Consider the following 72,089-nt stretch of genomic DNA (forward strand, 5'->3'; position numbering starts at 1 on the left):
CTCGATCAAAGGCAGGTGCGAATCCCAATTACCTCCAAAATCAAGAACACAAGATCGGAGCATATCCTCAAGAGTTTGAATAGTTCGCTCAGACTGACCGTCAGTCTGAGGATGATATGCCGTACTCATGTCCAAGCGAGTTCCTAGCGCAGATTGGAGAGATTTCCAAAAGCGAGATATAAAACGGCCATCGCGATCGGATATGATGCTCAAAGGAGTACCATGACGGCAAACAATTTCCTTGACATACAGCTGCGCGAGTTGCTCAACACGGTAGTTTTCACGAATGGGCAGAAAGTGAGCAGACTTAGTCAATCGATCCACTATTACCCAAATGCTATCATGTTTGCTTGCTGTCAAAGGTAACTTGGTAATAAAGTACATCGCTACACATTCCCATTTCCACGTAGGAATTTCTGGTTGTTCGAGCAAACCAGATGGGCGTTGGTGTTCAGCTTTCACTTTAGAACAAGTCAGACATCTAGCTACGAACACAGCAATATCCTTTTTCATACCGGGCCACCAATAAGTATTGCGCAAATCCTTGTACATCTTATCAGCGCCAGGATGAATAGAATACCGAGATTTGTGCGCTTCACACAGGATATCAGCGCGAAGATTCTCATCAAAGGGAATCCAGATGCGATTAAGATAGCAGAGAATTCCACTCAGATTAGGGACAAAGAGTGCTTCCGCGCCACACGCTAACTCGGCGCGAAGGTTACCATTACTGATGGATGCGCGCTGCGCGTCACGAATACGCGATTCAAGGTTGCTTTGAATCGGCGCGAAGTGAAGCTGCGTGCGCGGCAAGATACAGTTAAGCTGGCAGGGTTTTCGGCTGAGCGCATCGGCTACCACATTAGCCTTACCAGGATGATACCGGATCTCACAATCGTAATCGCTGATGAGTTCGTTCCATCGGCGTTGTCTCATGTTAAGTTCCTTTTGATCAAAGATATGCTGAAGGCTTTTATGGTCAGTGTAGAGGATACACTTAGTACCATAAAGGTAGTGTCTCCAGATCTTCAAGGCAAATACAACTGCACCAAGTTCGAGATCGTGAGTTGTATAATTCTTTTCATGAACCTTGAGTTGCCTTGATGCGTAAGCGATAACCTTGCCTCGTTGCATAAGAACACAACCGAGACCTTGGTTGGATGCATCGCAATACACGACAAAATCATCATTACCCTCAGGTAGCGCAAGAACAGGAGCTTCACACAACAAACGCTTGAGCGTTAGAAAGGCTTCTTCTTGCTTCGACCCCCAAATATACGGTTTACCTTTGTGCGTCAGAGCTGTTAAAGGCAAAGCGATCTTTGAGAAGTTCGAAATGAATCGCCGGTAGTAACCAGCTAAGCCCAGAAAGGAACGGATCTCAGAAGGAGAGGATGGCGTAATCCAGTTCTTGATTGCTTCAATTTTGGATGGGTCGACATGAATACCCATCTTGTTCACAACATGGCCAAGAAACTGTACTTCATCAGACCAGAATTCACACTTGGAAAGCTTAGCATAGAGCTGCTCGGTTCGAAGCTTTTGCAACACCAACCGAAGATGTTGCTCGTGCTCGGCCTTGGTCTTAGAATACACCAGAACATCATCGATAAACACAATCACGAATTTATCCAAGAAAGGCCTACACACCCGATTCATTAGATCCATGAAAACGGCGGGTGCGTTGGTTAAACCGAAGGACATGACCAAGAATTCAAAATGGCCATAACGAGTTCGAAAAGCAGTCTTCGGAACATCTTCATCGCGGATGCGCAACTGGTGATAGCCAGAGCGGAGATCGATCTTCGAGAAACAAGAGGCACCTTGGAGTTGATCAAAGAGGTCGTCAATACGCGGTAAGGGATACCGGTTTTTAATGGTGAGTTTGTTCAACTCGCGGTAATCAATACACATGCGAAACGATCCATCTTTCTTTTTAACGAACAACACCGGAGCACCCCAGGGCGAAGAGCTAGGGCGAATGAATCCTTTAGCGGTCAACTCTTGAAGTTGACTTGCCAATTCTTGCATCTCAGCGGGCGCAAGACGGTAAGGAGATTTAGCCACGGGGGAAGCACCAGGGACAAGATCAATACGGAACTCGACTTCACGAGCGGGAGGGATACCAGGAAGATCATCAGGAAAAACTTCAGGGAAATCACGCACAACAGGGATATCGCGAAGCTTCTTCTCTTCAGCAGGTTTAACCACATGGGCTAAGAATGCAACACACTTCTTCCGCATGAGTCTTTGGGCTTCGGCGCAAGACATAAGTTTAAGACCACTGGAGGGTTTTTCGCCGTAAATATGAAGATCACCATTTTCTCGAGGTATGCGAATCAATTTCTTGGCGCAAATAACTTCGGCGCGATTCTTCGAGAGCCAGTCCATACCAATGATAACATCAAAGCTTCCAAGAGGCATGGGGATGAGGTCGATTAGAAAATCGTTTTCGTTAAGGTTAAGCGTACAATCTTTAATCACTGAGTTTATTAAAACAGTTTCACCATTAGCCAATTCAACTGAAAAATCTTCTTTTAAATTGTTGCGCGGTCGCGCAAGCTTCTGCTCGAAGGCGCGAGAGATAAAACTTCGATCGGCGCCGGTATCAAAAAGTATAGAAGCATAAAATCCGTTAAGCAAAAATGTACCATTAACTACGTCATTATTCGCTTGCGCTTGGTGCGCGGTTATGTTAAAAGCTCGTCCACGCGTCACTTGGTTCGAAATCTGGTTCACCGGATTCGCTTGTGTGATTTGCACTTGTAGTCTCGGGCACGCGTTTCGGAAATGACTGGGATCACCGCAGTTAAAGCACGATCTGGGTCGTGGGTTTTGGTAGATTGATTGTGGGTTCTGCGGGTAGACTGGTGGTGTTGGCGCAATTGGATTGGCGGGAAGGACTCTACAGTTCTCAGCAGTGTGACCAGTACGGCCACATCGGGTACAAAGTCGACACGGGGTTTGGGTTGGGTGGTGAAATCTACAGGTTGGGCAAAAGGGATGGTTTCCTGTGTAAGGTTTCTTAGTTGGCGGGGCAGGGAGTGCTGGATTGGTTAGGGCATAGTTGTGAACTACAGGGGGAGTTGGGTAAGCTGACAGAGGGTTAGGCGCGTAAACTGGGGGTTGGTATGCGGGTTGCTGGACAATGGGCGGGTTGGTAAGCGCATAGGCCTTGCGCCTGCGCTTGAGGTTGTTACGGTTTGAGTGTTCAGGTTTGGTTTCTGTTGGTTCAGGGGCAGTCTTGGTGAGTTTGGTCTTCTCAGTTCCCCGCAGGAACAGGGTTCCTGCTCTGACATGGTTGTCGCTGAGCACAGCGGCCAACTCGATGGCGTCAGAGAGGGTAACTGGGTTTCTGGCCCATACAGAATCTTGAATTTCCATGGGGAGACCCCCAAGGAATTTCTCGATTGCTCGGCGTGAAGGGGTAACAAGGTGAGGGACCAGTAAGCTTAGCTCGTGGAAGCGCGTCGCGTACTCGCGCGCTTCACCGCTGTATTGCTTAAGATTCCAAAATTCCTCCTCCAGGCGCTTAACTTCGTTGGGAGGGCAGAATTCTCGCGTAAGAATTTCCTTAAATTCCTCCCAGAGCATGCTGGAAGCAGCTTCTGCGCCACGCGCATGAGCTACTCCATTCCACCACGTAAGCGCTCTGGATTCCAGGACACTGGAAGCATATAGGGTTCGTCTGTCTGAGGGGCATTGGGTGTGGAGGAAAGTGTTTTCTATTTTCTCAAGCCACTGGAGCATCACGGTGGCTCCTTCAAGACCTGTGAACTTTGGAGGGTTACCCGCGTTAAAGGACTTAATGTTATAACTCGAGGTGTTGGTATTGTTTTGGCTCAAAGCTTGGGCTATTGCGGCGGCCATTTCCTGGGAACGTTGCTGTCTACGCATGCGCGAGGCTTCTCTTCTCTGAAATCGGCGAGATAGCGGAGGCATTCTATAAAAGTTTTAATTTTAGTTAATATCTTGGTTTTTATCGCAAAGTTTTAATCTTATAAAGCTTGGTTTCACGGAGTCAGTTACAGTCAACAGTTAAAGTAAAATAAATGATCCTAAATGCAGACTTAATAAAGGTAACAAATTCGAATCAAGAATCGACAATTCATGTATCACCATGACTTTCCGAATTCCCAATTTAAAATATACGAGCAAACGAGCATTGGAGATTGACGATTCATGTATCACCATGACTTTTCAATCTTCAATATAAAACATACAAGAAAATGAGTATTGGAGGTTGACAATTCATGTATCACCATGACTTTTCAAGTCTCCAACCTCAGAACATAATCGTAAATGGAAATTGAAAATCAACTATTCATGTATCACCATGACTTTTCGGATTTTCAAACCCAACAAACGAATATGTAAGTAAAATCAATAAAAATCGAAATTCAACAAAAAAAAATCGAAATATCGCGAAATAAAACATAAAATCATATACTGCGCAAGCGCGAGCATATTCATAAATAACGAGTAATTAACAATAAGCGCGCAAACATGAGATTTCTCTCATGCGCGAGAAGGGACTCTTAGGTATTCTAGGCCGTTACGTCTAACCACCTATCCTAAAGTCAACGAGCTCTGATACCAATCTGTAACACCCCGACCAAAGGCGGATTATACATCGGGGCGCCACATATTGTTTCATTACTCGTGACACTATTGGGTGTCAATATTTAATAAATACATTCATTCGCGCACGCGCAGGGTAAACACAAGATAACATAAAACATCATAAATCAATATATTATAAATTATAACATTCAAACAACATTAACTTGTCTTGATACATTTTAATTCTAGGTCCAAAAGTGAAAACGTCCTACGTGTCCACAAGCTCCAAAACAGCTACTGCAAACCTGAACATGTGTTAAAATAAACGTCAAACACTTGCGTGTTGGTGAGAAATCAAGTTTAATACAATACATAGATAATCATGAATCTGCGCGCAACATGTGTATGTCTGGTTTTCAACAAGGGTGTAATCTGATCGGGACCAACTCTAAGATTCATAAGACTGCCAGTGCTCACAATTGAGCTCACAAACAAGACTAACTGTGCATGTGTAAATAAAAGAGAAAATCATAAACGATAGTTCTCCCGTGTTCATCTAATGGTACCATGAAAACTGCGGAATAGACCGACAAGACGGTTAATGATCCACACATACAAATAAACAGCCAAGTCTACGTCCTCAACACATGGGATACTGCGCGACTAAAGTTCATAAACAAGTTTAAGACTCTAAGTTTGTATGAACACATGAACATCCCAAAACATTAAAAGCAAAAAGGGATTAGGTACGAGATTACTCACTTGATAAACGATGCGGTGTAAGATAAAGCAAGAACCAACTTTAAACAAGCACAAGTTAACCTATAAGTAAAGATTATTGTTTTAACGATCGGTTTTAAGTCTTGATTATAAGTTAGCATAATTAATAAGTAAATTATTTTATATATATATATTACCAGAAAACAGAGCAGAACAGGGAGGAAGACGGAGGCAAGAGAGGAGGCGGCAGAGGAAAAACAACGGCAAGGAGCAAGAGAGAACAGGAGAGTGTAAGTGTTTTGTGTGTGTAGTGTTATGAAAATAGTACTATATATAGGTAAACCCTAGGGGACACAAACCCTAGAAAAGATCTCCAAAAGTAAAAGAAAAGATATCAACAGTAAAAAGTTCTGAAAAGTAAAGATATCAAAAGATATGGTAGCAGGGAAAAAGAGAAAAAGGCTGACAGGATTCAGAAAAAGGCATGGGAGAGGACAGATAAAGTACTGGTCAAGCATGGCAAAAGCAGATTCTCAAAAGATTATGTCAGTCACTTTTTCTACCAACCAATGGGGTTGGTACGCATGCTGCGCCGAAAGTAACTATTCAGACATTAGATAGGTTAGGTCAACAGCTCAGAAGAAAAGACATTACAAAAGCAAACGGCTAGAATAAACAGAAGACTAGACTAAAGGGTCAAGCGCGAGAAGGCTGAGTGCGCGAGCGCGAAGGCTGGCACAACAAACCTTAGCGTGCTGCGGGAAGAATCACAAATCCTTAGCGCGCTGCGTGAAGAACCTGGAATTCTAAGCGCATCGCGGGAAGAACATACATTCTTAGCGCATTGCGGGAAGAACATGCATTCTTAGCGCGCTGCGAGAAGAGTTCTCTTCACGCATCGCAGGAACAAGATGTCTTCACGCAGGCTTCCATGTAAGGAGTCTGGCGCGTGGAGCTGCGCAGACAACCTTAGGCGGGAAGGAACAAAGGACAAGCAAAGAGTTAGAAGAAAAAGAGGGAAACAAGGCGTAAGGGCGGGACGGCGACAAGAGGGAAAAGAAGGCGGAAAGAGAGAAGGAAGAGGGACGGGACGGCGGAAAGAAAGAGAGAGAAAGAGGCGGGAAGGAAATATATATTATTATTATTAAAATATAAGTATAAATATTAAATAATAAAAGAAAGAGATCGGGTCAGAGAAACGGGTACCTGGGTCGGGTCGGATCGGGCAGATGTCACATTAAGGTTCTCCGTGGGGATTCTTCCCGCGGATTTCCTAATGTCACTTGCAAAAATTCCCGATTTTTTTGCTTGATCTTTGGGTATGATGCGGGTAGGTATGTAACCTTCTCGCAAGTCAGGAGCGTTGAGTCTCACTTGTGTGGATTCTCCTTGAGGTTTTAGTGGTTTTGAACATAGTGATCAATTATGTTTAAACCACCAATTCCATCCTGGAGCCTCAAAACAATGTAGTTCTCGACGTTCCCGCTATGCGGGGATGTTATTTCCGTTTCCACAAGCATTGCCCAAAAGATCCTTCTTGGTTTCAATTCCCTGCGGAGCGCTAGGTATGTGAAGGGTTTTGCCTTAACACTGTACCCGCGCTCGTCTTACAGTTACTTTACTTTCAAGGTACCCCTGGCGTCAATTCCCTGCGGGTGCTAGGTATGTGAAGGGTTTTGCCTTAACACTGTACCCGCACCCGCCTTATAGTTACTTTGTTGCCGGGGTTTTCTTGGCTTCAATTCCCTGCGGGTGCTAGGTATGTGAAGGGTTTTGCCTTAACACTGTACCCGCATCCGTCTTATGGTTACTTGGTTGCCAAGGTAAGGGGTATTTTCCCGCTTACTTTTGAATCTTTTTGAATTTTGAATTTTGAAATTCGAAAGGTTGGTAAGGATAAGAACAGTCCAAACATCTGAAACGTCGTGCGACGGTTTCTTCTGACTGTGTCAGGACGTGCAGGAAGTTATGGTGACGTGACAGTACATGGTCATTCCAGACGCTTTTTCAGACGCGTGGGCGCGATTTTTCGGGCGCGTGGCCGCGAAATTACTGGCACGCGTCCTTTTGACAGCTGTTGCCAGGTTGCTTTTTGCCACGCGTCATAGTTTCATTGCACCTTCAATTTCTCTCTCCTCCGCATTAAATTCACCGCATTAATTGCGATTAGTATATAAAGGGGGTGGAGGATCCTTTCCAATTCATACTTTCACATTTTCTCTTCATCTTTACAGCGATTTCCGGTGAATACTCTAATTAGTCGAGCATTCCCCTGAAATCGTTTTCTTCTTCCTTTTGCAAGATGTCTTCACATGATTTCGAGCCTACGACCGATGATAGGAGTACTGCTGGCGAGTGCCAGTGTGCTCTGCCCGGCGATCAGTACCGGTATGTTGTTAGGAAGTTCATGCTCGATCCTCTCGAGCCTGAGTTTCCTGAATCCCACCAGACCGTGTACGATGCCCCCAGAGGCAAGATCGGGGTTTATGCAGCGTTCTTTGTCTATGGGAATCTTAGGTTCCCATTGACAAAGTTTGTTTACCGTGTCCTTGAGAGGCACGGTGTTCATTTGACCGAGCTGCACCCTATGGCGGTCGCCAAGATTCGCCACTTCGAGTGGGTGTGCCGGATTCTGGGCATCGAGCCCCATGTGGACCGCCTGATGACCTTCTATACTTGGAGGTGCATCCAGGGGTGGTACACCCTGACAACCCGTATCAAGGGTTTAAAGATTTGTGCGACCGAGCGCAGTCTCCGATCGTGGAAGCGGGAGTTCTTCTACATATCCGCCCGCGCCGTCCCCCTTGCCATGAAGTTTAAAAATGGCCAAGCAATTCCGAGCCTTCACGCCCCCAACTACCAGGAGGCGGAATGGTTCTCGAAGATATCCCTGGTCCAATCTCCGGTTTACCGGTTTGCGGAGTCCGGGATGGTGATGCTGGGGATGAGCCGGGTGTGGAAGGAGGCGTCTCAGGTTCCCATCCTTCTCGAATACGGTTTGAACTCTACTCCTTATGGTATGTCTTGTCTTTCTTGCTGATATGAGTTTGTCTTCTAACTGTTTCTTTTCTTTCAGAGGGGAACAATTTGGAGTCGCTCCTGTACCCGCGGGAAGCTGACGATCCTGTGCGGATGGGTACTCGTGCTCTTGATGAGAACGAGTTGCCCATCCTGGAGCAAACAGCGGATCGGTTTGTGGAGGTTTATCCGCTAGGCCACGAGATCCTGAGCCACCGGCGGCCAGGTAAGGCGTTATTCTCCCCTCCACCCCTCAGTGCTGTACCCGCTGCTGGAATTCCTTACACCCTGTCTTCTTCTGAGGAATCCGCAGATGGTCCTTCGTTAGTGCGGAAAAAGCGGGCTGCCGGCGGGAAAGGGAAGGAGAAGGCGGCCTCCACAGCCGATCCAGTGCTCCTATCTGACACTGAGTCAGATAGTGAAGAGGCGGGGGGGAAGCCCGGTGGTGAGAAGACCACTGTTCCGGAGGCTACGACTGTTACCTCTGGAGAACCAATGACGACGACGGTGACCGGCATCAAGAGACCGGCTCCATCGGGTTCGTCCCCGCCCGTCCGTACGTTCAAGCTGAAGAAACCCTGTAAGTACAACTCTTAGCTTTTATCTTCGTAGTATAATCTTCAAGTCTTTTTTAACACTTTTCTTCTTTACGCAGGTGTGGATGTTCGCGCATTCCAGGGTGAGGGGCCGAGTACAACCTCTCCGCCAATGACGGTAGGCTTGGTCAGCCTACCTGAGGCGACGACCCAGGCGCCTGCGCCTGCTTCCGCTGGTTCAGTTGCTCATTCTGAGCCGACTGTTCCAGCCGAGATGACGTCACCGCCGGCTGTGAGTGCAATTTTTACAGCATCCTTCACAGAGCCGGCGGTTACTTTTGCCGCGGATTCTGCGGCAGCGACCGCGGCGGCGACTACGGCGGCTGCTACCATGCCCCCGTCATCGGCAACGACGGCCGGTCCTTCAGGTACGCGTGGGGCTTCTCGCATCTTTCCGCCACCTTCCCATCTGCCTGACCTCTTGGATGGATTTCCATTGGGTTCAGGTGATGGGTTCGGCGGCTATCGGCCTGTAATTGACCCTACAGGTGCGTAGGGTTCCTTTGGCCCTTTTTTACTTATATATTTTATCATCTTTTCTTAACTGCTTTTTGTTTTCTGCAGTTTCGGATTCCAATGAAGTGTATGTTCCTCGATGGAACATACGCCGAGGAACAACCCTTCGTACCCCTGTGGAGTGCGTGGAATGGGCTCGCCACGCTGCTCCCCATGGTGCGTTGGGGGAAGCCATGGCTAGCTACCAGGAGGGTAGGCTAACCAACGAGCTTCGAGTTCTCCAAGCCCGGATGCAGCCGCGCGTCGAGCTGCTTTGTCGTGAAAATGACAAGTTGAAAGCAGCTCGCGCCAAGGAAGTATCCCAAGCGCGGGCTCTTCGGGAGGAGAACCAAAAGCTGTCCGCAGCTGCTGCGGAGAAGGAGAAGGCCTTCAAGGCCCTCGAGGTTGAGGTTCAAGCGCGACTCGAGGCCCGCTCCAAGGCTGCCCAAGCTGTTAACGAACAGCTTCGGCAAGCTAAGGAGACTGCGAGGAACGCGACCGAGAGGGCCACCAAGGCTGAAGCCGTTGCTGAGCCTTTACGCGTGGAGAACGAGGAGCTCAAGGCCAAATTAGAGGCTCTCCAACGCGCTCATGATGCCTTGGCGATGGAAGATGCCAAGAAGCTCCAGGAGATCTTGGACCAGAGGGGCGTGCTTGACCATACAGAGCGGAAGCTTAAGGGCGTCGAAGAGGCTGCCGCAAAGGAAGTGCTACTTGCCAACCTTAACAAAAGCGAAGCCGAACGCGCCTGCACCCAAGCTCAAGCCGCCCTTAAAGAAGCTCTGGTTGCCAAGGAATGGCTTCTTCGAGAAGCGTTGTCTCAGGTAAGTCTATCTTCATGTCTTCACGCTTTTCTTTGTAGATAGGGTGTTGACACTTGTATATTTTCTTATGCAGGTTGTGCATCGGGTCTTTTCAGAGACATCTTACGACGATGCAATGAGCGCCGCCCTCAACGCTTCTCACGATGATGGGGAACGGGTCGGCTTCCTGCTTGGTCTAGGGTTTGTTGAGAAAGGCGTCCCGCCATCCAACTTCCCTTTGTATAATGTAGATACTGAAGCCATATATGACCAAGCAGTAAATCAATAAGCCGCCTTCCCGCATCCGGTGGTGGAGAAGGTGAATGAAATTGCTGCTGCTGCTGACGGGCTACCTATCCTTAAGGCTTATCTTGAACAGCCACGCTCTACTGACGGCGCCAGTCCAAGTGGAAGTGGCCCTGAAGCCTGATCCTGAAGATCCCTTCCCGCTTCTAGGATAGATTTAGTTTGTATAGATTTACTTTGTAGGCGGGTAGTTACCCGGCCATTCTTGTAACGAATATTTATGAAATGTAAATCTTTGCGCGGCTAAGACCGCTTGATTCATTGGATTCCTTGCTTTATAAACGTTATGACTTACTTAAGTTTAATTTAGCAATTTTCCAAGTGTTTAGAATAAGTTAACCTTTGAACGTGGTAGATAGGTGTGAAGTTTTGCTTCCTCTTCCGTGATTGTGCGGGTATGACCGTCACTTGCACGTAGTAGGATGGCTAAACTTTACCATCTGACCTGCGTGTAGGTTTACCTTATTTGAGGATAAGTTAACCTTTGAACGTGGTAGATAATAGGTGTGAAGTTTTGCTTCCTCTTTCGTGATTGTGCGGGTATGACCGTCACTTGCACTTAGTAGGATGGCTAAACTTTACCCATATCTGACCTGCGTGTAGGTTTTTTTTTTTTTTTTTTTTTTTTTTTTTTTTTTAGGATAACCTTTGAACGTGGTAGATGATAGGTTGAAGTTTTGCTTCTTTGTTCGTGATTGTGCGGGTAGGACCGTCACTTGCACTTACAAGGATGGCTAAACTTTACTTACATCATACCTGCGTGTAGGTTTCCCTTAACGTTGTGTTTATGCGGGTTTTGCCGCCTTACACACGTAACGACTTACTTCTCCCCGTTTATGCGGTAAATACCGGCACTAGTGGGAAGTTCATAAGGATAAAGGTAAACACATTATGAAAGGAGAATCATTTCCATTAGAAGTGGCTCTAGGCCTTTTCTTTACAAGTTTTGGAATTGATCTACATATAACATTTGCGTAATTGAGCTCCATTCCATGTTCTTGGGATGGGAGTGCCATCGAGCCTTTCGAGCCGGTATGCGCCCTTTCCCAGGACTTCTTTGATAATGTATGGCCCTTCCCAAACCGGGGCCAGCTTTCCTGGGCGCTCTTGGTTTGAAGCCTCGTTGTTACGCAGTATGTAGTCTCCTATCTTGAAGTTGCAGAGTTTTACCCGCGTGTTGTAGTACTTTTGCATTTGTCGTTTGTAGTTCTCTTCACGCACTGCGGCTAAGTCTCTGCGTTCCTCGGCTAGCATAAGGTCTAGCCGTCTTTCCGCATCATTGTCTTCTGGCTGGATCAAGACCCTTGGTGAGGGTAAACCAATTTCGACTGGGACCATGGCTTCAGTGCCATAAGTGAGACTGAACGGGGTTTCTCCCGTACTGGCCTTCTTCAGCGTTCTGTTTGCCCAAAGGACGTGCGGAAGCTCGTCCACCCAGCCGGATCTGTGTTTCAAGAGTCTTTTCTTTATGCCATCGACGATGCTCTTGTTTGCTCTTTCCACCTCACCATTACCTTGCGGGTGTGCCACTGAGGTAAAGGTGTGGGTGATTTGAAGTTCTTTTAGCCACTGTTGTAGCTTCTTGTCAGCAAAGTTGGTGCCGTTATCGCTCACCAAATTCTGTGGAAGTCCAAAACGACAAATAATAAATTCCCAAATAAATTTTTTGATATGTTTTGCGGTTGTTTGGGCTAAAGGTTTTGCTTCTATCCACTTGGTGAAGTAGTCGATGGCTACCACTAGGAACTGAACATTTCCTGCTGCCATGGGAAATGGGCCTGTCACATCGATGGCCCATTTCTAAAATGGCCATGAAGAAGTGACTGGAACAAGTTCATTCTTCGGGCGGTGCGTGTTGGGTGCGTAAAGCTGGCAAGACTTGCATTTTCTGATGTATGCCAGTGCATCCGTATGCATCCCCGGCCAAAAGTATCCCGCGTTGTTTAGTTTGGCTACAACAGCGCGGGGACCTGCGTGTACCCCACAGATGCCTTCGTGTACTTCCCTTAGGAGGTAATCAGCATCTTGGTTGTCCACGCATCTTAAGAGTGGGCCAAGAAAGTTACGTCTGTAAAGGATGTCATTGACAAGTTGATAATTTAGTGCTTTACAGCGTAGTTTTCTTGCCTGTGTTTTTGACTCTGGTAGTGTTCCTGCTGCAAGGTAATTTATTATCGGTGTCATCCACGTTTCTGTACCGGTTTGGATGACACAAATTTCCTTGTGCGGGACTGATGGTGCTTCGAGGAGTTCAATGCGGATGTCCTTTCCCAAATGGGTGAAGGCTAGTGACGCAAGCTTGCTTAACGCATCCGCAGATTTGTTTTCGCTGCGCTTGACGTGTATGACTTTACAATCATTAAAATCACGCATGAGGGTTTTTGCCTGGGCGAGGTACAGGGCCATTGTGTCGTTCACAGCCGTGTACGTCCCATTTATTTGGTTGGCCACCAGCATGGAATCCACGTGGGCTTCCAAGTTTTTCACTCCCATCTTACGCGCAATTCTCACACCGGCCAAGAATGCTTCGTATTCGGCTTCGTTATTCGTACTTGGAAAATCCAACCGAATAGCGTAAGTATATTCTTGGCCTGCTGGGTTGGTTAATTTTAACCCTGCGCCTGAACCCTCGTTACTGGCGGCTCCATCAGTGTAGAGTCGCCAGACATCATTGATGTCCTGTGCTGGGGAGGGTTGAGCCTCCTCCTGGCACTCTTTCTCCCGCGAAGCGGGGACTTCTGCAATAAAATCGGCCAGGACCTGGCCTTTTATGGCTGGTCTTGGCTTGTACTTAATTGCATATTCTCCCAATTCAATTGCCCATTTGGCTAGACGTCCCGATAATTCGGGTTTGCCTAGAACGTTTGAGAGTTTGAAGTTGGTGAGAATGGTAATTGGGTGACCCTGGAAATATCGTCTTAACCTGCGTGAAGCGTGTATAAGTGCTAAGACTAATTTTTCGAGGGTAGAGTACCGGGTTTCTACGTCTGTTAGTACTCGGCTTACATAATAGATTGGCATCTGGATGCCCTTTCGTTCTACTAGCAGGACTGCCCCAGTTGCTCTATCTGTTGCGGAAAGGTATAGGATTAACTCCTCTCCTGCTTGTGGTGCTGTAAGTGTTGGAAGTTCGATCAAGCGTGACCGAATCTCCTGAAAAGCTGCTTCCGCTTCTGGTGTCCAGCGGAAGTGCGTTTTCTTCTAGCAGTTTCTCAATGTTGACACGAAAGGAAACGACTTATCCGCATGGTTTGCCAAGAAGCGATTAAGTGCGACTAGTCGTCCATTCAGTGTCTGAGCCTGTTTGATGGTGGTAGGTGATTCCATTTTAACAATGGCTTCGACCTTTTCAGGGTTCGCTCTGAAGCCATCTTTAGTAACAATGACTCCCAAGAACTTCCCTTCTTCCATCCCAAATGAACACTTGCTCGGGTTGAGCTTCATGTTTATTTTTCGGAGCGTGTTGAAAGTTTCTTCAATGTCTTTCAACATCGCTTCTGGCTCGAGGCTTTTGATGACCAAATCATCCATATAGACTTCCAAGTTTCTCCCGATCTGGGCATGAAACTCTTTGTCCATTAGTCGTTGGTACGTGGACCCTGCATTCTTAAGTCCGAATGGCATCATTTTATAACAAAATGTACCATCGGGCGTCCGAAATGCGGTTTTGTCCTGGTCATCTATGGCCATGTGGATTTGGTGGTACCCCTTATACGCATCCAAGAAGCATTTAAGGCGAAATGGTGCCAACGAATCCACCTTGAGATCAATTTCTGGTAACGGATAACAATCTTTGGGGCATGCTTTGTTCAAATCTTTGAAATCTATGCACATGCGCCATTGTTTGTCATTCTTCGGTACCATTACGGGATTTGCAACCCATGTTTGATATCTACTAACGCGTACGATGCCTGCGTCAAGGAGTTCCTTGACTTGGGTTCTACACGCGTTAGTTTGTTCAGGCCCCATTACTCTGCGCTTTTGTACGACTGGCGTAACAGCCGGATCGCACTTGAGCTTATGCTCCGCCTTACTTCGGGGTACACCAGTCATGTCAGCTGGTGCCCACGCAAAGATGTCAGCGTTTTTCTGCAGTAAGCGTTTGAGTAATGTGCGGGTGGGATCAACGATTGTTGGTCCAATGGTAACGGCCTGGTCGGGGTATTTGCCATTGAAGGCCCATTTTTCCGGTTCAGTGATGGTTGGTTTAGCCTTTTTCGGTTTGGGTTTAGATGAGACAGATGCAATGCATACCTGGGGAATGCCAGAGATCATCGCTACACCCTCAGCTGTTGGCCATCCCATCATGCCGTGGACTGAAGATACCACGGCATTGAATCTTGCCATCCCGTCTCTTCCGAATAGGATGTCGTACGTGTGGTGTGGCTTTTTCATCACGACAAAATCCACGTCTTCTGTGCGTGAATGATTCCCATCAGTAAGAGTAACGGGGGAAGATAGGATACCCAGGGGGGTTTCTGTACTGCCGTCAAACCCTTCCATTGAAGCGTAGACCGTTTCCAAGCGTTCTTTATCTTCATCATCCAGCTTATCAAAGAACTGCCTGTACATCACTGTCGACGAAGCGCCGTTGTCAGCAAGAGTGCGGGAAGTGATGTAATGCCCCAGCTGGCTTCTGATGACGATGGGGCCTTCTTTGCTGGGGCCTCCTGGCACTCGCGGGAAGCGCACCTCAGCTTCCTTCCACGCGCATGGTTCTGTCACTCGCCTTTTTCTTCCTCTGACCTTACCATGAACCATGTTGATGCTGATGTCGACGGGCTTTCGTCCGTTACCTCTGTACCGGTTGTCATTCCTTCCTCCCTTCCTGATTGATGCCACGAGATGTGCAAGTCTTCCATCCTTGACAAATGTCTCAATAATATCCTTCAAGGATGTGCACTCTTCAGTACCATGACCCTTTGTCCCGTGGAAATCACAGGATTTGCTTTGATCCGCATTAGGTTTCTGCCGGATCAATGGGGCTTTTGGCCATGGCAATTTTTCCGTGGCAAATATCTCCGTGACGCTCTTCGTGAGTGGCGTCCACCGGTGTTTTTGGTTTGAAGGGTGTGTGTTATCCCTTCCGCCAACAAGAGGGCGAGAGCTGGATGAGGTGTCAAAGTTTACCCTTGACTGCCAAATACCTAGCCTCCTCTTTTTGTTTTGCCGGGCGATCCGGACATTGTTCTCTCTTGTCCTCTGCGTGTAGAGGTGTGTACTCTGGGGAAGATCCCTTCCCAGTTGCTTTTCCGTCTCGGCAAAGCGCTTTGCCGCCGTCATGATGGCATCCCAAGTTGATGGCATGCCATCCTTACCCGTCAATGTGCGGATAAGTTCTGGGTATTCGGCGCCTTGGATGAAGGCGGCGCGAACCAGATCCTCACTTATGTTGCCGAGACTAAGCTTTTTGGAGTTGAAGCGAGTGATGAAGTCCAGTAAAGATTCATCCTCCTCTCTCACGCAGTTGAGGATCGTCCACTGCTCTTCAGTGTACTTCCTCTGTTGGCTGAAGTGTTGGCTGAACTTGTTCTGAAAGTCCGCCCAGTCATATATGTGGTGGATCGGTAAACGATCGAACCATGCCCTGGCCGCTCCGACCAGAGTCATTTGGAACATGTAGCACCACGTGGGTTCCGTCCAGTTGCTGACGGTAGCCCCCGCAATGAACCTGTTCAAATGGTCGTTTGGGTCGGATAGACCATCATAAGTGCCAATGTTGGACATTTGTTTGGCACTTCTCGGGGCGATTGCTTCCGCAATGTCCCTTGCGAATTTTGACTTTCCTGCATTTGTAGCAGTTGGTCTAAAGGTTTTGGAGAAGTCACGCGGGTTTCTCTCCACGATTGGTTTAAAAGCTTCCCCAAAATTCCTTTTTGGTTGGACGTCCGTTTCCTTACGCTTCCCTTTCGCCTTATGGCGAGGGTTCGCGTCGGTATCGGACTCCAACTCGTCGTCTGAGTACTCGCAGTCACTGCTCATATTGAGGTGTTGGCGAGTACTGCCGAATTCGTCGGCCTGTTGAGCTGAACGCAAGCGTTCATCCAATTCGGCTTGGAATTCTCTTTGCCGTGCTTCGGCCCACGCCTTCACTTGATCTAGTGTTTGGCGAGGGACCCTCGTTCGTTTTTCCAGCTGGGTATCGGTGAACCCCAGTGGAATATTTACTGCACTTGCCCCGGCTTGGGTAGTCGGGGTAGTGTTCGTAAGGATTGTATAACCGCCGGTGTTCCCCCCAGTTGCTGGGGTTGTTATCGGGGTTTCTTGGTCGGTTACAGGCCTTTGGACCGGAGTAACGTTAACCATTTCTTCACAAATTGTGAAAAAACTAAAATAGTTCTAGCTTTTATGCACGGATGGCGCCAATGAAGAAACACTAAGTGACCCGGTACAGATTATAGATAATCTGGGGGTTAAGTAATGTTTCCCACGGATGAGATCTAGCTGAGAAGGCTGTTCTTCAGGAGACCTGCAAAACAAACACCGTAAGCTCGTCACTGAGAAGGGGGGGTTCCTCCTTGTGACCACCCTCCGGCGTGAGAATCAGACTAGGTTGCTCTGAATATAAGTGTATATTAAGAGATTGCTAGATAACTGGATAGCAGATCCTCTTACCATTCCAAGATGTTGGAGTATTTATAGCCGAAGGTAGGTTTCCTAGAAGGTACAGCCGGCTGAATAGTATTCCTGTTCTACCAACAGTGGACTATGCACAGGCCATACTGGTTGGTGGGTAGGTTACGGCCAACAGTAACAAAGTCGGCTGCACTATTCCACCAACTGTAGACTATGCACGTCCCACCTACTGCGGATTGTACGCAGGCCATGCTGGTTGGTGAATAGGTTACGGCCAACAGTAACACTATTCCACCAACTGTAGGCTGCGCATGCCCCACAGTAAGGGTTGGTGAGTAGGCAGCGGCTAATAGTGACAAACAGTACTAGAGGGTGCTCCTCCTCGCACTGTTATCGGTGAGCTGTCACCCTGTGATTGGCTCATGGGCTGTTCTGGTCAGATCGTCTGTCCTATCCATACCTTGGTAGGTATAGTACAAAAGATCTTTCAGAATCATAGACTGGCTCATTTAGGAGGGATTGTTCCCGCCTTGCTCATCCCTTCATGTGACTACTGAAGTATCTAGTGTCTTGTGCGTGTAGCCCTGCTGTTTGCGGGTAGCCTTCCCTGATGGCTTGTATCCGCAACTGCGGGAACAGGCGGGGTACTTTACCATTGGGAGGCTTTCCCTGCGTGTACAGCTTGCGTACTGCGCGTAAGGTTCTCTGAGCATGGTGGGTCCTGCGGGAGCAGATGGCCTTTGCGCAGACGTCCCTGTTCAAGGTGAGTCTTGCGGGACCAACTGGGCTCTGCTGGGACCTACCTCTTCAGGTAGAAAGCTTTTGTATTCCTATCAATCATGTTGTTATAATAATAGTAATCTATACATAGCTGTTTATTCCTATTTGTTTAGAAGTTGAAAAAACAGGTTTTTTTAGTTAACAATAGAGGGACATTCTACTTTAATTTATTATTATTATTATTATTATTATTATTATTATTATTACTAATTCTGTTTCTTTGTGGCTATAAGCAGTCAGTCAGGCATGAGCACACAGAGGCAGCACACCGATGAGCCGTCACCATCTGTTCTTGAGGTAATTCCGTAATCATTTGCATTATGTGTTATATACCAAACACAATGCCTTATCAATTATTATATTATTATTATGACAGGCTAGCAGCTCTAGGGGCACACACTCTAGTGATTCAGAGTCAGGTAAACACGCACACTTGATTGATCGTGCTTATTTATTCTTTTATTGTTCTCTCTTTCGGTTCTTCATCGAGTCATGATTAGTGCAGCCTTAAAGACAATTTACCAGCAAACAATTCTGAAATTAGTTTTTTCATAACTTTGTTAATCATTTTATAGATTTCAGTTTTTCATACCATAGACTCATTTGATTACTATTTTCCTGATGAATTGTTTGTTAAACCTGTTTTCTAACTTGCTGTTTTATTATTGTATTTGCTGTAAAATGTGACTCAAAACTGTTTCATTGTATTTGCTGTAACTTGTACATCCTTCAGTTGTTTTTAGTTTCTTTTATTCATAATTGAAGAAGCTTATTTAAAGTGCATAGAGGTTTTAGTAAACTTTTAACTGATTGTTTGTTGGTGATGTGCTTTCCAATCTGATTGTTACATGCATAACAATTGTTCATATGTTCCCTTTGGGATCTTGTCCCTTGCTATGTATATTGTATACTTATCTTGAAGAATGTTAATATTATGCCATAAACTTATATCATCTTACTGATTACTTGTTAAAGAGGAACGCTGGCATCCTGATCTCAATGCTTCACCGCCACCATCTCCTTCACCACCACATGGGCCAGTAGAAGACAATGGTGACCCATGGCATGCATTTGGTGCTCTTCTTACTAATCATATTGCTGAGCAGGTCCATTTATTAATAACCTACCCTTTCTTTATATCTGTGTATCAAGTATTTAGATTATATATTAACAAGTATCTATCTTTTTCCAGGCAGCTATCCGCTCTCAAAGGATTGATAATCACCAGCGCAATGTAAGAAGGAGAGTCGAGTCACAGCCACCACGGGCCAACATCTGCCTGCATTTGGGAGGAACTGGGAGTTCTATGGTAATACCACAACTCTCTGGTGTCATGCATATTACCAAACATATAGACATGCATATACATGTGTAATATATGCACAATTGTGTGACTGTGACCGATGGTTAAAACTGTCTTAGAAAGTATTTATTGTTTTTTAGTATTCGTTTAGTTAACTGTATAAAGTTTTTCTTCATTTTTGTCTGGCAATGAGCGTATCAATTAAAATTGGTTTCATGTTGATATTCACAGCCAGAGCCACCACTATCACCTCCTCTGACGCCTACCTCCAACTCTCCAGCCTGCGGTTCAACGGTAATTAATACTCTCTGGGATATGTGTATTTTGATTGGAGCGTTTTTAGTAGCTACTTTTTTGTTATTTGATTACAACTGATTTAAGTCTATTGCTGCAGCCCCCTACCTTGGAGTGTCCAATTTGCATGAAGCCGCTAGTTGATCAGATGGCCACCTGGTGCGGTCACGTATTTTGTGAAGTTTGCATAAGAGCTGCAATTGCTGTTCAAGCTAAGTGCCCAGTCTGTAGGCGCAAGGCCTCCCAAGGGGAACTCCGCAGGATCTACTTTTCTTGAGGTGTGTTTATTTCATCCTTTATTCTATCAATGTTAACGGAAAACCTTAAAAGTACTAAAATCATCATCATCATCATCATCGTACTCAGTATATCCCACCAATAGCAAAGCTATGGTAGGGTCTGAGGAGGGTAAGATGTAGACAGCCTTACCTCTACCCTATAAGGATAGAGAGGCTGCTTTCGGTGAGACCCCCGGCTCGATAGTAGTTTTGCATCAAGCCTTGGACATAAGGCACATAGCACTCAATCATCGGGACACCGGCTGATCGGTGCATGTACCCTTGTCTTTCGGCTATCAACGCCACTACATGATGCCTGATTAACCGTCCGTCACTTTTAACGTTATTTTCACGAGATTAGTAAAATAACGTCAAAATTAGTGCAATTTCACTTTTGCCCACGAGATTAGTAAAATAACGTCAAAATTAGTAAAATAAAAGTACTAAAATGACCTACGCAAAAAGCTAGAAACACGACCCTGCTTCTTCAAACATAGTATTTATTATCTGAAACATTTGAGCCTCCAAACATAAAAAATTGGCCTTTGATCTTGTTAGTAAGCAAATTAGCCATCAGTCAATGCCATTTTCTAAATCTTTTAGTTTAGTTTAAAAACTTTAGTTTACTTTGCGGATATGTTTGCTTTGCGTGTGTAATAATAGTAACTAAAACTACTTGGCGCATTTATTGAACACGCTTTAATAATTTTCAAGCTAATGCATTCCTGTGGAGAAAAGGCGCAAAAAAGTTTTATTTATTGGAGATTGCGGTAAATTCAGGCCAGGAGCGGTTGTAGGAATTGCATTTGTTCATTTGAAAAGCTACTCCATACATTGCATTTTAAGTTATAGTCAATCTTTCTACAGGTGTTTGAAAAATTATTGTGTTAATGAGAAGTTTAAATTGGTATTATAAGAAGATAGGAAGGAAACAGTTAGTATTTCATTCCTAATAAAAAGAAATACTTACACTAGTATGTTCCCGAGTTCACTTAACGAGAGAAAGGAAATGGATATCTAGGGGTGTGCGTGGTGCGGTTTTGGGCTAAAACCAAACTGAAAACCGTAACTTGCGGTTTTTGGAATTTTAAAACCGTTCGGTTTTGGTTTTTTTGATTTTCGGTTTGGTTTCGGCTTTTACCATTTGAGCCTTGAAAATTTTAGGCCGGAAAGAAAGTTTGTCGAAAATAATGAATCTAGGTAGAAATAATTTTGTAAATTGTTCATTTGTTTGTTAACTATTAACAAACTTACTAAAAAGATTGTAAGTTTGTTTACAGCTCTAGGAAATGACAACATTACTAAAAAGATTGTATAGTTGCCTTACCTCGGGGGGGGGGGGGGGGGGGGGTGGGTTCCATGGCCGCAACTTAATCCATCATACAAAATAAATGAGTTTCCGTGTTCATAAACTTAGAAGCATTATCGTTATTTTACTACGCACTACCTTAAATGTCTACATGGTTCCGTTTGACTAATGGCCCATTTCACTATTCCTACGACAAAATGAATCATCATTGATCTAGTTTAGTTATAGCTCGAGCTCGGCTGGTTTAAAACTCAAGCCAAGCTTGTTAATTTTTACTATTTTTTCTTCTTTTTTACAAATATTCATATATAAAAGTCAAAATTATAAATTTACAATACATTTTATATAAAAGTTTTAAATAAGAGAATGTTATAATATGTTTTATTTTTCTTCTCTTTTTATGATGTTTTAAAAAAGTTTTAAATAAGAGAATGTTATAATATGTTTTATTTTTCTTCTCTTTTTATGATGTTTTAAAGAGTGATGACACAGTATTTGTATTATGTTTAATTTTTTTTTTCTTATTTTGGTATACTAATTAAATTTTAGGATTTAATCTACGCGAGCCACGCAACAAGTCGCAAATCTTTTAAACAACCCTAAATAGGCATATTAATTTAGTTACTCCACTTCTCATCCAAACAACCTAACCTATTATTCCATTTGCAAACTTTGAAGTTCAAACACGTCTGGGAGAGCATTTTGGACTTTACGTAAGTTAACCTTAGTTGGCTTGGCTACTCATTTCAAAATTTCCGCAATTTGAGTTAGTTAATACAAGTAAGGTTATCATTTTTTCACCAAAATCGTTCTTTCCAATGTGGTGTGGTGGTAGGGAGTTTGGTTTCTCAACGGAGACCCAAGTTCAATTCTCACTTATTACACTTTGGGGGGACATGGATAACCCAATGAAAGAAGACTGAGATCTTTGTGGGGGGACATGGGTAGCTAAATGAAAGAATACTGGGATCTTTGTGATCTCCAGTTCGATCCTGAGGACATCCGGGTTTTACCACTAGTGGGCTTTCGGGCGGGTGGACTTTACCCGGAACTGGAGATAACTTAGAGGCGCTTAAGGGCTCTATACGGCTGGGTTGGGCCAGCTGGCAGTGGCCTTTAGCCATTGGGTCGCCCATACGGAGTACCTAGGCATTCTATGCTTGTTAGTCGTTCAAAAAAAAATCACCAAATCGTTGTTAGAATTTGACAATATAGTTTGGTTTAAACTTTTTTTCTTTTTCCTTTTTTTTTTTAAAAAGTTGTGATGGAATAAAAACCGAGCTCTTAACAAACTATTCGGAACTAGAAAAATTATTTACATTAATAAGAGAGGATTTTTAAACCGCTCGTCCCAAACGACTCTAGCTTTACGATTTCTACTAGTATACCATAAAAAAGAACAACGAACAATATTCTCGAAATTCTCTCCACTTCTAACCTTGTTCGGCTAAAAAACAATCTTATTTTTAAATCTTCAAAAAGTTCACAAAGTTGTAAAGCAAACCGCTTCTACACTTTAATTAATACTTTTTGTTTCAAAATCATTGTTAGAATTTGACAATATATTTTAGTCTAACCTACTTCAGTGTATTTAAATACTCGGTTATAATCCCATGTGAGTGGGTAAAAAAAAAGAAGGCTAAATTAACAAGATCAATTATAAATTGAACGACGCAAGAAAAAATTGACAACAAATCTAATGCTATTTGTATGTCAAATTAACCGACTCAAAACCAATACTGTAAAAATGATTAGTCAACACCACCGCTCAAATATCACTACCTATTTGCTTTATGAAGTAACCCTCATTGATTGTCTTGGCAAATGAATGTCTTCCCCAATGTTTTGATTGATAATAAATGTTAATTGAAGAATATTAAATAAAAAAAGGTGGACTCTTATTGATCTCGCAAGACTTTTGTAAAAAAGAACAAACATGCGACGTTAAAGTTGTCTATTTTTTTTTTGCTTAATTTACAATCTTTTTTAATTGGAAAGTTGGAATCATTGCAGTATATTTGATAATACTCACCCCAAAATATATATATTTTCAGATCTGTAAGTTTAGATTACATCGAAACAGAAGGTAAGCGTGCAACAAGCTGCGCCACTATCTCCTTTTTGAATTGTAAAACCTAATATTTTAAAAACTATATTTGCTGATCTTGAAGTCATAACATTACTATGTTTGAAATTGTGTTACTTACTTTCTTTGACAATGCAATTGAACTTGCAACATTTTGACCATTTGACAAAGTCATAACATTATTATGTTTGAAATTGTGTTTCTTACTTTCTTTGACAATGCAATTGAACTTGCAACATTTTGACCATTTGACAGTAGTGAATTTTATAAGTGAATTCGTGCCACTTGAGTGTGTGTGTGACAATACATCTATATTTAAGGTTTCATTCAATAACTAAATTTTAAATTATTTTAATTAGATCACTAAAAAAATCTTTTGTTCCACTTAGGTCATTGAAATTTTTTTTTCCAATCCTAGATATTTTACGTGAATAGCATGTAATCTAGTTTTTTTTTTATTTTTTAATATTTTGACTTTGCATAATAACTTTTAAAGGTTGGAAAAATTAGTAAAAAAATGAGAAAATATAATTTTAAAATTCCAAAAAATTGCAAAAAAAATAAAAAAAAACAAAAATAAAAAACAAAACCGCAATAAATTGCGAAAAATTTAAAAAATTGTAAAACTATTAAAAAGAAACAAAGATAATGGTTATATTTTTATCTTTTTGTTATATGTTTTGAATTTTAATAGACTTGTGGAGCTATAATTTTTGCACAGCCTAATGTTATAATTTTAATAGATTTTCGGAGTTATAATTTTTGAAACCAAAAAATTGCATGACCTGATGTTATAACTTTTGCAATTTTTTTATATTTTCATAATTTATTGCAATTTTGTTGATTTTTTTTGCAATTTTTTGGAATTTTAAAATTATATTTCGCATTTTTTACTAATTTTTCCAACCTTGAAAAGTTATTATGCAAAGTCAAAATATTAAAAAAAAAAAAAACTAGATTACCTGCTATTCAGGTAAAATATCTAGGATTGGAACAAAAAAAACTTCAATGACCTAATTGTAACAAAAGATTTTTTTAGTGACCTAATTAAAACAACTTTAAAACTTAGTTACTATTCTATAGAGTAAACCCTTTCTCAAATTTAAATGAAATACCGGTACCGAGTAGCAAAATTTGTGATTTTCGATACTAGTACCTGTCAGTACTGATCTCATCCCGTTGCACCTTACTCTCCGCTACATAGTTGATACCCATTCGGTCACACACGGTTTTACTTTTCACATACCATTTAGATAAAACCAAATTGAGAGACTCTTTATTATAATATCGAAAGTTCTTTCATAAACATTTCAAATGGATATATATGTATAGGCTATATCTATAATCGTTATAGTTAAGTTCGCTCAAAGTAACCTACATATTAATATTAACCAGAGACTTGAATGAAATAAAGTACCATAACTAAAATACTAATATGGTTATGGTTATCATAACCAAGAAGGGAATTTGCGTCAATTTTGTTTCACATGTTTTTTTGCAATACACAAAAGAAATTGGATGCCCCCATTGTAATGGATCATTGATCAGACAAAAGAAATTGTGATAAAAAAGTAAGGGCCACAATTGTAACGATCGAATCATGCGCACAGTATAATCAACAATGTATCAAAAACTTTTATAAAAACAAATCAAAACTTAACCGTGTAGCTGAGTTTATAAAACTTATGTTACGTTTATAGATTTTATTGCAATACGTATTTCTTGATTATTCAATTCCAATTTGACCAAACCATGTGTGTGGTGTGGTGTGGTGTGGTGTTGGCATTTGCAAGTTATTAGCCATCCTAGGTCAAATGGGACAAAAATAACGCAACAACACTGGGGTGTATTATATATGGATCAATAATTGGTCTAAAGCTTTAGGGATGCAGTGGTGGTCGGATTTGCATGATTTTTAAGTTCATTTGATGTAATTCAATGCTTTGTTCTTGTTCTAGCTCGTGGCTAGCTTGTAACGGTTTATGTTTTAATTAATAATAAATCGCCGCGATTAAAAAAGTTAAAAAAAAGAGTAAGTTGCTATATTCGTCCCTATGGTTTTCATCATTTCTGTACAAAAAGATTTTTGTAGGCATTTTCGTTATCAACATTTCTAAGACTTGCAACAAACCATCCAATTCACTAACTTCCTCTAGTTGTTTCCCGTTAAGTTACTACAAAGGTACCAAGATACACTCATTTATCAAATTATCCAAGCCAATATTAAATTGAAAAAAGGAACAATTATAATTTATATGGTTGGCCAACCGCCATTAACCATCGCTCTTGGCCATCGCCACCACCGCTGACACCTACCACTACCTTCGCTCACCACCACCTATCCACCCACAGGCACCAACCACCTCCATTACCGCCCGCCGCCGTCACCTACCAACCCCACGCCACTCACTATCATTTTTATGTTATTCCGTCTTTTCCTATCTACCAAACTATTTGATACGTCCTTCAATACAAGCGCAAGTCAAAACTTGTCGGCCTCCAAAACCATGACCACCTTTTTGGCCTTGAAAACAGAGTCAATTCAACTGTGATTTCTTAAAAAAAAATCCTTCCAAACGGAAATAATAAAAATGACCGAATCACATGGACGAAAGTGGTTGTTTATTCAAGATAATAATAATAATAATAATAATAATAATAATAATAATAATAATAAATTTGTTTGGTTGGTTTTAATGAGAAATTTCCCGCCCGATGCCTTATATAAAAAGGAAAACAAACAAAAAAATATCTGGAACTCACTAGTCACCACTTTCTTTCTCTCACTACGTTCTCTCTCGACGCCTGTCTGTAGAGTGAAGCAAACCCTACGTCATCAAATTCGAAGGTAACGGACTGATTTTAACCTAAAATTCGATGTATGGATGCATACTATGTATGAGTCTAGTAAAGATTCATCCTCCTCACTAACGCAGTTGAGGATCGTCCACTGTTCTTCAGTATATTTCCTCTGTTGGCTGAAGTGTTGGCTGAACTTGTTCTGAAAGTCCGCCCAATCATAGATGTGGTGGACTGGTAAACGATCGAACCATGCCCTGGCCGCTCCAACCAGTGTCATCTGGAAAATGTAACACCACGTGGGTTCCGTCCAGTTACTGACGGTTGCCCCCGCAATGAATCTGTTCAAGTGATCGTCTGGGTCGGATAGACCATCATAAGTGCCGATGTTGGACATTTGTTTGGCACTTCTCGGGGCGATTGCTTCCGCAATGTCCCTTGCAAACTTGGACTTTCCTGCATTTGTAGCAGTTGGTCTAAAGGTTTTGGAGAAGTCACGTGGGTTTCTCCCCGCGTTCGTTGGTTTAAAGGTTTCTCCAAAATTCCTTGTCGGTTGGAAGTCCGTTTCCTTACGCTTCCCTTTTGCCTTATGGCGAGGGTTTGCGTCGGTATCGGATTCTTCCCGCTCATCGTCCGAGGACTCGCACTCACTGTTCATGTTGAGATGTTGGCGAGTACTGCCGAATTCGTCAGCCTGTTGAAGTGAACGCAAGCGTTCATCCAACTCAGCTTGGAACTCTTTCTGACGTGCTTCGGCCCACGCCTTAACTTGATCGAGTGTTTGGCGAGGGACCCTCGTCCGTTTCTCCAACTGGGCATCAGTGAACCCCAGTGAAATATTGTTTACTGCACTTGTCCCGGCTTGGGTAACCGGGGTAGTGTTCGTAAAATTTGTATAACCGCCGGTGTTCCCCCCAGTTGCTGGGGTTGTGGTTACCGGGGTTTCTTGGTCACTTACTGGCTTTGGGACCGGAGTAACGTTAACCATTTCTTCAGAAATTTTGAAAAAACTAAGAATTAGTTCTAGCTTTTATGCACGGATGGCGCCAATGAAGAAACACTAATCGACCCCGGGCAGATTACGGACAATCTGGGGGTTAAATAGATGTTTCCCACGAGGATGAGGTCCAGCAAAGAAAGTTGTTCTTCAGGTGACCTGCAAAACAGACACCGTAAGCTCGTCAATGAGAAGGGGGGTTCCTCCTTGTGACCACCCTCCGGCGTGAGAATCAGACTAGATTGCTCTGAATATAAGTGTATATTAAGAGATTGCTAGAGAAGATAAGATAATGAGATATCAGATGATGTCCTTACCATTCCAAGGTGTTGGAGTATTTATAGCCGAAGGTAGGTTTCCAAGCCAATGGCTCAGCAATGGCTTCAGCTCTGGTGGCCCTCTCGGTCGCGTTCCGCGCAGTTTCCTTAGCCAACCTAAGTTGTTCGTTAACAGCTTGGGTAGCCTTGGAACGGGCCTCGAACCGGGCCTGAACTTCAACCTCGAGGGCCTTGAAGGCCTTTTCCTTCTCCGCAACAATGGCGGCAAGTCTCCTGTTCTCCTGGATAGCCCGCGCCTGAGCCACTTCCTGGCTACGCGCCGCCTTTAACTTGTCGTTTTCACGACAAAGCAACTCGACGCGCGGCTGCATCCGGGCAAGGAGAATCCGAAGCTCATTCGTCAGCTTACCCTCTTGGTAGCTAGACATGGCTTCCCCCAAAGCACCACTTGGGGCTGCGTGACGCGCCCACTAGACGCAGTCAACAGCCGTTCGAAGGGTTGTTCCCCGGCGGATGTTCCACCGTGGAACATACACCTCATTGGAATCCGAAACTGCAAAAACAAAAAGCGGTTAGGAAAAAATGATAAAAAAAAAGAGAAAAAAAAAAGATAATAGGCCAAAATAACCCTACGCACCTGTAGGGTCGACAACAGGCCGGTAGCCGCCAAACCCATCACCCGAACCTAAGGGATATCCATCCAAGAGGTCAGGCAGATAGGAAGGAGGCAGAGATTGACTAGAAGCCCCAACCCTGAACATACCTGATGAACCGGCCGGGGACGAGGTAGTCGCCGGTGCCGGAGGCACGGTTGAAGCCGTCGCGGTAGAGACCATCGGAGGTGAACTCACAACCGAGGCCGCCGCCGCTGCGGAGGAGCCCGCAGAAAAAATCATCGCCGGCTCAGTGAAGGATGCAGTAAAGATGGCACTGACAGCCGGCGGAGATGACGTCACAATTGGAACAGTTGCCTCAACGGGATGAGCAACTGAACCAACACTGCAAACAGGCACAGCCGCCTGGGTCATCGCCTCGGGTAGATTGACCAAACCTACCGTCATGGGTCTAGAGATGCTCCTTCCCGCTCCACTCTGGAATGCGGTTGCATCCACGCCTGCATGAAGACAAAATATTGAAAACAATGGCGGAAAGAATTGCGGGTAAGATTAATTTATACTTACGAGTTTTCTTGAGCTTGAAGGTTCTGACAGGCGGAGACGAACCCGATGGAGCCGGCCTCTTCACGCCGGTCACCGTCATCGTACTGGGCTGCCCGGAGGTGACAGCTGTCTCAACCTCCGGAACAGTGGTCTCACCATCACCAGGGTTCCCCACTGCCTCCTCGCTTTCGGTCTCCGAGTCGGACCGATTTCCCTGATCGGCGGTGGAGGCGACCTTCGCCTTGCCCTTCACACCGGCAGCTTTCTTCTTCTTCACGAAGAAAGGCCCATCTGCGGATCCCTCATCAGAAGATGATAAAATTAGGGAAACTCCAGCAGAGGTTTGAGCATGAAGAGGGCGAGGGTTAAAGAATCCCTTACCTGGCCGCGTGGCGCTCAAAATCTCGTGGCCCGGCGGGTAGACCTCCACGAACCTATCCGCCGTTTGCTCCAGGATGGGCAACTCGTTCTCATCAAGAGCACGAGTACCCAGCCGAGCGGGACTACCGCTCTCACGCGGTTGCAGAAGAGATTGCAAGTTGTTTCCCTCTGAAAATAAACAGAAAAACAGTTAGAAGAAAAACCCTAAATCAGCAAAAAGAGATGGAGCATACCGTAGGGAATAGAATTCGAACCGTATTCAAGGATGATAGGTACTTGCGGCGTCCCAGAACCGGCATCCTTCCATACCCGGCTCATCCCGAGCATCACCATCCCAGACTCCGTAAAGCGGTAAACCGGAGTCTGGATCCGGAGATCTTGGTAAACCATTCAGTCTCCTGGTAGTTGGAGGCGTGAAGGTTGGGGAGTGCTCTCCCGTTCTTGAACGTCATCGCTATGGGGACGACACGAGCGGAGATATAGAAAAACTCCCGCTTCCAAGACCGAAGACTGCGCTCGGTAGCACAGATCTTCAAACCCTTGATCCGAGTGACCAAGGTATACCAGCCCTGGATGCACCTCCAGGAATAGAAGGTCATCAGGCGGTCGACGCGCGGCTCAACGCCCAGAATGCGGCACACCCATTCAAAGTGGCGAACCTTTGCGATCGCCATCTGGTGCACCTCCGTCAAATGTACACCGTGTTTCTCCAGAACACGGTATACGAACTTCGTTAATGGGAATCTGAGATTCCCATATAGGAAGGATGAGGCATAAACCCCTATCTTACCCTTGGGGGCATCGTACACCGTCTGGTGAGGCTCCGGAAACTCAGGCTCGTAAGGATCGAGCATGAACTTCTTGACGATATAGCTGTATAGATCGACAGAAAGAGCACACTGGCACTCGCCAGCAGTACTCTTATCGTCCTTGTCAGACGCAGACATCGGGTTCTCAGGGTATACGTCGGACTCTTCGGCAGTAACCTCAGGATCATGAGTAGAAGATATTTTGGAGGTATGAAAGAGAACGATTTCAGGAGAATGCTCGGCGGAAAAGTTAGAGTATTCGCCAGAAATCGTTTAGAAGAAGAAGAGTGAAGTGAAGGTGTAAGTTGGGATGCATCCTCTTCCCCCTTTATATACCCATCGCAATGAATGCGATGAATTTAATGCGGGGGAGAGGGAAAAGCGCAGGCACAATGAGACAACGACACGTGGAAAGCAAGCTGGCAACAGCTATCGACAGGACGCGTGCCGTAAAATTCGCGCCCACACGCCCGAAAACTCGCGCCCACGCGCCTGAAAAAGCGTCTGGAATGACCATATACTGTCACGTCGCCATAACTGCCTGCACGTCCTGAAACTGTCAGAAGAAACTGTTAGACGACGCTAACGTCCCTTCAACAGTTTGGACTGTTCTTATCCTTTCACCAACTCTTCGAATTTCAAAAAGATTCAAAAAGATTCAAAGATTCAAAAATAAGAGGGAATATACCCCCTTACCTTGGTAACCAAGAAACCGTAAGACAAGTGCGGGTACAGTGTCAAGGCGAAACCCTTCACATACTTAGCACCTGCAGGGAATTGAAGCCAAGAATACCTTGGTAACCAAGAAACCGTAAGACAAGTGCGGGTACAGTGTTAAGGTGAAACCCTTCACATACTTAGCACCTGCAGGGAATTGAAGCCAAGAATACCTTGGAAGTCAAGTAACTATAAGACGAGTGCGGGTACAGTGTCAAGGCGAAACCCTTCACATACTTAGCACTTGCAGGGAATTAAAACCAAGAAGGATCTTCTGGGCCATGCTTGTGGAAAGGGAAATAACATCCCCGCATAGCGGGAACGTTGAGAACTAGATTGTTTGAAGCTCCAAGATGGAATTGGTTGTTTAACATAATTGATCATATGTCTAAAACTACCAAAACGTCGTGGAGAATCTACAAGTGAAACTCAACGCTCCTGACTTGCGAGAAGGTTACACACCTACCCGCATCATACCCAAAGATCAAGCAGAAAAGTCGGGAATTTCTGCGTGACATTAGGAAAACCACGGGAAGAATCCCCACGGAAAACCTTAAAACTAAAAACCCTTTTTAAAACCCTTTGCTTAAGTCCAAAAGTTCACCTCACTTATTAACAATTCATGAGAAGAACATTGGACTGGGGGGACTTGAAGAGGTAGGTCCCAGCAGGGCCCAGTTGGACCCGCAAGACTCACCTTGAAGAGGGACGTCTGCGCAAAGACCAACTGGTTCCGCAGGACCCACCATGCTCTGAGAGATGAAGACCTTACGAGCAGTACGCCAGCTGTTCCCGCAAGAAAAGCCTCCCAATGGTGAAGTACCCCGCCTGTTCCCGCAGCTGCGGATACAAGCCATCAGGGAAGGCTACCCGCACTAATAGCAAGGCTACACGCACAAGGCACTAACTCTCAATAATTCAGTAATGTCACCTGAAGAAGGAATGAGCAAGGCGGGAATACTCCCGCCCAAATGAGCCAGTCCGTACGCTTCTGGAGGATCTTTTGTACTACACCTGCCAATGTATGGACAAAATAGACAAGATCTGACCAAAGCAGCCCGTGAACCAATCACAGGGTTACAGCTCACTGACAACAGTACGACGAGGAGCACGCTCTAGTACAAAATGTCACTATCAGCCGCTGCCTACTCACCAACCCTTGTCGTGGCACGTACATAGCCTGCAGTTGGTGGAAAAGGACTAGTACACAGCCGGCCATGTCACTATCAGCCGCTGCCTACCCACCAACCACCAGCATGGCACGTGCATAGCCCACAGTTGGTAGAAAAGGAATATTATACAGCTGGCTGTACCTGCTTGGAAACCTACCTTCGGCTATAAATACTCCAACACCTTGGAACGGTATCATAGACTATCTTATACCATCACATATCTTATCTGCTCTAGCTATTTCTCTTAATATACATTTATATTCAGAGCAATCTAGTCTGATTCTCACGCCGGAGGGTGGTCACAAGGAGGTACCCCCCCTTCTCAGTGACGAGCTCACGGTGTCTGTTTTGCAGGTCATCAGAAGAATAACCATCTTTGCCGGACCTAACCCTCGTGAGAAACATCTACTTGACCCTAAGATTATCCGTAATCTGCCGGGGTCGCTTAGTGTTTCTTCACCAAGGGTACAGCGTTGTGGACGCTCTTTAAGCAATGGTTTGATTTGTAAATATTGTGAATATTGTTGATCAGCTCTAACCTTACAGGAGTAACTTTTTAACTATTTTGTTTTCGTTTGGAATGCAGGCGGAGGCAGCAACTGCAAAACAGTTCACATGACCCGTCCCCTGTTACCAATCAACTATCTGATGTATCCAAGCGCCCCAGGTCTCCTTCTCTTAACAGTCCAGCTGTAGCTGTAGATGACTCTCAGCATCTACCCAAGAGAACAAGGGTAACTGAGACATTACTACTCTTTGCGTAACCTCACACATGTGTAAATTTTGGCTATTTAAAGTTTAATTGTCAGGGTTTATTGTATTCCGTGTACTTTAAATCGTTTTCCCTTTTTAAATACTTACTGTATTAGAATCTTGTTACAGGTAAATGAGGGTTCAGATATCACGAGTATTGATTTTCACCCCACTCGGAACACCCTGGTTCTTGGTTAGTTCACATATATTAAAAGAAAATTTTAAACTTATGGTATTCTGGTAGTTAATGTGATCAATTGTTTTGCTTTGTGTTGGGAAACTGTAAAAGTTGGAAAGAGAAGTGGAGAATTCATGCTATGGGACGTGGATAGCCAGAAGCAGCTTGCTCAGAAGTATTTCGAGGTTTGGGATCTTGGTGCTTGTTCAATGCCGCTTCTAACTACTTTGGCGAATGATTATAGTGCATCAGTCAATCGTGTAACCTGGAGCCCTTACGGAGCCTTGTTTGGTAACCTAATAACTATTGCAATCTTTAATCTTTCATAGAGAATAAATATATACATCAATTGACTTTAGGTAAGTATTTTGATATTCGAATATCATGAACTTTCGTATAGGTGTTGCATACTCAAAGAGTATTGTGCAGATATACTCGTATGATGGTGGTGATACACTAAGAAACCACTTGGAGGTAGTTCACTTCATCATATACATGTCTATAGTTTATTTAATTTCTTTAAATTTACTGATTTGGCTTAATACAGATTGAGGCCCACAGTGGCAGCGTTAATGATCTTGCTTTCTCTTACCTTAATAAAACACTCAGCATTGTAACGTGTGGAGATGATGGGCTGATAAAGGTTTGTATCTCATTACGTTTGCTTCATTTGAAGGCTGTAAAAATATGAAGTCTCTTGTATAATATAAAGTTCTATACAGGTATGGGATGCAGTAACAGGGAATCAACAGAATCAGTTTGATGCTGGAGGTGGTGGTTTACTGGTAATGATCTATCATCATATATGTTTAGTAAAGTATAACCGTTTTCTACTTGCTGATAATAATGGTTAATAAATTACTAGTTTTCTACTTGGTGCTCGTTATATTAATTAAATAATCACTGGGTGTGATTATAGAATATTCAGAATCAGAATTTGGTAGACAGAACTGAAGATGGTGCTACAGGCGATTCTAGAAAGTGCAAAGTGAAAGAAATCTCAGAAGCATCACAGTGTCGTTGTTTAAGGCTTCCAGATAATACATCTTCAGCAAAGCGGGTACGTTTTATTATTTTTTTTTTCGCAGTAGACGTGATTTTCAAACATTTTGCCCCTCACAAAATGTTTTCTGCATTCAGGTCCAAAGATTGACGTATACGAATTCAGGAGTTGCAGTTTTAGCTCTTGCAGCCAACGGCATCAATAAACTATGGAAATGGCAGGAAACCCGTAAATAATTCTACTGGAAAGGTATTTTTTTTTTCTTAGAGCTCGTTAATCCCATTATTATTGTAATTGTTTGGGGATTAAGAAAGGTATTTGGTTGTTTCAGGCAACTGCCAGTGAGGTACCTCTGATGCCGCAACCATTGATGACAAATGAAATCAATGATTCAAACCCCGAAGATTCCATTGCATGCTTTGCACTGTCGAAAAATGACAATTTTGGTGTGTCTGCTTCTGGCGGAAAGGTTTCTATGTTTCAGATTTGGAAATCAAAGGTAATAATATTTATACCATTCATATTTTTGCAGTTTTTATTACATCTATTTGTTAATATACTTATTTATTTATATGCAGAATTGTCTTACACTTATGCCACCTCCACCTGCAGCAACTTTTCTGGTCATTCATCCCCGAGATAACAACATTATTGCCATAGGCATGGATGATTCTTCTATCCTAATATACAATTTCTGGACAAATGAGGTGGTTTTAGTTGTTTTTTAATATTATATTTCTTTTAGAAACCTAAATCAAGAGTACATGTGTTGATAAAATGGAGTAACTGTTTATTATTCATTTGACCAGTTCATAAAGAAGCTTAACGGCCATCATAAAAGAGTAACAGGCCTGGCATTCTTTAATGCCTGTGATGTTTTAATATCTTCTGGTGCTGATTCTCAGGTAATATCTCCAGTCCGTTGTCATTTCACAAAATAAAAGGTTTATTAAGTAAATTTTAATGATGGTTTCATCTTTATGCCTGCTGTATTTGCAGTTGTGTGTGTGGGACACAGATGGATGGAGGAAGACAATTTGTAAACAATTGCAAACTCCCAGGGGAGACGATGCTGCTCCCTTAGCTGATACTCAATTGCAACTTCACCAAGATCAAAAACACTTGCTAGTGGTTCATGAAACTCAGCTAGCCATTTATGAATTTCCTTCATTAAAATGCTTGAAACAGGTCCGTTTCTTTTGTCTTAAATGATCTAGCAGTCATTTTCTTAGTTAATTAATTAGTTATACTGTACATGTTTAGTGGTGCCCTCGAAAAGAAAGCGGTGCAATCACACATGCTGCTTACTCATGCGATAGCCAATCAATTTATGTCTCTCTTGTGGATGGAAACATTAAGATTCTGACATCATTGACACTCAGATTGCGCTGTCGGATCAGCGCAACTTCGTATCGGCCCTCAAATATGAAGTGGGTATCTATCTTTCCCTATTTGATATGTTTTTTTACATTATTTATGAAATTGCCCCCGCATAAAAATAGACTTATCAAGCTGCTTGATATTAAAAGCGCTGCGCTTTGGCGCCTAAGCGGTTTTTTAGGGTGAGTCGGCAGTCCACCTACTGCCATGACTGAAGCGCTATTTTAGGAGAAAAATCAGCAATTCACTATTTTTTCTACTTTTTTTTTTCGTTGATTCTATTTGATTTATCCCTTAAATAATATACCTAAAGTTCAGGATTAACTAAATTAACTCTAATATCTTGAACCACAATTGATTATGCATATCACAAAGCAAGAACATGGTTTACAGAGGCTACCAGAAGAGTGGCTAGTAACAGTAAAGCATGTATACTTATTGATTTTTTAAATGTTGTTTACAATTATGTTGTTACTTCTGTTAACTATGGCGAAGATGAATGATGAAGATTCTTTGTCGTAACCAGCATGTTAAAGTTATGAACTTGATATATGAACATGCTTGTTAAAGTTATGTGGTGGAAATAAGAAGTGTTCGTAAAAAAATGATTTTGAATAGAACAACTAGGATATGTTAGGTTTGAGTGATGTCAGATTTTGAAATATTTTTTTTATTGTCAATTGTTTAATTATGACAGATTTTCCCGTTTTGCTGTTTCCATTGCTCTGATTGAAGTATGACTGTTTGATAAAATTCTCAGATGACATAAACTGATTTTCCCATTTTCTTATTCATTTTAAACTTTTGTTGGTTTCTTAGTGAAATTGAAATTATATGCATAAACTGATAGTGTTAAGCACCTCTTGAATAAACTGATAGTTGTTAATTTGTGTGTTTTTTTTTAACTAATGTTAAAGTTGAAAGTTATTGTTTTGAAATATATTAGGTATTTGAAAAAAGCGATATTTTCCATTACAAATTATTTTTTAGAATATTTTTTTATTTCAGTGCACTTTATTTTTGTAGGCCCGCGCTTTTTTTGCGCCTAGCGCCTATCGAGAGGCCTATGCGTCTTAAGTGCGCCTAATGCACTTGATAACTATGATCGAGCATACTCGACGAACTTGTTTGTAGTATGTATAAATGGATATGCGCTTGCTTATAATATGTATATTTTGTTATTTTGCAGATCAAGGGTGTATCCACTTGTGGTGGCTGCACATCCGTCCGAACCAAATCAATTTGCTTTCGGGCTTACGGACGGTGGCGTGTGTGTGATGGAGCCCCTTGAATCAGAAGGTGAGTGGGGTAGGTCACTTGCTGTTGCGGATGGTGCTGGCTCGATCTGGTGTATAGAAGTTGATTTCTGCCATTTTGGGGTGATTTGTTGGAGAATAGGAGGTTTGCTGTTATAAGGATAGATGAAACTGAAATGGGTTTTTCACATAGTGATTTTGATATATGAGAATAGGTATGAGAAGTAACAGGAGACAAATATATACTTTGTTCACTTGTAGAATGATCTAATAACGGACAACATCCATGAGTGGGTTGTTATCAGTTCAATCGTTTAAGATACCGTAATCAGATGTGAGTATTTCCCGTTGTGATGCCAATATATTGATGAAAGAACCTACTGACAAATGCGAATGGTGTCTCTTTTTTCAATGCTCAATGCTTGACCAAATAATTAGGGGGTTACAAGTAATATTTCCTAACACCAAGGCAGGCGTGTGAGGAGGGTGACCGTCCAAGGCTTTGTCTCCTATGAGTCCGAGTTCTTTTGAAATAAAAAAATTATATATGTATATAATCTTTTGTAAAATAAATGCATATATGTATATTCTACTAATCAAGAACCAACTTTTTTGATTTAACCCAATTTAAACTGCTCTTGTCGCCAGATATAGTAAGATATGCATACAATAAATTAAGGAAAAGTGGCATAGTCAATCGAGTCTTCTATAAGAATTAGGGAATATTTAAATCAAAATCAAATGGTATTCTTTCTTACGCGAGAGCTATCCCTAACCGATATGGAAGAGTCTATACCTTTCTTACAATCCTATCTATAATTTAGGCCATTCATAAAATTAAACTCACTAGGATAAAATTAAACTGGTTGAATGATTGAAACCCAATACCCAATAACATTTAACAAAATAAAATAAAATAAAAAATTCACGACTAGTGGCGGATCTAGAAAAAACATCTCAAGGGTATCCATATTTTTTACTTTGAACCAGGAGGCGGTAGCAGACCTATAATTTCTTTCATATGGATTAGATATTTACGTTGTATGTATGTCTAATAAACTATTCGGTTTGGGTTGGGGTCGAATCATTTTTTCGTTTGTATCATTGAGGGCCCACAAACTACCCAATCATATTTTATTATTTTTTCGAATGGCTATTTGGATGCGGGGTAGGTCGAATCATATTATTATCTCATATAATTATCTATTCATCTAGTTTTTTATTTCTTAAAAAATGTTTATATATTATAAACATTATTTCTATACATAGTAAGTGTTAGGAGAACGTCATTAAATATTCATAAATTATCAACTAAATAAAACGATAAAATAGGTTTATCAATCTTTATCTAATTTGATTAGTCAATTATCTCTAGTCTATGTGATTAGGACGGGTCACCCAAATATTTCGATTTCTCACCTATAGGTGAGTTTCCTCCTAAAGATAGAATGAAACCAATCTAGTGAGTCAGTGGCCTATGAGTAACAATGTTTTGAAACCCGGCCCGGACGTTGACCTAGACGCCTTACCGGATCAAAGGTCGGACCGACCCGGGAGGGCGGACCGGTGTTTGACCCGGATGATGTTATAAATATATATATATATATATATGTGTGTGTGTGTCTCTATATTAGCTTTTTTTTATCAGTCAAAGCTTTTTTTAAATAACTTGTATAAGAAATCAATAATGTAGATGCAAGATGTAAATTTGATTCATTGTGGGGATTAAATATAACCTTAATTATCATGTTTTTTTTTTAAGAAATGGATGAAGACATGAAGAACTGTTGGTATTCGACTATTCAAATGCTTTAACTTGATTTTTGTAATCCGAGATTATAATGTAACCATGGAATGAATATATATACTTGTAAAAAATAAGAATAACTAGAATTCATTTTCATTTATGGTTGCTGCAGTACCTATTAATATATAGGATTTGTCTCCTTATGAGGGACATAACTAGAACTTGGTTGGTTTGTTAATGGCTTGCCTTTTAAGACATGCATCTCGCCATTTGCTAGAGTTCGATTCCCTGCTAAGGTTTTTGACCTATAAAATAGGGGTTTTACCGGTTGGGCTGGCGGTTCACCGGTTCTGGTCGAACCGCAAACTGTCAAACCCGGACGGATTATTAGAAGACGGGCTGTAATCGTATAGTGCGAACCAGACCGGATTACCTACCGGGTCCCGGTCGGACCAGCCGGTCCGTTCCGGATTTCAAAACACTTGAGTAATCCAAATTAGCTATTGAAAAAATATTATTTTAACTAATATCAAAAAAGAAAATATTTAATTAAAAAAAGACAACTATTGATAATATGGGCCTATATCAAACTTAATTGTTACACCCAGGGATGGGCAAAACTGGTACCGATACTGATTCGGTACCAAAGTTTTGAGTTTTCGGGACCAGTACCGGTATTTTCTGAAATTTACCTTAAATACCGGTACTGTTCCGGTACCGAACCGAACATTTCGTTACAGGTACCAAAAATTTGCGATTTTCGAGATCGGGATTTTCGGTATCGGTATGGTACCAAGCGGTACCGAGCTCATCCCTAATCTTGAATGTCGAAAATAAAGTACATCCTGTGTAAAATTTAAAATAACTCAAGCCACTTCTTTTTCAATTAACTCACAATTAAATATATATATATATATATATATGTATATATATATAGGATAAGGTAACATTTAATACAAAACATTGTTTGAGTTGTGAAAACCCGCGAAAACCCTATGTAACATCGTTTTTTTTGTTACATGTAATATATGTTGTAACATTTAATACAAAACATCGAAACCTCAAAAAAAAATGTTTTGCTATTTTTTAACATTTTTTACTAATTTTTATATATGATTTCAGGAGAGAGAAAAAATTATATTTATATTTATATTTTTTATTCACTTTAATTGTGGACCACAAGATTTAAACATTAATTAAAACATGTGGTTGAGAATGGGTTTCTTTTCTAGAGTTTTCACAACTCAAGTGAGTTTTCATTTTGTACTTAGTATATATATATATATTAAATATCAAGGGGTGGTTAACTCATAAAAAATGCTATTCATCCTATAGTAAATTAACAAACCACTTAGATTTGAACATGTATACAAGATATTTAAATAGGTTTTCATGTGGAACTTCACAATTTAGTTAATTATATGTTATGCATACTTATGAATTTAAAAGATTCTTTTCTAAGTTTGACATTAATGTGATTTTATTATTTTATTAGTTATGTTTATGTTTACAATTAACTAAGAAAATTTCCGGCGTGTTGCGCTAGATTGATGTTATTGATAGTCGTACTTGTACAACTTATCAAAACGTGCAGTGCGTCAGTGAGTCAAGGTGAATTCGATCGGTGCCGAGTTACGAAACCAGTAATAAACTCCAACCCCCCCCCTAAAAAAAACTTTGTTAACGCAAAAATACAACAAATTAACATAACAAACACGCGTTGCAGTTACGAACCGATGACACTTCGGTTAGTATTTGGTTACGACGCCAAAAATAAAGCAAACCATCAATTCGTCCACACCCAAATACAACAATTTAATATATTTAAAATAAAAGAAATGCGGCGAACAAAAAAACATGTGGGTTGTAGTTGCGAACTGATACGAATTCGTTGATTCTGGAATTAAGGGAGAAAAAAAAGGTGACAAAAAACTCGCGCGTTACATTGTGAACTAACGCAAATTCAGTTGGAATCGACGTCTTCGCCACTATCGTACACATATATCCATATATTGTGGTGGTTAACCAACACGAGTTCGGTTGGTATCAGGTTATGACACCAGAATTAAAGCAATAAGTTAATTTGTCTACACTCAAAATACAACAAATTAACGTATTTACATAAAAAAGACCGTGACGAAAACCAAAAATATAATCGCGTTGTGGCCGTGACCTGACGCGAATTCATCCAGAATCAATGAAAAAAAACTCGCAGGGAAAAAAACCTTAGGTTGCGACCGCGAGTTGGGGCGAATTTGGCCAAAATCATTTGACGATATTAACCGTAAAAAAACCCGTATTTTACGGCGGCAAACCAACGCGAAATTAAAAACGAAAAACAAATTAAAAGCAAATGAAAAAAGCAACCAACCACGTGAGGCCACGCGAACCAATCACATAGTTGCGTCGCCAAACTTCTTAATTACATAATATAATAATTTATAGTTGCATGTCTATACATAATAATATTCGATTCATTTTTCATATATTGATGGTTGGGTAAAAGTTAGTATCATTATATATTAATTAGTTATATTTAGGTAAATAAATAAATAAATATTGGTACTTCAAGCGTTGTTATGCGTTTTCAGGGACTTGGAAGTTAAGGAGCTTATCGGGGATATTTACGAGCTTCGAACGAAGATTTAGAAGTGAGAGATTGGAAGTGCACGCATCACGAGGCAGTTAAAGAGAATAAATAAAGTCTGTTGGTTATTTTGCATCTTCGCGCGACGCGAAAATGCTTGACAAGAAACTTCGCGCGCGCGAAGTTGCAACATTCTAAGCCCGACTATTTTGTCCTTCGCACAACGCGAAGATGAAGCCCATGGCAACTTCGCGCGACGCGGACCGACTTAAAACTGAAATAATCTAGGTTTTTCACTATATAATCCCATTAACCTCACCATTCGGGATAACACGCCTTCCAGAGGCAAAAGAGGCTGATTAGGGCGAGTTTTCATCATTCTAAAGCTTCCAGTTCATCTCGGGTTTGCATGTCATCAAAGATAAGTCATTTAATCGATATGCCAATGCTCGGCTAAGTCCCGTATTCATTCTAGGCTAGGGTTTTGTGTAATTTTTCTTAAGACCAGATTTATTATGATTAATGTTATGAACTTGATTTGACTTTATTGTTTTTATCTTGTTTAAACAATTTATATTTTCGATTATTGATTAGTGCATCACTTGTTTGGTTTTATTCATCATCATTTAGGGTTAGGCTCTTGTGTCATTGAATTTATAATCATCAACTATTGTCACCTAATTAGTTTTCATAAAATATAAATTGGTAATTAGGTAGATTGAGTTCAATTGTGTCAACAATTCGGTTAGGGTATCCCCATTTGTTTGATACGGATTATTTAAAACTAATTTTGGGACGAAATTTTCAAAAGTAGGGAATGCTGTGACATTCGTCAATTTTTCGATTTGTTTTCGTATTTGTAAACCCGACCCGTTGGGTCGTTTCGATGTATTAAATATTTTAATAAAGAGATTCTCGACATTTAATATTCATTATTCGATGTTCGTTGTCATTCAAGTATTTATAAATTCCCGAGCCTTAAAGTAATCAAGCCGTACGGGTTAAACACGTAAAACCGAAAACTATTTAATTTAATTATAAAGTTTAGGGTTAAAAATGTAAATTTGAAAACTTTATTTAACTTAAAAGATATTTATATTATCATTTAAAGGTTCTTTAAACTTCAGGGACTAATAGTGTAACATTTTTAATTCAATTTATATTAAAATAAAACCCTACCCGCCTCCCTCCCCGTTACCCGTTTTTCCGGCGAACCTCCAGTGGCCGGAATCGGCGCCGGAGGTAGCCGAAACCTTTTTCTAACGCGTTTTAAACCCGGGTAAATATACCAAAACGATTCTCCGTCAATATTAAACACTAACCGACTAATTAATCGTGATTTCCTTGCCGTAAAACACCCCGTAATTGACGCCGGATTTCACGGAATCACCATTAACGAATTAAACGCGTAGATGCTCCTTCCACTAGTATAAATAGGTGCCTAAACCTCTAAACAACTCGCTCATTCTCTCCAATCCCCCTCTAATAAACAGATTTCTCTGTAATTGGGAGCTTCTTTATTTTTTTTTTCCGGCAACCGGGTTTCGATCAAAACAAAATATTATAAGGTAATTAATATATGCTTGTTAATGTCGTTTAACCTATAATCAATAACCCTAAACTAATTTGAACAAACATAGAACAGAAACCCCAATTGAATTGTTAGGGTTTATGTTCTTCATGTGAAGAAGATGAATCTGAAGTATTATATATGTATAATGATTCTTAACTCTTAAACGAATATCCTTCTAGTTCAACTGGTTAAAATCATTTCCTCGCAACCATGAGACCCGGGTTCGAAACCCGGGTCATGCTCATTTTTTTGGTTTAATAATCTGGCCCTGTTAATATTATTATTAATAAAATTCTTTTGAAACAGCCATTATATTTAAATATTAAGAACTAAACCATAAACGAATATGCAGTCTAGAGCAGCTGGCTGAAAACAAGGATTATAACCCCAAGACCCGGGTTCGAAACCCGGGTCAGTCATGTTTTTTTTTGTATTAATTAAATTAAGTTTATTAATATTAATTAATTCTTAATCAATTAAAAATCATATATAAATCATAAAAGTCTTTTTAAATTAAATAAAAATTACGTAAATTAACTATAAAATATAACTCACCATCTCACCCTTAAAAACTAAGTTTCTCGTTTTCATAAGCCGCTATTAAAAATCATTTAATAAACGTAAAGTAAACTTTAAATTCCTAAAAATCGTTTTGTCAAGACAATAATCATATTTTCGACTTGTAATCGATAGTTCAAGCATTTCGGAAGTATAAACTCCATATTCTTGCCGTTAAGCTATTTATATTTTATTAATAAACAATTACCGTTAAACATAAATAATAATATAATAATCAAAGGGCCGTAGAATTGGTAATAAATTATAATAAATTAATAACTATCTTCTATAACTATTATACAATTAAACAACCTTAAAATCCCGATAGAATAGTTGTTAAAAGTCGTGTTTATTCTTATTTATAGTTCGTACGGACCGCTTCGGTTTCCTTTGACGCCTTCAAGTTATTCTTATTCCTTTTTCACTTCAATTACTAAGGTGAGTTTTTCACCACCCCTTTTTAATGTTTTGGGGTGCATATGTATCCTTACAAAGATTCAAGTATTATTTCTTCTATTACAAAACTACAATTCGTATATGGACTTGTGTGTTACTTGTATTACTTGCACGAATATTACTTGCACGATTGGGAAGCCTCATTAAGTATGATCATACGCCCCCCTTTGCACTCCGGTCCATTTGTATCGAGTGGAAAAGGGCCTCATTATCCAAGTACGTTGGTTGTTACCAATTGGAAAGGACCCTACTTGCGCGATTATCCAAGTACGTTGGTTGTACCAACTGGAAAGGACTTACTTGCTCGTTTACCACATGTCTATGAATTGTATGGTTTTTATGTACGTATATAAACTGTGGAAACTCACCAGCTATATTTATAGCTGACCATATTTTATACATATGTTACAGGTACCGTGATTAGAGGTTGAAGTATTGAAGACACTTAGATTACTTAGGGTATTTCAATTAAAGAACTATTGTTATGGTTATGTTTTGGTTTGAACTTGTATTGTTACTTTCGAACTTGTGTTACTTGGCTTATTAAATGAATTAATGTTATTATGGTCACTTAATAGTGCCACGTGTATTTGAGCAATCTGTACGTCACACTCGGGCGTTTCCGCTTAAGCCGGGGTGTTACATAGGTCTAGTAATTACTGTACAATCAAGACAAGTAAATCTGGGATTAAGTTGAAGAGCACATTACCTGAACCTAGGATGAATGCTTTTTATTAATATTGTTTACAAAGTCTTTTTAAGTAATCATTTAGTTTTAATTAAATCTTTTTCTTAAAACCGCTTGACATCGTCTATCCGTCTTAGTTTAATAATTAATTTAGTAATATTAAATTAACACTTTCCTTGAGTTCCTGTGGAGACGACCTTACTTACCCGTACTTATTATAGGTATTTAGGTATTTAAAATTAATTGTTTGAGTAGATCGCGACAGCCTACGTCATATATATATATATATATTTGTCTACATTTCGATATAGTATTATATGAAACCGATCCGTACTTAAACAAGTTGCCTCGAGCTCGGCTCCTTTTAAGCTCGATCCAAGCTCGTTAATTTTTATACTTTTTTATTGTTTTAATCTTTATTTATTTATGCTTTTTTTACAAATATTGATATATAAACAACAGAAATATAATTAACATTAATTTATATAAAATTTAAAACAAGAGAGTTTATAACATTATATACTTTATTTATGTTGTTTTTTTACAATCTTTATTGTTGTTCTTCTTTTTCGTTTAGAAATCGAGTCAAGCAGAGCCGGCTTGTTTTAATTCGAGCTCTTTTCAAACTATCTTCGAGCGAGCCGCGTACCACGAACCAGGGACGAACCTAGTTAAAAACTAGAGGTAGCCTTCGTTACCCCTCAACTTTTCGTCGGTAGTGCAAATTTATGTTTTTTAGGTTGGGTTTCGTATTTCGTTACCCCTATAAAATATAACGTTACTCCTATTTGTTTAAAGCCCAACCAAATTAAAAAGTTAAAATCAATTAAAGGCCAAACAAAGTTTAAAGTCTAACCAAATTAAAGCCCAAACCAAATAAAGTCATTGCTATTGTTCCTCTGATCACCGGACCTCCACATTGTAGTCAAGTAGCTAACGGCTGGTGTTCCATGTAACATCACGAAAATTTTGGACAAATTTTGACAAATAATAAAGTTAAAGGACTAAAAATATTCATGGTATAAGTAATGGGTAAAATAAAGTAAAGAATGAAATAAGCTTATGGGAGTAAGGAGACTCCATCCCCCATCGGAAGAAGAAAGAAATATAAAGCACTTTATAAGGAGAGAACATTCCATGGAAATGTTCTTATGTGGCCAACCACTCTCCCTAGTCCTAGCGGAGGGTGCGAAGCACCCGACGCGCACGCGCACGGGCTCGGGTGAAGGGCGATGGGCGCAATGTGACGCTTTGATGGCGCACTTCGCACTTCGCATCGCCGAATAAGAGCCGCCTTTGTACTTTTGGATGATGAGACGAAATCAAGATATGGCAAGTTACCAAAAAATCAAGGACTAAAAATGAACAGATTCAAAGTTTTGCATCTTCGCGATACCCGAAGAAGCCACGTTTTGCATCTTCGCGATACGCGAAGAAGCATGACACGTGGCGATACCGTAGCGACACGTGGCAAGCCTACGCGACGACTCAGCGAAGCTAGTGCATTTTCGCGATACGCGAAGCAGCTTCGCAATACGCGAAGATGCAGGAAAATTTCTATAAATAGGCCGGCCATGGGATTGGTCCTCACTCATCCAACACACTCCCATACTTAACCTTGATAAGCGTGCCATGACCCCGAGATGACGATATCCTGACAAGTCTTACCTCAAAATGCGTGCCATAACCCTACCTAAATACTCTCTCGAGCTTCTTCCAAGTAAAAGTGCGGTCCAAGTAGTAGTGCGGTTCAAGTAGAGTATAAGCATTTCGAGTAATAAGCCATTCAAGGTAGGGGTTCTGCCCGATTATTATATTATAAATGGCTTTGACCCTAGTCAGGGATATAGCCTGTACCTTGATTTTATAAATTGGAAATAAGATTCCATTAAGTCGAGATTATAGATAAAATAATACTTCTTTATTATATATAAAGATTTAATTAAAGTATTTCTTATAATAAAAGAAAGTTGAAATATATGTTTCTTCACGAAGAAGAAACAAAGGTTTATAAGTGATTAAAAAGAAAGGACTAGTGGTCCTTATAAATATGAAGAAATAAAATGTTAAGGTAAAGGTTATGCAATCGGACTAAAGGTCTGAAGCTAGATCGTTGATCTAGTACTTATAAAATGTTATTCTCGTACTATAGGTCCGAGGTAACAAGACAAATTGGTGAGAAACACCAACCAAGAAGAAAGGTGAATACGTCCAACTTTTTATAAAACAAAGTCTTGAATGTTTGCATGGGATTATATCCCTAAAACTTTATAAACCAAAGTAATGTTGGCCCTCAGGCTATTGTATACGTTTGTCTGGATCCTTACATATGTGGATAAACGGTGGGCACACTGAACCACACTTGCTAATTCCTCCGCCACGTTAGGCCGGACCTAAGTAATGTCCGAGAGGGGATTATCTCTTGTATATTGATAGTTGCTAAGACCTCGATGCTGCGGTATCGCTGAGAGGTTCAAGTATAACTGGAGGTTTATAATAGTATATTTAACTTGGTTGTTTCCTAAGCCACGATGGGCCGGTTCATAAGATACCCGAGGGGATAACTAAGTAACTTAAATGTTTTGTGTCAGAGTGTTCACAAGCATGTGTTGCTGACGTATTTTTATAACTATTTTACAGGTAATGGAGAATAGGTGTTTGGAGAAGAAGGATAGCCGTTAGATGATCTGATGGCTCAATGGATGTTTTATAAATAAAATAATGTAAAACATGGTTTTATAATCCAAACACTTATGTACAAATTAACGGGTGTTTTAAAATCCCGTCTTTTATATATTATTTTATTTTATTAAAATTTTTCCACTTTACAACCCTAAACTCTGATATATTTACAAAACAGGTACCAACGTTGGGTCACACACCCAGGCCCCGAGCCGGGGTGTGACAAGTGTTGGTATCAGAGCCATCGATCTTAGCGAAGTAGGTACATAAGTATACCTAAGCTTTGATCAGAGATAAGTTTCAATATTTATTATATTATTATATAAGGATAAGATAGGTTAGTATTCTTTCCTATCCCTTATCATTCTAATATTCATAGATGTCGGTATTCAAGAAGATAATAGAATCCTTCTACGAGGAAATGAGACAAGCAGGACATCCAGAACCCATCGTTCCTCCTGATGGTCAAAATGATGAATACTATGCTAACTTCTTTGATCAGGACAGACCCCTCACACCAATGGTCCCATATGGGAATCAACCCATTCAATTCCATGCACAGAGCAAATGCCAATCAATATTCCAAGCCACCCTCCAACCCCAAGGAATCATCCTTCCAATAATATGCAGATTGACGAGCCAGCTAAATCTGATCCCAAACAGGATACCCCAAGCTGGATGCAAATTTACTCTGATCCACAAACCCCAGTCTTCAACCCCACAGATTCTCCGCATGCTTCTGTTTCAGGTCCATCAAGGAGACCCAAGATGAGAGTAATGCAACCATAGACCATTCGAATTGAGGTAAATACAAGTAATGTAGAAGTTGAACTGGAAGAAGACCCCGAGGAGGAAGTTGAAGAGGAGTCAGAAGAAGAATCGGAAGAAGACCCGGAAGAAGAACCAGAGGAAGAGGTTTCAAAGGATATGAGCATTGATGAAAGAAACCCTGAGGTCCAAAACCCAGGATGTGATTGTCCACCGAGTATGGGCTGCCAGCAACCGTTGTTTCACCTATCCCCTCATTATGACCCACAAGACCCATATGTCCAAGCACTCGCAGGTAGTTTTCCACCCTTTACAGGTGTTGTTCCAACCATCTCGGAACAAGCAAAAGAAATCAGGCAGCAAGAAGAGGCTGCAAAAGTTTTTCACAACATGCCAGTTGAATCCAGTCCACCACCGCCGTATCCAAGAAACCATTATGACATAGTCATGATGGGGTATCATGATCCAACGCCCCAGTATGGATATCCAAGTCTCATCCCTCAGTCCCAAGAAGAGCATTTGGATCGGGCACTGCATGAGACGGTTGAATTACGGAAAAAGTTGGCTACGAAAAGTAGCAAAAAGAAGAAAGTGGAGAAGAAGTTACTACATAAGTGTAGTAAGCTAAAGAAGATAATCAAGAATTACATGAAGGATTGAAGATCTCGTTCTATTGTGACCATACCGTTTGTTCCCTGTTCTGTTGTGGTTCTATCGTTTGTTCCTTGTTACGTTGTTGTAGTATCGGTGGTTTCTAGAATAAGTTCGTAGTATTTGTAATGGTATCGTTGTCTCTAGGGTACGTGATAATAGGAGTTGTCATAATGAACTCCTGTTTGTGAGATAAATAAAAACTTTTAAATAATGAGTCAATTTCCTTATATTTTCAGAATGTCGAAACAAAGTAATCCATCCCAAAATAAAGAAGCTTCGAATGCTAAAAGCAACCGATCGAAAACTGAGCCTGCTCAAGGAAACCATGAGTAGTTGATAACTAAAATGCAAGAAATGATCAATGCCATGAATACCTTATTACCCACTATGAAAGAAAAATCTATCCATCAAAGTGAAAACCGACAGCCCAGTAAATCTGTCAAATCCAAATTCCGTCCTAATCCTACCCCTCAAAACGAAGAAAGTGATCAGGGATCAACCAATGGTGAAAAGATCCACCAAACCTTTACGAAAAAGTTACAAATCGAAGGTTGTTTGTTTAAAGACTTTAAGAATTGTGGGCCGAAAGAGTTTTATGGCGATAAAGGAGCCAAAGCCGCCATAAGATGGCTCGAAGAGATGGAATCAATTGTCATAATAAGCAAATGTACTGAGGAAGAAAAGATTCAGTACACGACATAGATGTTTAAAGGAGAAGCCTTAGAGTGGTGGAACACTCTGTTGATGACAAGAGGTAGAAGAACCATGTATCAATTGACATGGGAAGAGTTTAAAGATCTGGTTATGCAGAAGTATTGTCCGATGCATGAAACTGATTTAGTTCAAACCAAGTTTCTTAACAACAAGGTAATAGGGACCAATCTGAGAGAATACAATACCAAATTCCAAGAGTATTGTAGACTTGTGCCCCAATTGGTAACACCAGAATCGAGCAAGGTAACCCGCTACATATGGGGTTTACCAAGAGAGATAAGAGACATGGTGAGGTCTCATTTGCCACAGACAGCCGAATCCGCCATGGAGCTGGCTAGTTATTTGATAAACGGTTTGATCCATAACAAGGAAGAGGACAAGAAGGAATATTCGACAAATGACAAGAAGGGAAAAGGAAATAACCGTTTCAAGGGAAAGCATGTGGATAGAAGGAGGGGTGGTTTCAATTCCAACTACCCATTGTGCAAGATTTGTAAGAGGCATCATCTGGGTCGATGCCGGTTCACAGTATCTTTATCTGCCACCTGTGATACATGCAAGAAGCCAGGGCATGCCATTGCTGATTGTTGGAAGAACAAAATGACTTGCTTCAACTGCAAGGAGATGGGACATATTAGCTTCGAATGTCCTAAAAAGAATGTTGTTGGAAGTGGAGGTGCTAGAGGTGCTGGAGGAAGCCGCACCAAGAACGAAGGAAAGAAGGGGAATGCTCGAGTCTTTACACTCGACACCAAGAAGGCCGCAGACATACCGGAAACCATCACCGGTACATTCTTAGTCAATAACGTTTACGCAAGAGTTTTATTTGATTCTGGTGCAAATCAAAGTTTTATAGATTATAAATTTTGTAGTCTATTAAACAAACCTTTAAAGAAGTTAAATAAAACCATAAACGTTGAGACGGCCAGTTGTGAGATAGTTAAAATTTCCGAGACCTTAGAAAATGGAAAGATCTTGTTAGCAGGCTACATCATTCCTGGGCAATTACTACCCATGACGTTAGCAGGCTTTGATATAGTTTTAGGTATGGACTGGTTATCCGACAACCATGCCCGTATCATCTGCAATAAGAAAACCATAGAACTTCAAGCCCCTGACAAACGAACAATTCAAATCGTGGGCGACAAAGATGATGGTCATGTTAGCATAATCTCCATGATGAAAGCTAAAAAATGTTTAAACCAAGGATGTTTGGCATTTATGGCTTATGTAACGGAAGAATCAAAACCGAAGGAAATCAAAGACGTGCCCATTGTATCCGAATTTTCTGACGTCTTTCCAGGTGAACTTCAAGGAATCCCACCCAATCGAGAAGTCGAATTCAGAATAGACTTAATGCCTGGAATAGCTCCAATAGCCAAATCCCCTATCGTTTGGCTCCGACAGAAATGAAGGAATTAAAGAAACAACTAGATGAGTTGTTAGAGAAAGGATTTATTCGTCCAAGTTCATCACTTTGGGGAGCTCCGATTTTATTCGTCAAGAAGAAAGATGGTTCCATGAGAATGTGTATCGATTACAGAGCCTTGAACAAAGTAACTATTAAGAATCAATATCCGCTACCTAGAATTGACGACCTATTCGATCAATTGCAAGGATCGAGTTTCTTTCCGAAAATAGATTTATGTTCTGGATACCATCAGTTAAAAGTTCAAGAAGAAGATATTCTGAAAACAACGTTTCGAACAAGGTATGGACATTATGAGTTCACTGTAATGCCATTTGGACTCACTAATGCCCCAGCCGCTTTTATGGACTTGATGAACAGAGTTTGCAAGCCTTATTTAGATAAATTTTTAATTGTATTCATCGACGATATACTTATTTACTCTAAATCGGAAGAAGATCACAAAGTTCATCTTAGGGTCTTACTTGAGATACTTCGAAACAAGAAGTTGTATGCCAAATTTTCCAAGTGTGAATTCTGGCTGCATGAAGTACAATTTATTGGCAACGTTATCAATGCAAATGGAATTCAAGTAGACCCTGCAAAAAATGAAGCAATAGCTAAATAGGAGATTCCTAGATCGCCAACCGAGGTGAGAAGTTTCCTAGGTTTGGCTGGATATTATAGAAGATTCATTGAGAACTTCTCCCTTATAGCAGTTCCCTTAACTTCATTAATCCAAAAGAATGTTAAGTACGAATAGGGAATCAAAAAGCAAGAAGCATTTGATTTACTTAAACAAAAGCTCACAAATGCACCTATACTGGCCTTGCCAGAAGGTACAGAGGATTTCGTTGTATTTGGTGATGCATCTCATTCAGGTTTGGGATGTGTACTAATGCAAAGAAAGAAAGTAATAGCTTATGCTTCTCTTCAATTGAAAGTACACGAAAAGAATTATACGACTCATGATCTAGAGTTGGGTGCCATAATCTTTGCCTTAAAGTTATGGAGACACTATCTTTATGGAGTCAAGTTTATCGTGTACACTGATCATAGAGCTTAAAGCATATATTTGATCAGAAGGAACTTAACATGCGTCAAAGAATATGGATGGAAACTTTAAACGATTACGACTGTGAAATCATCTATAATGAAGGAAAAGAAAATGTAGTAGCTGAGCATTGAGCCGGAAGGAACGTGAGAGACCCAAAAGAGTTCAATCTTTGAGATTAGAACTACAAATAGATCTAATCGAACAAATCAAGAAAGCTCAGAAACAAGCAATTGAAGAAAACCATATCTCCGTAGAAAAGCGTAACGACACCATTGATGCTTTAGTAAAAGGAGATGTCGACATACTCAAACTTGGAAACCGAATCTGGGTACCGATTGTTGGTGATTTGCGCGAAAGGATCATGAGTGAAGCTCATAAATCGAAATACATGATGCATCCCGGTAGTGATAAAATGTATCAAAATCTTAAACCAAACTATTGGTGGAATGGGATGAAGAGAGATATTGCTTTGTACGTTGCTAAGTGCTTAACATGTTTACAAGTCAAGGCAGAACATCAAAAGCCTTCAGGTTTTCTTCAACAACCTGAACTTCCTGTATGGAAATGGGAGATGATAACAATGGATTTCATTACGAAACTCCCTAAAACTACCCGACAACACAATGCTATTTGGGTAATCGTTGATAGGTTAACAAAATCCGCTCATTTCTTGCCTATCAATGAATCCTATTCCATGGATAGATTGGCACGGATTTACGTGAATAACATCGTAGCATTACATGGTGTGTCATTATCTATCATATCTGATCGAGACAGTAGATTTACGTCTCATTTCTGGAATAGTTTCCAACAAGCGTTAGGAACACGGTTAAATCTTAGCACTGCTTATCATCCTCAAACTGATGGGCAAAGCGAAAGAACAATTCAAACGCTTGAAGACATGCTTCGAGCTTGTGTGATCGATTTAGGTGGATGTTGGGACGACCACCTACCTTTAATGGAATTCTCGTATAACAATAGTTATCACACAAGTATTCAAGCCGCACCATTTGAAGCTTTGTACGGGCGAAAATGTAGAACGCCTGTATGTTGTTCCGAAACAGGAGATAATCAAATATCTGGACTCGAAATAGTCCAAGAAACCACGGATAAAGTATTACAAATCCGTGAACGACTTAAGGCGGCAAGAGACCAACAAAAGAGCCATACAGACGTCCGCCGCAAGCCGTTGGAATTTTAGGTAGGCGATAAGGTCTTATTAAAAGTATCACCATGGAAAGGAGTTGTACGATTCGGCAAGAAAGGAAAGTTAAGTCCACGTTTCGTAGGACCATTTGAGGTACTAGAACGAATCAGTACTGTTGCTTATCGCTTACGATTGCCAGAAGAGATGAAAGGAATATACGATGTATTTCACGTCTCTAACTTACGCAACTGTCTAGCTGACGAAACTTTAGCCATGCCATTAAAAGATGTCGAAGTAAATGAAAATCTAAAATTTGTAGAACAACCTTTACAAGTTGAAGATTTTCAAGTCAAGAAACTTAAACGTCGAAGGCAAAAGTTAGTCAAGATACGATGGAACTCCCAAAGAGGACCTGAGTTTACTTGGGAGTTAGAGTCAGAGACGAGGAAGAAATACCCGCATTTGTTCTAAGTGAATCTCGAGGACGAGATTCATTTTAAGGTGGGGACTATGTAATATCACGAAAATTTTGGACAAATAAGTAATTGGTTAAATAATAAAGTTAAAGGACTAAAAATATTCATGGTATAAGTAATTGGTAAAATAAAGTAAAGAATGAAATAAGCTTATGGGAGTAAGGAGACTCCATCCCACATCGGAAGAATAAAGAAATATAAAGCACTTTATAAGGAGAGAACATTTCATGGAAATATTCTTATGTGGCCAACCACTCTCCCTAGTCCTAGCGGAGGGTGCGAAGCACTCGACGCGCACGGGCACGGGCTCGGGTGAAGGGCGATGGGCGCAATGTGACGCTTTGATGGCACACTTTGCACTTCGCATCGCCGCATAAGAGCCGCCTTTGTACTTTTGGATGATGAGACGAAATCAAGATATGGCAAGTTACCAAAAGATCAAAGACTAAAAATGAACAGATTCAAAGTTTTGCATCTTCGCGATACGCGAAGAAGCCACGTTTTGCATCTTCGCGATACGCGAAGAAGCAGGACACGTGGCGATACCGTAGCGACATGTGGCAAGCCTACGCGACAACTCAGCGAAGCTAGTGCATCTTCGCGATACGCGAAGCAGCTTCGCAATACGCGAAGATGCAGGAAAATTTCTATAAATAGGCCGGCCATGGGATTGGTCCTCACTCATCCAACACACTCCCATACTTAACCTTGATAAGCGTGCCACGACCCCGAGATGACGATATCCTGACATGTCTTACCTCAAAATGCGTGCCATAACCCTACCTAAATACTCTCTCGAGCTTCTTCCAAGTAAAAGTGCGGTCCAAGTAGTAGTGCGGTTTAAGTAGAGTATAAGCATTTCGAGAAATAAGCCATTCAAGGTAGGGGTTCTGCCCGATTATTATATTATAAATGGCTTTGACCCTAGTCAGGGATATAGCCTGTACCTTGATTTTATAAATTGAAAATAAGATTCCATAAAGTCGAGATTATAGATAAAATAATACTTCTTTATTATATATAAAGATTTTATTAAAGTATTTCTTATAATAAAAGAAAGTTGAAATATATGTTTCTTCACGAAGAAGAAACAAAGGTTTATAAGTGATTAACAAGAAAGGACTAGAGGTCCTTATAAATATGAAGAAATAAAATGTTAAGGTAAAGGTTATGCAATCGGACTAAAGGTCTGAAGCTAGATCGTTGATCTAGTACTTATAAAATGTTATTCTCGTACTATAGGTCCGAGGTAACGAGACAAATTGGTGAGAAACACCAACCAAGAAGAAAGGTGAATACGTCCAACTTTTTATAAAACAAAGTCTTGAATGTTTGCATAGGATTATATCCCTAAAACTGTATAAACAAAAGTAATGCTGGCCCTCACGCTATTGTATACGTTTCTCTGGATCCTTACATATGTGGATAGACGGTGGGCACACCGCACCACACTTGCTAATGCCTCTGCCACATTGGGCCGGACCTAAGTAATATCCGAGAGGGGATTATCTCGTGTATATTGATAGTTGCTAAGACCTCGATGCTGCGGTATCGCTGAGAGGTTCAAGTATAACTGGAGGTTCATAATAGTATATTTAACTTGGTTGTTTCCTAAGCCACGATGGGCCGGGTCATAAGATACTCGAGGTGATAACTAAGTAACTTAAATGTTTTGTGTCAGCGTGTTCACCAGCATGTGTTGCTGACGTATTTTTATAACTGTTTTACAGGTAATGGAGAATAGGTGTTTGGAGAAGAAGGATAGCCGTTAGATGATCTGATGACTCAATGGATGTTTTATAAATAAAATAATGTAAAACATGATTTTATAATCCAAACACTTATGTATAAATTAACGGTATTTTAAAATCCCGTCTTTTATATATAATAATATTTTATTAAAAGTCTTCTGCTTTACAACCCTAAACTCTAATATATTTACAAAACAGGTACCAACGTTGGGTCACACGCCTAGGCCCCGAGCCGGGGTGTGACATTCCATCAGTCCCTCTTCCACGGTTCGACTTCTACTTGTTCAATTTAGATATTCTTCTACTTTTATCTAAAGTTGTAATTGTTAATTTGTTTATATAAATTATTAACTTGGACTTTTTTACGAGTAATTGAATATTTGAATGATTGATTACGGTTTATTGGATAATGTAAATTGAGAATTGTAATTTTTCAAGGATTTATGATTTATTTCTAAATTGTAAGATTAGGGATTTAGGGTTTACATGTAAATTGGAATTGATTATGGGTTTATGGTTTGAATTTGGTTTCTTCTAAAATTAAGGAATTTGGAAGATGAAACGATAAAGTCATATCAACAATTTTTTTTAACGAAAACTCTAAGAAAAATGATGATATCGGTCCAGCACCAACTTCAAACAAAAAAGAATTACTGTATGAAATACGATAATTTTTTTTTGTTGCATGATATACGACAAAAAGAAAATTCGTTTACATAATATGAAATACGGTTAAAAATATAGTTTTGAACATTATCTCTGAGATTTTGGTCTACATTCGTTACTATCAAAAACTTTTTCTAACATCCCTAACCTCATACCTCATTATATAATCAAGGAAATTGACAAAAAGAAATCTGTACAATGAGTCACCAAATTCGTATACAAAAGAAATCAAAATGAGCAAGATCGTTGACTTTTCCCATGTGTTCTAACATGCATTATGTCAAAATTATTTTCATAACATATCAAATAACACTAGCTATTAAAATAATCGGTAAAAAAATCGCTTGTCTTCTTCAAGTCATTTTATCGTAATCATAATCGTAATCGTCATTATCAAATATAACATAGATAGTCATACTCATGAACAAATTCACTATGATCCGAAACTAGGGTTTCTCGTATACCTTAATTCTAACGAAACCTGTCTCTGATACCGTAACCGTCGATAAAAATTCTCAATAAACATCTCCGCTCTCTTATCGATATCTTCTTCGTCACGAAAACTCATTGTCCTTTGCACATGAAAGCTTCTCGACTTGTTCAACTCCTTAACCGAAGAACCCGGACCAAACTCCAAATTATTATTTTCTTCCTCATCATCAGACGACGACACGATTATGGTCAACCCAAATTGTTCACGGAAGCTCAAGCGCCTGCGACGGGCACCCCCACCACCCGTGAAAGCCGAGACAAGCTGCCACCGGTTTATGTTTGAGTTCATGAGGAAAGTAACCTTTTTAACAATAGTTTTTAGCTTGTTCAGTATGTGCCATTTTGGGTGGTTGTTTTCTGCCATTTTGGGGTGATTTTTGGAAGAATACGAGGTGATATGAAATGGGATTGGTGGATAATATTAATATATAGGATAGGATGTTGATGGTCGTGTTGTTGAGTGCCGGATAATATATGTAAGATGATGATACGTGGAAATTTACAAACTTGTTACATGGAAAATAACGTCAAGAAAAGGAACTAGGTGACGTGTGCCAGCTTGTGCTGCAAGGGACGCGGTGTATGCACGTTTGTAAAGTGGTTTAAGTAATCAAACGACTAGAAAGTCTTATGTTTTTTTATTATTATAATTGAAAATAGACTAACTTACAACTGTGTGAAAGTACCAATTTTGCTTCAATGGTTTGAAACTTAACTCTAACCGACATTAAAAGAATTAGTTGTTGATCCGGTCCTCTCCTAGGTTATCACTCCTCTCCTAAGAACAACTTGATACCGGTTGTATCAAATATCCATACACATTATTATATATATTTATTACTCATGGCAAATCTGGTTCTACAAATCAAAGGAGTTGAGGACTATGAAATGATGTGTGTTGTGATTGGTTCAAATTTGTTGATAATGTTTTACATTAAATAGAATTTTTTAACTCTTTATAATTTCATCATCTTCATACATCTCTATTAAATTTCTATATAAAAAACGACAATCGTACTAGGTAAAAATCCTATTAATAACAAAGCTATTAGCAGGATTTAGAGAGGATGAGATGTATGCAACCCGTACCTCTATTCAAAGAATAAGAGGTTGATTCCAGAGAGCTCCCCAACTCTAAAACTATATGTATGAAGCCGTGTAAATGAAATTATGAAAAACAAAAATGCAACACTAGACTCCAAGATAGTAAAGAAAAAAATCAACAAATTAATGATAATAGTAGCCTACTATTAAATAAGATACATGAAAATAGTGATAATCGTAACGGAAACTAAAATGATAAAAAATAATGTAAAAATAAATTATTACAATATTCTATTATTTAGACCTTGCAAATAAATATATAAATATTTAAACATATTACATTAAAGTTGAATTAAAAAAGCATGAAGAAAATATGACAAATAATCAAAGTGATGTGAAACAAAAAAGGAAATAAAGCCCCCAAAGATATGTTTCTAACCAAGCTATGTAAGAATAAATATAGTATTTATATATTTTTTATATGGTCATCATTATCACTTATATAAATATTAGATTAAAATATCAATTATACCTTATTATATGTTAGTTTAGGTAATTGTTGATGGTCATATTACCTTTAATTAACTAATAAGAGTTTCTTCTTGGATGTATATAAAGAGATATAAAGATTAACATCATAACCTAATCACACATATAACAATTAAAATTCATGGAATTTATTCCAGTGAGAATACTTAGACATAATTTATTTATAATTTAAAGACTATCTACTTGTATCAAATCTATCTTCTCTGGTCCATGGTCTTAAAGAGATCCATTCATATATATACTTAATATGATTTCTTCTAAATATGTACCTAAGCTTATTATAACATTTGAATGTTAAGGAAAGCAAATCAAGCATAATGTATATATGATAGATTCCCACATAACATACATCATTGAAACTTCTCTTGTATTTTTCCTATAGATATTAAAGACTAGTGGGAGCCTTAAGTATCTCAATCATAACTTAGTGCTGGGGAGTGAAAACTTGATATCATCTCAATTTACACCTCTTGTACAAAACATTGCTCCATCACGACATTGTTCTATAAGAACTTATCTCCTTAGAATCTAATGTTACTATTATAAAAGTTTCATTGTTACTTAAATATGGGCATACTCAGATATTTTACTAACATAATCCTTACCAAGAGAAACTACAACGTCTTATATTATTAAGTTGCTTCTATATTAGAATTTATTGGTTTCTAAGGTCAGTGGAAGTAGTAAAAGTCCTTATAATAACTTGTCAGAAGTACAGGAAGCGCCGGGGGGGGGGGGGGGGGGGTCATTATATTTTACTCCGAATTTAACTCCAATCACACCTCTTGTACACCATACTGCACCAACTCTTACGCACTTAGAATCCTAAAAATGATAACAACCTAAGCAAGACCTAATTCATAAAACTGAAACTTCTAATAAACCCAATAATCAACCCAAGATGTCATCTAGGTTTTAAAACCTACTAACTTTGATGATTATGTAACCTCCCTAACTAAAGTTGAAATGGATGTTGAAAAGTTTACTGATACTACATCTTCTAATTAAACCGGTAGCATCAATCAATCTTCTGAATGGGATAAAGCTTTTATTAGCAAATTAAACTGAATTCTATAAGTAGGAATAGCGTTTGAGATTTTGTTGGAATACCTAAGGGTGTTCATAACTAAACTAAATCCTAACATACACGTTAAGACACTAAGAAGCACGATTAATTATTAAATGTTATATTCAAGAGGGGATAAGTCATCAGAGGATCGTCTTGCCTATATTACAAAAGATTTCTTTGAGAATCATCACCATTGAAGTAGCTTATAATAGTTAAGAGCTACATTAGATGAACATTAAAACAACTTTCCCTAAAAACTGATTTATATATTTACATGTTCATAAAACAACCTGAAAGTTTTAAACTAAAGGTCAAAGAACATTCAGTCTGTAAGTCAATAAAATCCATGTATGGGTTAATGCAAACATCATAATGTGATGGAATCTTAATATAATTATTTTCATCAATAACCAAGTGGATTAATGTGCATACCTCAAGATGAGTGGGAGCAACTAAAACAAACTTGTCCTTATATAGATGACATTCTTTTGAAAAATATATGTTGCATAAATCAAAGCATTGCTCGTACATATTTTAATATGATAGATCTCAAAGATATCCCTTACGTAATAGATATCATAACATTCTGAGATAGACCCAAAGGGACGTTAGTCTTGTTCCATAAGTTTTACCTTAAATGGGTCCTTACACATGTAACAAATAATATTGCTCTCCTTTAGAGGATAATAAGATCATTGGGATTATTTCCTTACTAGTTTTAGAGCCCGTGTCACACATGGGATAAGTCAAAATATAAAATTATAAGTAAAACAAATAATTATATAGTGTATATGAAAAAAAATGTATTATAACTATACTTGTAATGTGTACATAAATTGATTTTATTTATATATATCACAAAATAATTTTTTTAAATGAACTTAATAAAAAAAAATGCTCGTGCAAAACCGTACTCGAGGATGCTTCTTTCTATTGAAAAATTCATTCTCGGTACCATATATGTATAATTGAAAGACTTTTGGTTATGAACCAATTTCGGAAATAAAGCTTCTCCTACGATGGTAGTTCTAACCACTCAGCCTAAATATAAAAGGAGCGTTACCTTTATTGATATATTTATCAATTTACCACCCATAAAAGGAAAGTAGAACATTAAATTGTAACAATGGATGTTCTTCAAGAGCTATGTTTTTCTGAGCTACACCATGAAAAAGATTTTGATAAGTTTTAGAGGGCTTCTCGACTTTGTCATAATGACAACATAAAAAATAACATGTTAACCCATTCAATTTTGTGAATATTCATTTGAGTATAGTTTTGCATGACATGCTTCCCATACAACGTTCTGATCATCATTGAAGGAAAAATTAATGTTGACATAAATATTTCAAATTTGATAAAAGTTAGAAGCATTGATAGGCATGGGGGTGGCACGTTGAAAGTGTTCGCAATCTTTTCTTATATTTTAATAGTTGAGAGAAAAATAGTCAGTTTGCCAAATCCTAAACCTTTTGATTATTTTAAAAAATACCCTTAAAAATAAATTTGAAACCCGAATCATGTTTAAACTTCTAACTTTCATACTTTTGACATTTTAAAGTTAACACTTTGAACCCATAACAACTTTGACGATAAATCTATTTTGCATTCTTAAACTTTTAAAAATACTCAAAATTTTCATTTTTAACTCGTTACAAATTTTAACCTAAATGCAGTAAACTTATACCAAACAATCTATTTACTAACTTTTGACCCATAAAATCAAATTTAAGTTCCACAAAAAACCCGAAACAATTTTCATTTGAGAAGCATGATTTGTTGTTGATTTTTTAAATTCATCAAGTATTTTGAAACATATAGTAAAATAATATGTTAATATTTATATTTATAAAATATATAGATATTATATAAATATAGTGTAAAAGGAAAGTGAATCATTATTGATTTATTATATATATTAGAGTATATTAGTTTTGGAGGGAAAAAAATTGTAAAAATTAACCAAAACATGACAAGTGTCCACACTTATTTTACTTTATTAGAATAGGTAGATGTTTCATTATGTATAAGCCTTATGTAGGTTCAAGTCTATACTCGTTCAGATATTACTCAAATTGCAACACACTAAATATATCTAGATTAATGTGAATCATCTAACAGAGTATTAAAATATCTTTAAAGGAAACGAGCGACTATAATAAAAAGGAAGAAGTAAGAAGTCAAACCGGTTGATTACTCTAAACTTTGTTCTATTCAAAGATAACATAATGTAATTTTCGGGATGCATTCTTATGTCAACAAAAAAATCTATCTCATGGAGGAGTCATAATAAACTAATAACAACCTAAGGACATAATATGTTGATTAATCACAACGCAATTGTCAATAAATGTTGTTGATAATTTATTAGTTTACTCATAATTTTATTAATTCAATATAAATTAAATATTAAAAACTTATTGTGATAAAATAAGTTACCATGTTCTCTCAAACAGCAACAGCTCGAGAGATGCTTTATTAAATTTTGATATGAAATTAATTATTCATTTATGAACGAATTGAGGAAACTAAATTTTCATATCGAATGGAATGATATGCTTAAGGATCCTATAAATAAAAGTCTATCACCCATAAATATTATGAAAGCGCTTAAAGTAATGATAGGTTTATTGATGAGTATGCGCAACTGTATATCGTACTATGAATGATTAACTATTAATTTGCTAGTTAGTTTTGATTTTGTAAGTCTTTTAAGATGATCTGCATGCATAATGACATATAGACAAATTATAATATAAATCAAACGCTTGAAGGGCTTACTTGAAAATTTTGATCATATCTACTTAGGTTTTAATAATCAGTATGATTAATGGGGGTCTTGAACTGATGTTCAATTCAATAACTGTATTTCTCTGCTCCAGTTTAAGTTTAAAGCAAAAAATGAGTATTAACTTCTCATCAGATTTATATAATACTCATAATAAATGATTACTCGGGCAAATGAGAGAATATAAGAATAAATATAGTATTTATATATGTATGTATATGGTCATCATTATCATTTATATAATATTAGGTCAAAATATCAATTATACTTTATTATATATTAGTTTGGTAATTATTGATGGGCCGCTGTTCAAAAAGCTCGAAGCTCGAGGCTTGGGCTCGTGGCTCGCTCGATAAAAGCTCGAATAAAACTAGCTCTAAAAAGTTGATTTGAAACATCCTGAGCTAATTTGGATCATTTTTGTAACCAAGCCAAAATAGACCCAGGCTTGGCTCGAGTCATGGCTTGGCTCGTTGGCTCGATTGTAAGCTCGTTTAAATTTAAAATCGAGCTAGAGCCTAGCTAATTTGCCTCGTTTAATTTTGAGCCCGAGCTCGAAACCACCCTAGCTCGACTCGTGAACAGCCCTAGGCCATATTATCTTTAATTAACTAATAAAGGGTTTCCCTTGGATGTATGATAAAGATTAACATCATAACCTAATCACATACATATAACAATTTTGTGTGCTAAAACCGGGTTCCTCTCAAGAATCCTAATCTCCATCCTTAACTATACATTCTAAAGGGGAACTCGACCAAGATAACAACCATGTTGACTGCATCATTCTCTTCTGCGGTTACTACTCTCCCAGTTATAACATGTTCATAGGTTTAATATTTATCATGCTTTTTATTGCTTACATGAAGAACTGATCATCAAACTATGCATTGCCTTATAGGTCTTTAACCTTAATCCTACGTCTCCAACAATTCCTATCATCAACATCCTCGGAGAGGTGCATATCTTTCAAATCATACCTAATTCTCTCTTCCTAAGTCAGTTTAGGTCTACCTCTGCCCCTTCTACACTCTATAGTAATATTTTCTACAGATCTAACAGGAGCCATCATCTGTCTTCTCTTCACATGTCCAAACCATCTCAATCTTCCCTCACTTATCTTATCTAATATGCCAGCCACCCATAATCTCTCCTAAAAAACGTCATTTCTTATTTGATCCAACCTTGTGTGTCCACACATCCACCTTAGCATTCTATTGTTTATATTCCTAAACGGTTCACGTCCCATTATCCAACTATATTTATGTATTGCTTTTCTTTTCATTATTCCTTTATTTTAATCGATGCTTGAGGTATAAACCGACATGTTTGATGTTCAAAACCGAATTGCTTGAGATACAATTTTAGGTTTTGAAAATGTGAATAATTAGTGTCCATGATCCATATAAAGAATTCGGAGCTAGAGATTATAATGGAGAAACAAATAGATGCAATTTAAAGATGGAGACATCATTTAAATGCTCATATGTTTTACATTCGGTGTTAAATTTATTTTTCGTAAAACACCGATTAAGTTTTTTCTGTAAGAATTTATATGTTCTCAAAAGTTGCACTTCTTTATTGATATTGTAAATTATTTATTACAAATAATAATACATCGATATAGTTGGCCCATAATGATCATGTTGAGTTAGAGTTGTCCAAATAGATCAAAGTTCGCTCGGGGAATAGCTCACTCAAAATAGATTCGGTTGTATGCAAGCCGGATCAGCTGGCAGCCAAGTTCTAACTTACCCTAACTCGATTAATTCTGCTTCTAACCTTGTCTCTATATATACTATATATAATGGAGGAGAAATTGACATATTAAGACACTTAGATTTTAAATTAATGCAACAATTAATACACAAGCAATTAATACATAAGGTACAATACATAATAGTATAATACAAGGGTACGTAGGACAAACTTGTCATTTGTCATATAGCTTACACATTCGCCCTCTATTTTTTAACCAATTTTTAAAATTTTTGAAAATACTCACTGACTTCCCCCTGATCTTAAACTAACCCTGCTACTCTTTTTAAAAGGTCATAACTTGTTATTTGTTAATATTTTTTTAAAAAAAGTTGCATCGTAAAAATAAGCAGTTTATTTCTTTTATTTGGGCATAGCATTACTATACTTTTTCTCAATTTAAAAAATTTATCACACTATTTTTATTAGTACTAGCATAAGTGCCCACGCGTTGCTGCGGGTTTGCACAAATTATCCACTCGTTTAGTTTGCAGTGCTTGGTGTGGTGTGCAATGGGTTATCAATGTCGCATGTGCATATGGTTTGTTGGATATTGTTTTTTGTGCGAGGGTTACACTATGTTTTGTGAAAACATGGGTACCCATGCGATACGACCGCGTAACCCGGCATTGAACGCATAATAAGTGTTGGTACATGCATTATCAAACGACGGCGCGCAAGTAACCCGAAATTGTAGACAAACAAAATAAATAAACCTTACCAACTTCTATGTTTGTATATAGTGAAGTGATGTGGTTTTGTAACCACCAAGTTTCTTAACACCACATTCAACCACTTTTTACACAATTAAACCAGAATTCCATTATACGTTAAACATATACTCTTGAAGGCTATTTTAGGCATTTGGTAATTACTTTCAAATAAACAAAGGTGAGTTCTCAAGTGCACTGACTGGCTGATCCAATGCACCATAAGCAACTTCAGAGATTGTACACGCACAAACAACCAAATGTAGCCCCACGCTCTTCTTTAGGAAAAAAATGATTTTCTTCATGACGGGTATTTTGAAAATTATAAGAAAACTGAGCGAGCTGATTCCGGTAAAAGTTTCTCACAATCCTATCATACCCGGTGTACCAATCCCGCATGAAAACATGATATTTCTATACGAATTAAGTACATGCACAATAGTGGTGATAAAAGTTGAATACCATTTGTCAATTGATAATTCGATCAAATTCTTGATAGGTATGAAAAGTCAACTAGCCTATTCTAGTGTTAATAAATTTAAATTTTAACTAAACTAAAGATTGTAAAGTGGTCACATTTGAAAATTAACTACCGCTGCTGAAATTTGTTCATAACAATAAGAGGCATCAATGAAATCTGTTCTCTTGTCCCTTTGCCAAGGATAAATTATTGGTGGGTTTTTGCATGCTAAAATAATGATTAAAACTTCGGGGTAACTTATTTAATAAATAATAAATAAATAAACTTACAACATGATTGGCTTGCTAAAAGTTCAAATCGAGCTGGGATTAAATGAGCTCGAGTCTAAACTTAAGTATGTTTAATAAACGAGCTCAAGCTTGAGCTTCACTTATCGATCTTATAATGACTCGCAGGCCTAATCAGCTATTTATATATTTTCATTTTTTGTAATATATATTTTTATTTAATGTAACATCCCAAGTTTCATGAGATATTTAAAAGGATCGAGGTTGAATGTATCCAAAGTACGAGGGAGTAAAGTGTTATTAGGTCAAAAGTTAAACATAAAACCCTACCCACTTCCTATAAATAAAGCCATCATCTTATGTTACTACCTCATCACCTCCAACGTCATTCTTCACCAAAAATCCCGTTTTTGAGAGAGCAACCCACAAAGATCCGGCGATTCCCGGAGATCTAGCCGTCGGATCGGTCTCAAATTTTAACTGAGTGTTCATGGGATATAAATGAAGATTTCCACTAGATGGATCTTCGATCAGAGGTCGGGAAGCACAGTTTTTATCAGCAAACCCGTAACAGTGGGAAATGAAGTTTTCCGGCAACGGTGGCGGCGGATTCCGGTAGCGGCAGCTGGCGGCGCTGGTAGAGCTCGGCGACCCGGTCGCGTGGCTGCTTGAATCACTCAATTCCGAGTTCGTTTGATATGATTTTGGTCTATTCGAGTGATTTCGAACATAAACCTCAAAGGTGAGGTTTTGGTTTAAAAGGTTAAGTTTTATGGTTGAGTTCGACATGCAAACTGATAGAATGATAGATCGGGTTGTAAGAAGTTAGAAAAATGTAAACTTGATGGGCCGATTGTTAACGGTCCGTTTTAGGACAAAAAGGATGATGTTCGGACCCCATAAGACACGAGTATACGAAGTTGGTACAACCTAAAACCCATAAAAAGGGTAAAAATCGGGTCTTAAGGAAGAGTCAAGGGAAAAATGGCTTTAAAATGGTAAAAACGAAGAAAGGCAGAAATTTCGCATCGCATGTCCATGAGAAGAGAAAAACCGTGAGAAGAGAAAAAGCATGAGAAAAGAAAAACCATGAGAAGAGAAAAAGTATGAGAAGAGAAAAATCATGAGAAGAGAAAACGTATGAGAAGAGAAAAACCACGAGAAGAGAAAAACCATGAGAAGCGAAATTTCATGAGAAGAGAAATTCCATGAGAAGCGAAATTCTTCCATGAGAAATTCTTCCATGCGAAATTCCATGATCCCGTTAATTGAGGGTTTCATTAGCATAGATATAAGAGATACTAGTAACAGATGATTGACACGCGTAATGTATTGTACAGTTAGCCGTGCACAACTAAGGAAGGGCATTACCATTAACGGCGAGAGAAACCGACCCCGGGTGAGTTTCTAGCCCCATTTCTGTGTTATGTTTTCGGGGCTGTGTGCATACTCGATATGATTAGTTAATACACTTACCTTAAGTGGTAAGTGTATGCCATATGAATGTTTATAAATATACTTGATTAGTATAGAAAGAGTTAAATGTATGTGCGAAGAGGTATATGAGGATAGATACAACTAATGAAAGAATGGTATGTATGATGTGTATAATGTATGAATGGTATGTATGATATGTATAGTTTAATGAATAAAGGGTTGCATACCCTAATAATATATGCGAAGAATAAAAGGGTTGCATACCCTAATAATATATGCGAAGAATAAAGGGTTGCATACCCTAATAATATATGCGAAAGTTGCATACCCTAATAATATATGCGAAGAATAAAAGGGTTGCATACCCTAATAATTTATCCGAAGAATAAAGGGTTGCATACCCTAATAATATATGCGAAGAATGAAAGGGTTGCAGACCCTAATAATATCTGCGAAGAATGAAAATATTGCAGAACCTAATAATATCTGCGAAGGTTATAGGGCGAAAGGCTCTTTAAAACATAGAACGATATGTATGTATAAAATAACTAATGTAAGAAAAAGTATGAATGTATGGAAGTAAGAATGTAAGAACGAATGTAATATGTGTCTTCGGATATATATATATATATATATATATATATATATAAATGTGTAAGAATGAGAATGAAATGTATGTTACCTGCTTAACTAGAACTCACTCAGCGTAGCTGACTTTTAGTATGCACGCAGGTAAATAGATTGAAGGAGCTGGCTTGAGGATGATCCGTGGCAGGGACTGGGTGACTGACATCTCGAGATGGAAGTATTTTGAATTATATGATATGTATTAAGACAAGAATTGATGTTTTATAATGTAATGTATGAAGTTTTAATTATTCTGCGAAAGTTTTTAATTAACTCTGATTTTAGAACTGTGTTTATGAGTAAATCCAACATCAAAGTAGTGTTACCGGGAACGCGGCCTTACATTTAATAATTAGTATTATTGTGTATGAAACTATGATAAAAATAATAAATATATAAAAAGTTATAATAAATGTGTATACATTACTTAAAAAAATACTAAATGGGTCGAGCAGAGCTGGATCTTGAAAAACTAATCACGAGACAAGCTTAAACTTTAGAAATAGAGCTCAAGCTTGGCTTGGCTTGGCTCGGCTCGTTTTCGCCTAACAATAATAATTAATAATTGTAATCTTGATAAATAACTCATCTGGGCAATAAGTTCTGATTATGGATCCTTAACAGTGTAAGACAAGAATATTAACATTTAAAGTAATGTTAACAAGACTGTTGATCGAGTTTTGTAGTGAGGCCCATAACTGATTGGTAGCACATATATTTGAATCATTCCCTCAAGTCACAAACTCTACATGCATATATATTCTCCATTTTTCAGGATCCCACACACAAAATCGTACGCATTTTGTTTAAATAGTCCTTCAATGTTAAATTGAGCTCAAAACCAACAAATGTTCATAAGATCAATAAATTGCCATTAAGTATGTAAGTTGTATCGAATAAGTTAACAATTATTGCATAATTGTAACCATTTGACAGATTGTATTGTAAATTGTAATGGCTAGATAAATTGGCAAGGGTAGATAACAATTATTGCATAATTGTAACCATTGGACCGATTGTATTGTAAATTGTAATGGCTAGATAAATTGGCAAGGGTAGATAACACTTTGGTTCTAATCCAAAAACCGTCCTTTCCATTGTTAAAGTACCAAGATTTTGAAGTTTGAACTTATTGTGAAAATGGTGGTTATGTTGAACTCCATGTCATTACTAAATTAAGTTAAACCAAGTGTCTTTGCTGCTACAACACTACGAACTTCTATGGTTCTTTTTAATATTATTTGGTATAGTCCCGTGTAATGGTAGCAAAACTAATTCATTAGTAGTGGTAGATTAAAAGGATAGAAATGTAAATATTTTTTTGTCACGATTGAAACTGGAAGGCTAACATTTTTGTCTAATTTATATTAAACATGCTTTAAAATTAAGAATCTTGTCATGTTAAGCTACCTATTAGTGAATTAGTTATGTTCATTTGGATCTATATAATGTCTTAATATATATCTTTATTAGATGGTATTTGGATATTTGACTAATAGTCAAAGTCAATGTTTCCCATGAAATATTACAAAACTTATTGCATTGCATAACAAATATATTCAAGTAATTTCAACTACTCACAGAACTATAATAACCCAAATTCTATTTAAAAAAAAAGGATAAGGCATACGTGAAAAAAATAAAATAAAATAAAATAAAAAAATAAATAATAATAATAATAAATAATTAAACCAATCAATCAACTTTTTGTTTTTCAAATTTCTTAAACTAATCTAGTGCCGGATTTTTCGGAAGAAATCCGAATTCTCGTCCCTCACCAACGACCTCCGTTATATATCCCCAACATCGCACCCAGCTATCAACTTCCCTCACATCTCGTCTATCTTCATCTTCCTCATTGTGACTTCACCGTATTCCTGCTTCAAGTGATTAAGTGTTCTTTTTATTATCCGAAATAACACATGCATGCAGCAGCATATTCTCATAACTACATGATGTTCGCATGAAATGTGTAATTGCAAATTAATTTCATAAGAAGTGATATATTATAATGTTATAATAAATGGATAAAGGTTGGCGAACTCATAATTTTATATGGATACTTATAATTTCCTTTAAAATAAAAAAATAATAAAAAGAAAACTAACTTTTTGAATACTTAAACGAAACCATTAAGATTTTGACAATTTAGTATGAATTTTAAAAAGGGTGTTTGTCGGGGGAAATCAACGAATCAAACACATGAAAATTAAGCTCCTGAATCTAAATTAAAGTGTAAATAAATCGTAGGTTCTCATACTTGTTGAAGACGAACCAACTTGGTTACTTTTACTTAATAATAAAATGTACGAAATCTGTTTTCGTTTACTCTTAGTATTATATATACATTCCGTTACTTCGTAGTGCGGATTCTGTTTTCGCTTACTCATTGTATTGACTCTAGTCCGTTACTTTGTAGTACGGATTTTCGTATGCCTCAGTTACAGTTTGAGTTCGGTTAGTTTATATAATATATTTTTGTAGCATGCAATAGATTATATATTTTGTACTCTTTGTTGCATGTTCCTATTTGAATATGTTTAGTTATATGGTTTTAGCTTAGTACTTTGTTACCCGAGCATTTCTGACTTGTCATTGGGGCGTCAATGACATGGCACTTGTCGTGACAGTGCGTAATCAAAGTTCACGGCGTCTCTGACTGTACTTATGAAGTACCTTGGCCACTTAGAGGCGTATAGATCGATCTTAGCTCCGACTCCTGATTCCTGACTTCTGTTTGAGATGGAATAATGTGGGCACGCCACCCACACCATCTCCTTGGTGCATGGACTAGCTAGCTGTGTACCCTTCTGTTTTTGGCTCTGGGTGTTTCTGTGTGACACGACCTATTTTACTATTATTATATCACGGTCGTGTAGTTTAGTATCTGTTTATGCTTCTATTTCTGATATGTTTTAATATGTTTATTTATATGCATCTGATTAAGTTATGACCGTGTGTCGGATTATGGTTTTGATTACGTAAAGCATTTGTTTCTGTTTCGGTGTGGATTTCGAGTTTGTGTTCGTATTAGTTTTGGTGTCAATCCAGTCCTTTCTTCGGTTCAATATATGTGGTGTTTTCCGTATGTCCGTTTTTACATGTACTATTGTTCTTTCCGTTACTGGGCAATTTTTGGCTCAGCCGTATTTTCTTGTTTGTGTTTGTCTTATTTGTTAACAGGTAATCCGGGAAATTAGGGGAATCAGTGATGAGAGTAAAATGAAACTCAAGAATAAAGACTTTTATTTATTTTTCTCAACTAATAAATTGGACTTAGGAATTTCTTTCGGTTTGGTTTTAACTCGTTGGTTGCACTTGGATTATTTTTATTCCTTTTAAATGGATTATGTTTGGTTTATGATATCTGTAATAGTAACACGTCAGTCTGTTCCGGGTTGGGGTGTTACAGAACAAACAAACCGATAAAAAGGATGTGACTTGTAATTTAGAAAGCTCCTCCAAGTTCGGCTTTCCTCTAACAACCTTTTGGTCATCCTACAGAAACAATGAAGTAAACTTCAAAAATTATAAAAACCCAAACTGTACCTCCAATCAAATATTCAAGAAACAAAAGAACCTAAAGTTAGAAAAACATTATCGGTCATTGTGTAGTAACAAAACATATATCCAATCTACTAATCCACCATCTAATTATCTATGCAAAACATGATAAGAATATGCGTATTACCATAACTATATACCATTTAATAAAACGGAAAAAAGAAATCAATAAACTATCAAGAATTCACCCAAGACTTAAAAAATCCAAACTTTATCAAGTTGATACCTGAAACCCATTTTCATGAGAGCTGAGATCAAGGGTTGTGCTTGACCCAAGGCCCAGAAGCCACAAGAAACGACAGGAACCACACAGAAAGAATCCATATAAGCACCACCTCAGAATGTTCTTCCCCTGAAAATAAGCAAATTTAAGGTTTAGACGATAAATCACCAACAAATAGGCAAGGAAACATGCAAATTCTATATACATAACTAAAAAAAAACCCAAGCAGTGTGAAGAAATCATTAACATGTATGTATGACTCGTCTATAAGCAGGCTGACCCAAACAAGACCTGGTTAACCCATTTATCTAAACATGTCAAACATGCAAGTGGGTAAGAATCAAGTACAAGCATGTTAATCAGCTTGGCGGGTTGTAAAAAAAGTGTTAAAACGGGTTATAAATGGGTTAGTGGATCAACCCAAACACGGCCCGCTTAAATAAACAGATCAATCCAATCACAACCATTTTTAACACTTTAAATATGCCAACCCAAAATCCCTTTTCATTTCGTGTTTAGGGCGTCGCCTCAGAAACTACCAGTTTGACCAATAACCAAAAAAAGCCCAAATAAATGCAACAATACCTCTTCAAGATGAGCTTTTTCAGTCGGTCTCGACTGCTTTCTTTGCACAGCAACCTTTCTTTGCTTGACTTCGGACTTCATTGGCCCGATTCTGCAATCAAAAAATTAATTCAAACAAAATAAACATCAAAAGTTACAATATTACAGCGCCCGACACATGTATATATAAAGTTGTAAAACAGTATTTACATTGTGCAATACGACCGAAATAAGCACAAATGCAATTAAATGGTGAATATGTAAGATAACATCATTCTCATAATTATTATGCTGGTAATATCTTATAAAAGATACTTGGTATTTGTACGTGATATCAAATTAAAATTAATGATTTAACTTTTTTTGTTATTGGTTTGAGTGAAGTGTAAAATCAAATTTAATCTTTTTTACAACAAAAAGTTAAGTGAGTATAAATTTAATCTTTTTTACAAAGAATCAATCTTACGTTAGTTCGGCAACAGGAAAGCAGGATAATGTGTCCTCGGATTCAGTTCTGAGAATTTTAGACGCTCTAGCAAATGAGGAAATCGCAAGTCTGTTCCAAGATACGATGACCTGCAAAATTATCAAATTTGTTAGCAAAAATAACAAGAGAGCCCATCTATATAGAAATGGGTCAATTCGGTTCTTTATTACTCATAATGGGTCAAACATGTCACACGTCAAAATCAACTAAAAATGGAATAGATTAATTGGGTTAATAGTAACCTAGTGTGTTTCCAAATGCTTTCAATATCTTAAATCATTTTATTAAAAACAAATTATTTTAATAGTTTAGTACTATGGCTCTTATTATCATAAAACATGCACCAGTTATCTACAAAATACAAAAGAATTGAAAGAAGTGTTGGCCATTAGCCCCAACCCGCCCCACCCCTCTCACGAGTTTGATCACATCTACAATCTAGATACAAGAAATAAAAATGAAATTTGAAGAAGCTTATATGACCTTATCGTCAAGATGGAGTCGAGGCCGCTTTCATCTGGCATCAAAGAGTTTTTTACAGCTAACGCCAAGAATTTCTTTAAATACAAACATTTGAAACAATATTGTTCTAGGTTTCCATTTTTTATATAGAAAACCCAAGTATCTATTTGGTTCATGGTTCGCACAGTTTGAACCCAAAAAGATTTAGATCTATTCACCTTAATTAGTAATAAATAAATAAATAAATAAATGCATTTAAGTTAAGTAAACAAGTGGCGGTTCACACATAAAAAGCACCTTCCTTTTTATTTGTAGGGTTTTTTCCAGATTCAGCATCCTCAGCAGAAAAGATTTCCCCATTAGCTTCAATTATGTCTCTCTTCAAATAATTAAGAATATCACAAGCCACACACAAGTAGAAGACAACTTTTGTGATGTAGAAAACATCAAGATACACGTTGGCAAGTTGACCATGATCGCACAACATCTTCTCAAAATGTGGAACTGTCAATCATTGTCATTAATCAAAATCATGATCAGAACAAACGAGTTTACCAACCAGGAGTCATATAATATTATTCTAAATAGTATTATTAACAAATAAAAATGGGTATAAAAGAGGGGTAAATAAGTACTTATGCAAATAATTAAATAATCAGTCTTAT

General features: G+C 38.9%; 1 pseudogene; it reads left to right on the forward strand.

Annotated features, from left to right (window-relative positions):
- The first annotated feature begins 18,103 nt into the window (after positions 1–18,103).
- Positions 18,104–47,729, forward strand: LOC143557543 (topless-related protein 1-like; annotated as a pseudogene).
- Positions 47,730–72,089: the final 24,360 nt, after the last annotated feature.

Source organism: Bidens hawaiensis, unplaced genomic scaffold, assembly GCF_021521415.1.
Source record: "Bidens hawaiensis isolate Kalapana, Puna unplaced genomic scaffold, B.hawaiensis_p1.1 tig00019034_1, whole genome shotgun sequence".
Classification (NCBI taxonomy): domain Eukaryota; kingdom Viridiplantae; phylum Streptophyta; class Magnoliopsida; order Asterales; family Asteraceae; genus Bidens; species Bidens hawaiensis.